This window comes from Leiobunum rupestre, chromosome 4 (assembly GCF_980474605.1).
Source record: "Leiobunum rupestre chromosome 4, qqLeiRupe1.1.hap1, whole genome shotgun sequence".
In the NCBI taxonomy this organism is placed as follows: Eukaryota; Metazoa; Arthropoda; class Arachnida; order Opiliones; family Sclerosomatidae; genus Leiobunum; species Leiobunum rupestre.
Genome location: NC_143387.1, coordinates 32,901,490 through 32,973,275, shown reverse-complemented (window position 1 = coordinate 32,973,275; position 71,786 = coordinate 32,901,490). Strand labels below are relative to the sequence as shown.

General features: G+C 36.9%; 2 protein-coding genes and 3 long non-coding RNA genes across 24 annotated transcripts; 2 read left to right on the top strand and 3 right to left on the bottom strand.

The window, feature by feature from the left end:
• The first annotated feature begins 34,420 nt into the window (after positions 1-34,420).
• LOC149947475 (uncharacterized) lies at positions 34,421-38,910 on the top strand. Of its 3 annotated transcripts, XR_016480327.1 has the most exons (7): positions 34,421-34,487; positions 34,552-34,618; positions 34,678-34,768; positions 34,866-34,935; positions 34,995-35,026; positions 38,650-38,806; positions 38,886-38,910. It is a non-coding gene; the product is annotated as an uncharacterized LOC149947475 (long non-coding RNA). The 3 variants fall into 3 exon arrangements; XR_016480326.1 differs by having other exon boundaries at positions 38,650-38,900; XR_016480329.1 differs by lacking the exons at positions 38,650-38,806; positions 38,886-38,910 and adding an exon at positions 35,194-35,622 and having other exon boundaries at positions 34,995-35,131.
• A 3-nt stretch (positions 38,911-38,913) lies between these two features.
• On the top strand, positions 38,914-50,190 carry LOC149947474 (uncharacterized). 14 transcript variants are annotated; one of them, XM_090171853.1, is made up of 9 exons: positions 44,025-44,848; positions 44,921-45,186; positions 45,272-45,431; positions 45,532-45,653; positions 45,717-45,900; positions 45,965-46,168; positions 46,667-46,738; positions 47,445-49,218; positions 49,318-49,612. In XM_090171853.1, the coding sequence occupies exons 3-7, from the start codon at positions 45,380-45,382 to the stop codon at positions 46,669-46,671; spliced, it is 567 nt and encodes a 188-aa protein (XP_090027979.1). In that variant the 5' UTR covers positions 44,025-44,848; positions 44,921-45,186; positions 45,272-45,379; the 3' UTR covers positions 46,672-46,738; positions 47,445-49,218; positions 49,318-49,612. The 14 variants fall into 14 exon arrangements, with proteins under 14 accessions (XP_090027970.1, XP_090027968.1, XP_090027969.1 ...); XM_090171847.1 differs by having other exon boundaries at positions 45,965-46,608; XM_090171848.1 differs by having other exon boundaries at positions 45,965-46,738; positions 47,445-48,317; positions 48,405-49,218.
• A 2,952-nt stretch (positions 50,191-53,142) lies between these two features.
• Positions 53,143-55,561, bottom strand: LOC149947473 (uncharacterized). 2 transcript variants are annotated; one of them, XR_016480416.1, is made up of 5 exons: positions 55,195-55,561; positions 55,117-55,133; positions 55,004-55,054; positions 53,889-54,007; positions 53,143-53,471 (listed from the first exon to the last, which is right to left on the bottom strand). It is a non-coding gene; the product is annotated as an uncharacterized LOC149947473 (long non-coding RNA). The 2 variants fall into 2 exon arrangements; XR_016480415.1 differs by having other exon boundaries at positions 55,117-55,451.
• Positions 55,562-55,638: 77 nt separating this feature from the next.
• On the bottom strand, positions 55,639-57,721 carry LOC149947472 (uncharacterized). Of its 3 annotated transcripts, XR_016480390.1 has the most exons (7): positions 57,693-57,721; positions 57,188-57,562; positions 57,047-57,116; positions 56,860-56,972; positions 56,634-56,788; positions 56,354-56,551; positions 55,639-56,260 (listed from the first exon to the last, which is right to left on the bottom strand). It is a non-coding gene; the product is annotated as an uncharacterized LOC149947472 (long non-coding RNA). The 3 variants fall into 3 exon arrangements; XR_016480391.1 differs by having other exon boundaries at positions 55,639-56,574; XR_016480389.1 differs by having other exon boundaries at positions 55,639-56,551.
• Positions 57,722-58,606: 885 nt separating this feature from the next.
• On the bottom strand, positions 58,607-62,750 carry LOC149947471 (dystrophin-like). Of its 2 annotated transcripts, XM_090172381.1 has the most exons (17): positions 62,649-62,750; positions 62,468-62,559; positions 62,322-62,382; positions 62,126-62,262; positions 61,850-62,057; positions 61,705-61,790; positions 61,564-61,643; positions 61,327-61,507; positions 61,212-61,266; positions 60,953-61,064; positions 60,779-60,897; positions 60,588-60,705; positions 60,258-60,521; positions 59,942-60,192; positions 59,091-59,276; positions 58,873-59,027; positions 58,607-58,810 (listed from the first exon to the last, which is right to left on the bottom strand). In XM_090172381.1, exons 2-17 carry the CDS (start codon positions 62,493-62,495, stop codon positions 58,674-58,676), a joined length of 2,178 nt encoding a protein of 725 aa, XP_090028507.1. In that variant the 5' UTR covers positions 62,496-62,559; positions 62,649-62,750; the 3' UTR covers positions 58,607-58,673. The 2 variants fall into 2 exon arrangements, with proteins under 2 accessions (XP_090028507.1, XP_090028506.1); XM_090172380.1 differs by having other exon boundaries at positions 58,873-59,276; positions 62,649-62,749.
• Positions 62,751-71,786: the final 9,036 nt, after the last annotated feature.

Here is a 71,786-nt window from a genome sequence, read left to right as displayed (position 1 = left end):
CTCCATTGCGTCTAATTCGGATAAACCTGACCTATGCTTTTGATTAAGCCCATCCAACAGACCGATATGTCAATAATCTCTGTTATTTAAACTGTCTAATGCAACCGCTTCTCTGTTATTCGTTTTACAACCGTTCTTGAGTCCAATGTGAGATAATCGTTATATGGTTTTAAAATTTTTAGAAGACCATTTAGGGCTTCTTGGCTAATATTAAATTGGGCAAGTTGTTCACATAAGCTACCCACATTTTCTTTTTCTGAACTACCTGAACTAGTGTCACTATTGAACATGTACTCTACGAATATTCCATGATTTGAGCTTCCATACAAATCGGACTTTGTATAACTGTAAACATATTGACCCCTGGAGCCTCGGTCACCTATTGTTGCATTCAAATACTCAAAATCGTCTGCATCACCTTGCGGCTCTTCAATAATTAAAGGGACTTATGGCACTGGTATTTCGAAATTTACAAATTGCTAAGGGCGTTAACAAAAATGTCAGACACATGTTGCCGTGCCGCTGCAGAAACGTTTCTAATTCTTTGGCGTTTAGAGGCTTTATACATTGTTAATTACATGTGTCATCTAAGAACACATCAAAGACACTTCTAAACAGTGCTCGAAGGGGACCGGAACGCACCGGAACGCCGTTTCAGTTCGTGAAATCACCTTTCCGTTTCGTAAAAGTTTTCTTCATATCACTTTTTTTCATTCTTATTTACCTCATAAAAATATCGGAAACTTTGAAAGGAAATACGTTCCTGTTCGTGAATAAGTTCATTTCGAGCACTGCTTCTATAACTTCACCAAAATATATTTATGTGCTACTACGGCCCCCTCACTTGATTAAGCAGCTTTGCAATTCCCTATTCTTGATTATTGTTCCCCTATTTGGACCCCGCATTTAACTACGGACCTATCTGATCTACAAAAGTCACAGAATCGCGTAACTAAACTTGCTACTAAATTGCTAAATTTGCCTGCCCCTTCTCATTTAAAATCACTTGGTATTAAGCCTGTTGACTTGCGCCATAAAATCAATAACCTTTGTCTGTTATACAAACTCTTTTACAATAATTTGTATCTTAACTTAAATGAGTTTTTCGCCCCTCAAGTCACGACCATTCTTTAAAATTGACTCGACTAAATTCTTCTTCTCATAGTGTTATTACTGATTGGAATGCTTTATAATCTAATATTGTTACTCAATCTAATTTCGCTTTTTATTATGTGAACATTTATCTGCTAGTACAGGACCTTGTCATGATCTTATCAATTTTTTGTTTGTTCATTGCTTTCTTAATGTTTGTTTTGGTTTTTTTAATTATTTGTCTGGATCTCTATATTATTTTTTTTTACTTTTTTAAAATAATTTAATATTATGTTTAATGTCAATACCGCGATTCTGTATGTCTACGCATTAGTCGGCCTTTACGGCTTTGTAGATAACCTCACTAAATAAATACATAAATAAATAAATTATACATCAATCGATAGAAAATATCCAACTCTCGCTGTCATAATTATTAATTTTCATATCGGAGGCGCAGACATTCGTCGTTTGCCCATTTTAGTGATCTTTGGCAATTTTCGAATTTACATTATTTTTCTAAATTATGACCGACTTGGTTAAAAATAATCCTTTAAGTTACTATTGATCATTTCCGAACTAAGTTTAAGGTTGCATTAAGAAATTTTAATTTTTAATGAGATTTCTGGCAAATTCACGGGACCTCCCCCACCCAACCCGCGTAAGTGCACTATTGAAACATTTAAATTTAGTACCAAATCACGATTCAGAATAGAAGTGCTATTTATTTGATCTTCGAAACCTCTACGAACAAGAACTATTGTCTTCCACAATACGTTGGATACTTTCGGTTTGCTTTATAGGGCACCGCACATTTTGTTATATAGGACCGAGGGGCAGGTCACTTCCTTGATTAACGACGCACCCCTCGAAAGAATAAATCCGATTTAATCGTGATTATTTTGATTAAATTCAATTTAATCACGATTAAGTTGATTAAATCACGTTTAATTATGATTAGAATGTTTAAATCTGATTTAATCATGATAAAATGATTAAATCTGATTAAAATGATTAAATCCTGATTAAAAAACTATATCGTGATTAGTATGATTCAATCATACTTTAGTTTTGATTTTAATGAATAATTCTCGATTCGACCGATTATATTGATTAAATCGTGATTAAAATGATTAAATCTAATTAAAAAGATTAAATCTAATTAAAAAGATTAGATCATGATTAGAATGATTAAATCTCGTTTAAATGATTAAATCCTGATTAAAAAGATTAGATCATGATTAGAATGATTAAATCTCGTTTAAATCGTGATTACATTTTCTAATCTTGATTAGATTTTTTAATCTTGATTAACCTGATTTAATCACGATTACCCTGATTTAATAATTTTACTATGATTAAGACGCACCCAAAATGGAAGTGACCTGCCCCTCGTATAGGACTATTCTACGCTATCTTGACTATGGTTAGATAAGGTGTTGGCTATGTTATGTTATCCTGAATGTATTCATTTTAACCATGAATATCGAACTATATCATTACCCTTTCTACCATCTGGGGCTAAGATGGGCGGTGTCTTTCTGCGTTTTACACAATTAGGAGACGAGCGTTTGTCGTTGACTCGAACCACAAAACGTTTCCGGGATGGTGCGATTTAAGAAAATGACTCGTGATTCTCAGAAAAATACCTGTACTTTAACAAAATTACTTGATAATCATATATAAGGGAATTTATTATTAATATTCTTACCTGTTTTCATTCAATCAAAAAGATGTGTATTAAAATTTTCTAAAGAATATTTAGCGCCAGGCCTTGGCACTGTAAGCTAGTCAAGTTTCAAAACGTTGTCCTTCATATAATTTTTGAACTGCGACTGAGGCCGACTACCTATTGTATTTCGATATTCATGGTTGAAATGAATACATTCATGATGTTATGATATCTTGGATATTGCTATATAGGGTTTTGGCTATGATATATTGCTTTCTTTCGGAGTTTATTTTTAATGGCACCAATTTTCTTGTACGTACAGGATGTTTGTTATTATACCAATGAAATAAACAAAATGTTGCTGAGAAGATGCTGCTTTCTTTAAAATTTCATTTTAGGTTGTTATAAGTGTGCTTATCAAGTTAGTGTACAGGGTTATTAAAATATTGTTCCTAATTAACAGGGTTATTGATATTCCGTTGTAATACATTTTTGTGGAAAAATTACTCATCGATTGTTAAGAATTAGTGCCCTAAGTATGTTAAAGGACAGGGTGATTGAGTTATTGTACAGGGTGGTTGATATTTTTGTGGAATTTACACTTAAGTTAAGGTAGTGTTAAAACCAGCGTTCGTACTCTCAAATGTAGGCTTGTCCCTAACAGCCCTTTCCTTTACTTCAGAAAGTTATCTCGATGTTTTGGGTCAACGCTTCTGGGGAAGGCCAAGATAATCCAGCTTCGGTTCGGTCGTTATTTAAATGTTCACCTAGATCTGTAAACGATGGAAACTATTTGATAATACACTCCAATATGGCACGATAACATTTGAAGCAATAAATGAAAACACAGATTTAGTCTTAAGGTCCTCGGACATCACCATACTGCATTACACTCTTCACGCTGAACTCACTCAATTGAAAGATTCAACCACCCACTTCGTTAATCTCATAAAACTGCTCTTGATAAAACTACCACTCTTGAATCTTCACTACGCGATGCAACGTCGGAGATTGCACATTTCAACTCCACTGTAAAAACCAATTCGCAACTCTTGTCAAAACTCAATCAGCTCAGATAAATAAACGTTTAGTTGATTACCGCAGAATCTATATATGAAAAAACAGAACTCAATGCGTGCTTCAGTGATCTCTCTGAGAAACTATCCATTCAAGTCTCCACTATCGCTTCTGATGTCCTGACTCAACTTAAACCTTTGCTCCCACAGCAAGAAACAGACCGCACTACACGATCGAATACGGAGGTAGATGTCTCGTCTATCGCTAAAGACGTTTTATTCAAACTTGACCCCTATTGAGAAAAAGGGAACTAGAATACATGAACATTATAAAAGCAAAGGTGGTCGAAGTTGAAGACTAAAGCAGGAGGAATCTTTGGAAACACAATGTCCTTCTGCTTAACGTTACCTTTAACTCATGGTTCAAGGTCATTCAAAGTTTATCTTGAAAACCAATAAATTTAAAGAAATGGTGCATTACATCTATTGGAAAAAGTGTGAGAGACGTTGTGTTAAGTCCACTGATACTACTTTATATGGCTATATTATGGTCAGTAATGCTCAGCAGACAATTGTAAGCATATTTGATATAATCGATTTGCGACTTCTTGCGTTTCCAGCTTGGACCTCATCAGATAAATTTGATTTCTTCAAAATTTTTAATTGAAATCAGACTTTACCATAACGCCATAGCGAAATATTTTATATTTTATACAATTACCTTTATTCCCATAATGAAAAGTACAACTTTTCAATAAATGTAGAGTACCAGCTACAAATAATTTCAAACACAAGAACTGATTTTCAAATGTTTTACGGAGAAAATCAAAGAGGGAATAAACAAATCTTCTAATAAGCAAGACCAAAAATTACGCCTAATCCATCAAAAAGAACTTGCATTGGGTGCTTGCTCATAGCTAAGCCCCGCCTTGAAACGGCCGCTATGACATTATTTCACGTGAGAGATCACGAGGCAAAACGCTACACGTGACTACCAGCTACACTGAGAGAAATAGCTGTACTTTCTACAGAAAGGTCTTACAGTAGTGAAATGTAAAATAAATTTACAGTGTTTTTCTGCATGAAAGAAACACAGAAAAATTATTTTAACTATACACAGTGTACATCTGTAATTATACCAGTGGGACTATACTTTTAACTATTTTCTGTAAAATGTACAGGAATATTTCTGTAAATTGTGATTCACTATTGTATACTGTAAATATCACAAAAATGATTTTGGGGCGAACTGTGGTTTTTACACTTCACAAAAAACATGCATGACACGGTGTTATTCTGTAATATTAACAGAATGTTTACAGTAATTATGCATTATACAGACTTCGCTTTTAGCGATTGTTTTGGGATTTGTCATAAATGATAAAAGTAATCGGATGATAACGGTAGGCGGAGTGAAATAAAATTGAAAAAATTACATGTTTGAAAATTTCATTGACCTAGAACCATGTCTCCTAGGTAGTTCGAAAATTAACTTGAGAACCGCTATCTCAACTATATTAATGAACCGTGGAGTTACGAAGTTGTTTCCAATTAGAAACGTGTTCTCGACTTTTTATCACGCAGATTAGATCCCATGAAAGCTAGTTAGCCATAAATTGTGACGGGGAACACTTTTCTAATTGAACTTCGTAACTTTTACGGTTCTTAAGATACTTTTCGAATGGCTTTGAAGACATGGTACAAAGTCATTGAAATTGTTGAACTACAGACCCTCATTCTCGACGAGGATTTCTAGCAAATTTCAGATCTCTAACACGAGTAATTTTAGAGTTATCAGCTCCAGAACCTCGTCTTCGACACGTTATCAACTTAACGATCGTGTCGTTTTTGGCCTAACATTTCGCAACTTTCTATTTCGCAAATCAGATCGTGTCGAAGTTAGTTGGCCATAAAATGCGACTGGGAACACTTTTGTAATGGGAACTAACTTTGAAACTCTTACGGTTCCCAAGTTAGTTTTCGAATGACCTTGAAGATTTGGTTGATTACTTTAACTAATTATCAACGCCACGAATAGATATAGAAAACGTACGAGCGTCGTGTACGATTTTGAGCGGGAACTTTTCCGGTTGGCGGAATTATCGCCTATAATTTAGATAAAAGGGGAAAAGGGAATTGTTGTCGAAATACTTCGATTTGGCGGTATTTTTGACTTCTAAGAATAATTTACGATTGTTTTTGTGAAGATAGTTAGCGGTTAAATGATCTTTTTAAAATACTAGTATAGCCGTATAATAATCTCTAAAGATTCTGAATATGGTTATTTGACTCCGCCTAAATCACACAAGACGAGCGGAAAATCATAGTTATCAAAATATTCGAAGAAAATTAAAAAAAAATGTAAAGAGATTTGGCTAAAAACAAAAGGATTAAGGGGGAATGTTTTATAATAAGGCGGGAACGTTTAGAAACGGAAGAGGGAATTTAAAATTGCCAACATTGGCAACACTGCGTGCATTGCGATTTTTAACCTCGAGCGTGTGTACTGTTGGAGCGTTTTTCAATTCTGTAGCGAAAACTATTTTTGGGATGGTAAGTTTTGTTTGTTTCCACATAACTTCTTGTAACGGCTTGATTTGGTTAACTATATTAACAACTGAATGTATATTTTGAGATATTAAACATAATTGATATAGGCTAGTCCCTATGTCAAAACGTATTTTAAAAATAGTAATTTTATTTTTAATATTATTACTAAGCATATTAGCATGACTATATTTCGCGACTGTCTCATGCTTCTATTTTTACTATTGTTTTCAAAACTAAACCTTAAAAATCATTAAGACAAATTATCTGTCGTTTAAAATCGAATGGACATTTTCCTTCAAGCGGCTGTGATGAAGCCGAATTTGGTAAGCAGAAGATATTTGCACAGGTCTTCCAGGCATTAATTCTAATTTATTTATTTTGCGTAATACAAATGTATGGTAATCATGCTTTTCAGTCATTGAAACAAGGTTGCCGTACACATAGAAATCAGATGTTAGCTAGAACGATTTTTCCACTAGCACAAAGCCTGGCGATAAGAACCGTAGCTTTGGCTTTAATAAAAATTAGCGGGATCCGCCGGTGGCGACTTTTCCCTTTAGTTTTGTAATTTAAAAAGTACCTTCGTTACGAATAAAGAATATTGTTAAAGACTGCGTTACTGACTGATCCGCCAGTAGTATACCATTGCCGTTCTAGTTACTTTCTGATTTCTATGGCTATAGGGACTTGGCAGTGCTACGTCACAGTTTTTTTTTCAATAGTTTTTATCCTGGGGAGAAAAAGTATACCAGAATGGCGGCCATGGCCAAAGGTACGGCGTGACGTCATGCTGCCAAGTCCCTATACATGGTTTTATGTAAAACAACAAAGCCTGTCCGGTAACCCTGCTAAATTGTAGTCTGCTGGTTCGATAGCTTCCTTCCAAGGCCGATTGGAGGAAATACAAATAACGTCCATTACACTTTAGCTCTCTTAAATATTTTAAAAATTTACTATTTGAAAATAAATAATGATAATAATTTCAATTTTTGTGCTAAAGTTTTTGTTTCGGGTTCTTCTTATTGTAAAATCATGAGTGAGGCTAAAGTAAGTGTTTATCTCGGATCAAATAGATCTTCGAGTAATAAACTAAAGTAAAAATAAATAAAATAGCCAGAAATTCCAACGGTAGACCGGTTTCGTTCTATTTGGAACTCATCAGTACCGTGCGGGAAATCTGGCTGGCGACTATCAAATCGAAAAGAAAAACTAAGCCTAAACATTAAAAATTTCAAAACGCGTTGCATATAGCAACGGAAAGCCGAAAAGGGGGGAGTGTGGTGGAGAATAGTATATACGATAAGTTAAGTTAGAAGAAACCACCTATGGACTGTGAGAAGGATGATAAAATACGCGAAAAGGTAGATAAGTCCATAATTAAAAGGGATAATATAGCTAAATCCTAAACAAATTTGAAGAAAATTAAAAACTTACTAATAACTCGTACCGATAGGTCTTCGAGTAACGCGAAACTCGGATCAAATAGATCTTCGAGTAATAAACTAAAGTAAAAATAAATAAAATAGCCAGAAATTCCAACGGTAGACCGGTTTCGTTCTATTTGGAACTCATCAGTACCGTGCGGGAAATCTGGCTGGCGACTATCAAATCGAAAAGAAAAACTAAGCCTAAACATTAAAAATTTCAAAACGCGTTGCATATAGCAACGGAAAGCCGAAAAGGGGGGAGTGTGGTGGAGAATAGTATATACGATAAGTTAAGTTAGAAGAAACCACCTATGGACTGTGAGAAGGATGATAAAATACGCGAAAAGGTAGATAAGTCCATAATTAAAAGGGATAATATAGCTAAATCCTAAACAAATTTGAAGAAAATTAAAAACTTACTAATAACTCGTACCGATAGGTCTTCGAGTAACGCGAAACTCGGATCAAATAGATCTTCGAGTAATAAACTAAAGTAAAAATAAATAAAATAGCCAGAAATTCCAACGGTAGACCGGTTTCGTTCTATTTGGAACTCATCAGTACCGTGCGGGAAATCTGGCTGGCGACTATCAAATCGAAAAGAAAAACTAAGCCTAAACATTAAAAATTTCAAAACGCGTTGCATATAGCAACGGAAAGCCGAAAAGGGGGGAGTGTGGTGGAGAATAGTATATACGATAAGTTAAGTTAGAAGAAACCACCTATGGACTGTGAGAAGGATGATAAAATACGCGAAAAGGTAGATAAGTCCATAATTAAAAGGGATAATATAGCTAAATCCTAAACAAATTTGAAGAAAATTAAAAACTTACTAATAACTCGTACCGATAGGTCTTCGAGTAACGCGAAACTCGGATCAAATAGATCTTCGAGTAATAAACTAAAGTAAAAATAAATAAAATAGCCAGAAATTCCAACGGTAGACCGGTTTCGTTCTATTTGGAACTCATCAGTACCGTGCGGGAAATCTGGCTGGCGACTATCAAATCGAAAAGAAAAACTAAGCCTAAACATTAAAAATTTCAAAACGCGTTGCATATAGCAACGGAAAGCCGAAAAGGGGGGAGTGTGGTGGAGAATAGTATATACGATAAGTTAAGTTAGAAGAAACCACCTATGGACTGTGAGAAGGATGATAAAATACGCGAAAAGGTAGATAAGTCCATAATTAAAAGGGATAATATAGCTAAATCCTAAACAAATTTGAAGAAAATTAAAAACTTACTAATAACTCGTACCGATAGGTCTTCGAGTAACGCGAAACTCGGATCAAATAGATCTTCGAGTAATAAACTAAAGTAAAAATAAATAAAATAGCCAGAAATTCCAACGGTAGACCGGTTTCGTTCTATTTGGAACTCATCAGTACCGTGCGGGAAATCTGGCTGGCGACTATCAAATCGAAAAGAAAAACTAAGCCTAAACATTAAAAATTTCAAAACGCGTTGCATATAGCAACGGAAAGCCGAAAAGGGGGGAGTGTGGTGGAGAATAGTATATACGATAAGTTAAGTTAGAAGAAACCACCTATGGACTGTGAGAAGGATGATAAAATACGCGAAAAGGTAGATAAGTCCATAATTAAAAGGGATAATATAGCTAAATCCTAAACAAATTTGAAGAAAATTAAAAACTTACTAATAACTCGTACCGATAGGTCTTCGAGTAACGCGAAACTCGGATCAAATAGATCTTCGAGTAATAAACTAAAGTAAAAATAAATAAAATAGCCAGAAATTCCAACGGTAGACCGGTTTCGTTCTATTTGGAACTCATCAGTACCGTGCGGGAAATCTGGCTGGCGACTATCAAATCGAAAAGAAAAACTAAGCCTAAACATTAAAAATTTCAAAACGCGTTGCATATAGCAACGGAAAGCCGAAAAGGGGGGAGTGTGGTGGAGAATAGTATATACGATAAGTTAAGTTAGAAGAAACCACCTATGGACTGTGAGAAGGATGATAAAATACGCGAAAAGGTAGATAAGTCCATAATTAAAAGGGATAATATAGCTAAATCCTAAACAAATTTGAAGAAAATTAAAAACTTACTAATAACTCGTACCGATAGGTCTTCGAGTAACGCGAAACTCGGATCAAATAGATCTTCGAGTAATAAACTAAAGTAAAAATAAATAAAATAGCCAGAAATTCCAACGGTAGACCGGTTTCGTTCTATTTGGAACTCATCAGTACCGTGCGGGAAATCTGGCTGGCGACTATCAAATCGAAAAGAAAAACTAAGCCTAAACATTAAAAATTTCAAAACGCGTTGCATATAGCAACGGAAAGCCGAAAAGGGGGGAGTGTGGTGGAGAATAGTATATACGATAAGTTAAGTTAGAAGAAACCACCTATGGACTGTGAGAAGGATGATAAAATACGCGAAAAGGTAGATAAGTCCATAATTAAAAGGGATAATATAGCTAAATCCTAAACAAATTTGAAGAAAATTAAAAACTTACTAATAACTCGTACCGATAGGTCTTCGAGTAACGCGAAACTCGGATCAAATAGATCTTCGAGTAATAAACTAAAGTAAAAATAAATAAAATAGCCAGAAATTCCAACGGTAGACCGGTTTCGTTCTATTTGGAACTCATCAGTACCGTGCGGGAAATCTGGCTGGCGACTATCAAATCGAAAAGAAAAACTAAGCCTAAACATTAAAAATTTCAAAACGCGTTGCATATAGCAACGGAAAGCCGAAAAGGGGGGAGTGTGGTGGAGAATAGTATATACGATAAGTTAAGTTAGAAGAAACCACCTATGGACTGTGAGAAGGATGATAAAATACGCGAAAAGGTAGATAAGTCCATAATTAAAAGGGATAATATAGCTAAATCCTAAACAAATTTGAAGAAAATTAAAAACTTACTAATAACTCGTACCGATAGGTCTTCGAGTAACGCGAAACTCGGATCAAATAGATCTTCGAGTAATAAACTAAAGTAAAAATAAATAAAATAGCCAGAAATTCCAACGGTAGACCGGTTTCGTTCTATTTGGAACTCATCAGTACCGTGCGGGAAATCTGGCTGGCGACTATCAAATCGAAAAGAAAAACTAAGCCTAAACATTAAAAATTTCAAAACGCGTTGCATATAGCAACGGAAAGCCGAAAAGGGGGGGGGGGAGTGTGGTGGAGAATAGTATATACGATAAGTTAAGTTAGAAGAAACCACCTATGGACTGTGAGAAGGATGATAAAATACGCGAAAAGGTAGATAAGTCCATAATTAAAAGGGATAATATAGCTAAATCCTAAACAAATTTGAAGAAAATTAAAAACTTACTAATAACTCGTACCGATAGGTCTTCGAGTAACGCGAAACTCGGATCAAATAGATCTTCGAGTAATAAACTAAAGTAAAAATAAATAAAATAGCCAGAAATTCCAACGGTAGACCGGTTTCGTTCTATTTGGAACTCATCAGTACCGTGCGGGAAATCTGGCTGGCGACTATCAAATCGAAAAGAAAAACTAAGCCTAAACATTAAAAATTTCAAAACGCGTTGCATATAGCAACGGAAAGCCGAAAAGGGGGGAGTGTGGTGGAGAATAGTATATACGATAAGTTAAGTTAGAAGAAACCACCTATGGACTGTGAGAAGGATGATAAAATACGCGAAAAGGTAGATAAGTCCATAATTAAAAGGGATAATATAGCTAAATCCTAAACAAATTTGAAGAAAATTAAAAACTTACTAATAACTCGTACCGATAGGTCTTCGAGTAACGCGAAACTCGGATCAAATAGATCTTCGAGTAATAAACTAAAGTAAAAATAAATAAAATAGCCAGAAATTCCAACGGTAGACCGGTTTCGTTCTATTTGGAACTCATCAGTACCGTGCGGGAAATCTGGCTGGCGACTATCAAATCGAAAAGAAAAACTAAGCCTAAACATTAAAAATTTCAAAACGCGTTGCATATAGCAACGGAAAGCCGAAAAGGGGGGAGTGTGGTGGAGAATAGTATATACGATAAGTTAAGTTAGAAGAAACCACCTATGGACTGTGAGAAGGATGATAAAATACGCGAAAAGGTAGATAAGTCCATAATTAAAAGGGATAATATAGCTAAATCCTAAACAAATTTGAAGAAAATTAAAAACTTACTAATAACTCGTACCGATAGGTCTTCGAGTAACGCGAAACTCGGATCAAATAGATCTTCGAGTAATAAACTAAAGTAAAAATAAATAAAATAGCCAGAAATTCCAACGGTAGACCGGTTTCGTTCTATTTGGAACTCATCAGTACCGTGCGGGAAATCTGGCTGGCGACTATCAAATCGAAAAGAAAAACTAAGCCTAAACATTAAAAATTTCAAAACGCGTTGCATATAGCAACGGAAAGCCGAAAAGGGGGGGGGGGGAGTGTGGTGGAGAATAGTATATACGATAAGTTAAGTTAGAAGAAACCACCTATGGACTGTGAGAAGGATGATAAAATACGCGAAAAGGTAGATAAGTCCATAATTAAAAGGGATAATATAGCTAAATCCTAAACAAATTTGAAGAAAATTAAAAACTTACTAATAACTCGTACCGATAGGTCTTCGAGTAACGCGAAACTCGGATCAAATAGATCTTCGAGTAATAAACTAAAGTAAAAATAAATAAAATAGCCAGAAATTCCAACGGTAGACCGGTTTCGTTCTATTTGGAACTCATCAGTACCGTGCGGGAAATCTGGCTGGCGACTATCAAATCGAAAAGAAAAACTAAGCCTAAACATTAAAAATTTCAAACCGCGTTGCATATAGCAACGGAAAGCCGAAAAGGGGGGAGTGTGGTGGAGAATAGTATATACGATAAGTTAAGTTAGAAGAAACCACCTATGGACTGTGAGAAGGATGATAAAATACGCGAAAAGGTAGATAAGTCCATAATTAAAAGGGATAATATAGCTAAATCCTAAACAAATTTGAAGAAAATTAAAAACTTACTAATAACTCGTACCGATAGGTCTTCGAGTAACGCGAAACTCGGATCAAATAGATCTTCGAGTAATAAACTAAAGTAAAAATAAATAAAATAGCCAGAAATTCCAACGGTAGACCGGTTTCGTTCTATTTGGAACTCATCAGTACCGTGCGGGAAATCTGGCTGGCGACTATCAAATCGAAAAGAAAAACTAAGCCTAAACATTAAAAATTTCAAAACGCGTTGCATATAGCAACGGAAAGCCGAAAAGGGGGGAGTGTGGTGGAGAATAGTATATACGATAAGTTAAGTTAGAAGAAACCACCTATGGACTGTGAGAAGGATGATAAAATACGCGAAAAGGTAGATAAGTCCATAATTAAAAGGGATAATATAGCTAAATCCTAAACAAATTTGAAGAAAATTAAAAACTTACTAATAACTCGTACCGATAGGTCTTCGAGTAACGCGAAACTCGGATCAAATAGATCTTCGAGTAATAAACTAAAGTAAAGATAATTTAGCTATATTATCCCTTTTAATTATGGACTTATCTACCTTTTCGCGTATTTTATCATCCTTCTCACAGTCCATAGGTGGTTTCTTCTAACTTAACTTATCGTATATACTATTCTCCACCACACTCCCCCCTTTTCGGCTTTCCGTTGCTATATGCAACGCGTTTTGAAATTTTTAATGTTTAGGCTTAGTTTTTCTTTTCGATTTGATAGTCGCCAGCCAGATTTCCCGCACGGTACTGATGAGTTCCAAATAGAACGAAACCGGTCTACCGTTGGAATTTCTGGCTATTTTATTTATTTTTACTTTAGTTTATTACTCGAAGATCTATTTGATCCGAGTTTCGCGTTATTCGAAGACCTATCGGTACGAGTTATTAGTAAGTTTTTAATTTTCTTCAAATTTGTTTAGGATTTAGCTATATTATCCCTTTTAATTATGGACTTATCTACCTTTTCGCGTATTTTATCATCCTTCTCACAGTCCATAGGTGGTTTCTTCTAACTTAACTTATCGTATATACTATTCTCCACCACACTCCCCCCTTTTCGGCTTTCCGTTGCTATATGCAACGCGTTTTGAAATTTTTAATGTTTAGGCTTAGTTTTTCTTTTCGATTTGATAGTCGCCAGCCAGATTTCCCGCACGGTACTGATGAGTTCCAAATAGAACGAAACCGGTCTACCGTTGGAATTTCTGGCTATTTTATTTATTTTTACTTTAGTTTATTACTCGAAGATCTATTTGATCCGAGTTTCGCGTTACTCGAAGACCTATCGGTACGAGTTATTAGTAAGTTTTTAATTTTCTTCAAATTTGTTTAGGATTTAGCTATATTATCCCTTTTAATTATGGACTTATCTACCTTTTCGCGTATTTTATCATCCTTCTCACAGTCCATAGGTGGTTTCTTCTAACTTAACTTATCGTATATACTATTCTCCACCACACTCCCCCCTTTTCGGCTTTCCGTTGCTATATGCAACGCGTTTTGAAATTTTTAATGTTTAGGCTTAGTTTTTCTTTTCGATTTGATAGTCGCCAGCCAGATTTCCCGCACGGTACTGATGAGTTCCAAATAGAACGAAACCGGTCTACCGTTGGAATTTCTGGCTATTTTATTTATTTTTACTTTAGTTTATTACTCGAAGATCTATTTGATCCGAGTTTCGCGTTACTCGAAGACCTATCGGTACGAGTTATTAGTAAGTTTTTAATTTTCTTCAAATTTGTTTAGGATTTAGCTATATTATCCCTTTTAATTATGGACTTATCTACCTTTTCGCGTATTTTATCATTATTATGAGATCATTAGCCTTGTTATTGTTTTTAAATTATTTAATAAAAATAAATTTTTTAGATTTTGGTTAACGTACATTATTTATATATAAACGTTATACAAGAATAATCATATAATTGCTCAATATTTAACAATTTGCTTTTTTCATATAAGGGTTTCGTTGGTGTATTCCAGTTAACATTAAAAATTGATCGAAGCGTACGTTTTTGTAACTTTTGTATTCTTTCAAGGTTGTTTTTTGTAGTGTTTCCCCATATGAAAAAACCATATATTAAATGCGAATAGAAAAATGCATAATATAAATCGAACAGAGTTTTCTTGGTAAAAGTTCTTTAAATTTTTTTATTAAATATGCAGAGTGAGCTAGCGTTTGACATAGCGAATTAACTTCAATCCTCAAAATGTATATTATAAATTAACATTTTCTGCTTTAAATCGCCTTTCTTATTACTTTCACGTTAATAATAATTTAATCACAGTTAGCCTGGCTTTCAAAGCATTTTTTAACCAAAATAAGCCTACTCAGATACATCATTATTTTAGTTTTAATATTAGGAGGACTCATTATTTTATTTATATATATAGCCTCTCTTTCCCCCAAAGAGCCATTCTCAACCATTTGATAAAGCAAACATAATCTAAGATTCTTCACTAATCCTAACCCATTCGAAAAACTCACCCCATCTTAAAAATTTTAAATTTACCAGCCCCCTCCAATATTTCTTATTGATAAAATTTTGGTTCCCTTCTAATCCTCTGTTTAATAATTCAACTTACCACAGGTATTTTCTGGCAATACACTATAGTCCTGACACTAATTTAGCCTTTGCTTCTATGTCACATATCATGCGGTATGTCAACTACGGCTGACTTTTTCGCTTTTCCCATGCTAATCGGGCTACATTATTTTTCTTCTGTATTTCCCTTACATCTACTTTGTTACGACTTATCTAATATCAAAACTAGAGTGACGGGCAAAATGTGCATGTTCTAATCTTTTTAATAAAAATTTACTAATTAATCCTCTTTAATGCAAAAATGCAGTTTACAGTTCAAGCCTATATTAAAGTAACTCATCTCTACCTAAGCATAAACTACACCTTGATTTGAAGTACCAAATCCATCGTCTTAAAATTGAAAACTCATAATTTAGTTAACCATAAGTGGATAATAACCACTTGCAGTTTGATCGCGGTGTATAATTTTCCTGATTTGTTTCCGAATTCTGTTTGCGAGAACTTTCGCTAAAATCTTAAAATCAGAATTTAAAAGTGAGATTGGTCTCCAGTTTGTTAAACGTTTTGCGTCACCCTTTTTTTATAAAAGAATTATTAATGCTTTAGTAAAAGAGTTAAAATCGACCTGGATATTTTTTTTGAGATACTTTTAATAACTTGGTCAATTTCTGTTTCTAAAAGAGGGCGGTTACATTCGTTAGTTTTGTCTTCGGTTAATTGTGATAGGATATTGATGCAGTTCTCGCCATTTTCCGTATGTTCGTCGGCCAAAAAGTTTCGTAATAAGTTAACTTTTTTAAAAAGTTCACCTTGAGTCCTCATTTCGGCGCCATTTTCAGTTTTGATGTGCATTAGTATCTGGAGGAGTCAGGTTAGGAACAAAAAAGTCTAGGGATTTATAGGGCAAAATCGGAACCGAAACCAGAATACTGTTATGGTTTTGCTTTTGTTCTGGGCTCCGGTTTCAGGCTAGGACAGGATCTCTTTTATCGGGGAGTAGGTTGACTGAATTAGGTATTAAATCTGAAAATTGTAAAAATTGTCCATCAAGCAGAGAAAGCTGAACACATTCTTTTTGACTACTCTTTCACTGACCTGAACAAAGATATCATTAATTGCCGTGCCCATCACAACAATGACCATTTAGCTGAGGTTTTGGGCCTATCGGAGAAACCCTGGGACTCTGACATAGTTTCAAATATTTTAGTTAAGTGGCAAAAGCTTAAGTGGGAGCGTCAAAAGAATACTTAATTTTAATACTTAATTTTAATTCACAATCTGCAGTTCCTATGTTCTGGGCATATAAATTAACTATTTTAACAATTGTACTCGTGATATTATCTTTAACTCAATTTTACTTTTGAATGTTTAATTTTTAATTTTTGCTTTGTTTACGCTTATTTGTGTAATTTTTGTTTTATTCTTGCTGAGCTCCACTACGGAGCCGCTCTGTTCCAAAAGAGTATATTTTCCATACGGCAATAAATAACCTATAACATATAACCTATACTTCTGTTATTAATTAATTAACAATTTTTTTCTTCTCGTAGCAGCTCCTTTGAGGCAAATTTAGTTGCCACCGCGTTGTCTATTTTAACTCTGGTAAGTATTCTGTTAATGTTTTCTAGTTATTCAAGCCTTTTCAGTAATTTAATTTTTTTTCGTTTTCAGCCACTTAAGGCTTATTACCGGGCTAACCGGGAAAACTGGCTGGCGACTGTTATATCGAAAAGAGAAACTAAGTCTAAAATATTAAAGAGCGCGTGGAACATTTTAACAAGTTGAATAACACATGAATAAAAAATTCTACGAGTCGCCCTTTTTATAAAGATCTAACCTTCAAAACTGAACTGAACTCAAACGTATCTCGTGACGAAGCGATACATTAAAACCAGTTCGGCAAGCGTAATGACTTTATAGAAAGGCTTATCTCTAATATATAAAGATTAGTCGACCACATTTGGTATACTATGTCATGGTACCCTGACTGTCGTTTACGACGGTTACGGTCGGCAAAACAACTTTCATTAATTGAATAAATTTAATAATTAGGTATATCCGCGATTTACAAGATACTACACTTTGATCTTAACCAAAAGACAGAGTTTCTTAGTTCCTTAAGCATACCAGGGAGCACTAAACCCCTGGAGAGGTCCTGTTGGGTAGAATTGCTGTGAAACTAGCGATAGAAAGTTACCTCTTGCATCCCCCAAATTCTCTTCCCCCGTTTTCCTGGTATAGGGACGGAAATCCTAAATGCGCATGCTTGTAACGTCATCATTGTAGTTCCGTTAAAAGGGTAAAGGGTTAATCCATTTTTGACAATTTTCTAGATATCTTTTCGGTTTAGGAAAAGGCACAAATTTAATTGCACTCATGAAACGTTCACTCTCGTATCTAGAATTACTTTCACATTCCTTAAAACAGCATTTTCTATGAAAAACCATTTTTAAACTTGCCACCGTCAGGGAGCACACCATTTAAAAAGATTTCCGTAAGCCTCGCTCGTCTTGAATATTCTGCAGCACATGCGCAGTTTCCACCTACGTCCCTGAAAACAAGGAGGGGGAAAGAATTTGGGGAAAATTATAGAACTATCCCAGCCGGTAGCTTCTACCCAACAGGACCTCTCCAGGGGTTTAGTGCTCCCTGAGCATACTCAGGAAAAAAGGCAAAATTTTGCAATTGTTTTTAAAAGCCTTCTTCTACTAGGCCGTTTAAAAATTGAACGCGCTTGAAACACGAGAAAATCTTCTCGTGAAATTTAAAAAGGAGATAACGTTTTTAACTTTTACAAAAGTCGTTAATGCATAAAAGGTGGATCCGAACGAGTATATCGAAACTATCTGAAGTTGAAGAACTGCAATCTAAAACCATGTACAGTCGCGTTACTCGCGTAATATCCAAGAGAACCAATTGGCAACCGATTACCCGCCTGATTTCGTCCGTACAAAAAAATTTCTAAAAGTCGCTGACGTCGACCTTGACTGTTGAGGATCATTTACCAACCACTCTGCAGCAAAATATCCGTCGGACGATATCTTATAATACTACGCTCGCATCAGTGGCGTAAATAGCACCCCCGCAGACCCCGCGGCGCGGGGGGGGGGGGCGAGAACTAGGGGCCCCCAAACGTTTATGATTAAAATCGGTGCTATTTAAAAGGGGCCCCAGTTGTTTTTCGCGGGGGGGGGCGGAGTTCCTAGATACGCCACTGGCTCGCATCATTTGCGTTGAATCTCTCCAAACGTTTTAACTGACAACTTTGGTGAGTGTCATCATACTCAAGTCAAAAGAAAGTGTCTATACTCTCGAAGTTTCTAAACGTACCACTCGCAACTGTGATACTTTCGGTTCGTTTACTAAATGTTAATAGTTTTAAGTTAAAGTTGCCGTATTTTTAATGTTTATTATTTTTTGTGTTAGATTTAAATAAAAAAATTTTATCAGTTCGTTTAAATAATTAACAGTTATCTTCAAAATGAAATATTTCATGGCAACCTTCATATTTATTATTTTATACCCCTTTAGACACCATTTTATATTTAGTTTAATAATTATAATTATCGCAGTCAAAATAGTGAAAGCCTGGCGAAACCCGGATTATATTATAGTTGTAGCATGGAGTTGATTTCAAATCAATTCAATTCAATTTTTATTTTACTACTATAAGTTGTTTTACATTTTGAGATTTAAGGGCCAAGTCATAAGTGACTTATAGCCCTTTTTTGAACAATTATATTATTATTATTATACATGTAGTTATAAACAGAGACTGAAATTTAAATTAACAAACTATTTATACAAAAAGAATATTTAATATTAAAAAATGAGAGGTTTATAATACCTCGAATAATATAAACGAATAAAATTGGTAATATTTTTTAAATAGCTGTATCACAAATGAGTTTTTTCAGTTTGGTTTTTAGAGCCCGTATCGAAGAAATATTTTTTATTTCAGTGTATATTGTATTAAATTGCTTAGCTTATAGAAAACCGACGTTATTTTCTTTTCAGTATAACAATGGGGGAGTTTTAAAAAATAACTTGATCTAGTGGTTGTTTTTACAGTATTTATGGAAAACAGGTTTATTAAACTGTTTTTGATATTTTTAAAAATAAATACCATATTAACACTCCAGTAAATTTGATTGATATTTAATATTCTACTCTTTGTATAGAGTTCTTTTGTTGGGTGCCTCCATTCAACATTGTAAATATTTCGTAAAATACGCTTTTGCATTACTAAGATTCTATTAATGTTATATTTGGTCGTATTACCCCAGGAAACAATACCATACGTAACATGAGAATGAAAAAAGCTATAATATAACTGGAACAAAATGTTTCGCGGAAAAATGTCCTAATACTTAAATATTAAATACGAGGAGCTCGCTAGTTTTTTACAAGTTTGTTTGACATGTTCGTTCCAATTAAGATTAATGTCGAACCAGACACCCAGGTATTTATATTTATAAACTCTTGTAATTATATCACCCACTAATTTAATATTACATACATTATCCGGTATAATTTTACCGATGTTAGAGAAAACGATATATGGGGTTATATTTCGATTTAGTTTTAGGCCATTATCCAACAGCCACGAATTAATAGACAACAGAATATTATTACCGGCCTCTATTAAATAATTTAGATTATAGCTTTCTAATAGGAGTAATGCATCGTCGGCGTATAGGGTCAAGTACCCAAATGGTAGAATAGCAACAATGTCGTTTATGTAAATGTTAAACAGTAACGGGGACAAGACCGAGCCTTGGGGGACACCAATTGTTATAGGTAGCGGATCGGAAAGTAGATTATGGATTTTTGTAACGCAATGTCTATTTTCTAAATAACTGCAAATCCAGCTCAAGGCCGTGCCCCTAATGCCCAGACATTCAAGTTTCCGAAGTAGTCTTTTGTGTGAAACGCTGTCAAAAGCTTTCTCTAGGTCCAAGAAAATGCCAAGGCAGTACTTTGAGGTATCGATTGCGTCAAGAATAAATTTATATACCCGAGTTATTGTAGTTTCCGTATTTCGTCCAACTCTGAAACCGAATTGGTGGTCGGAGAGCAATTTATATTTTTCGCAAAAAGCGTTTAGCCTATTTAAATAGCATTTATCGAAAACTTTGGCGAAAATAGAAATTACGGAGATGGGACGATAGTTATTTGCCACATTTGGGTCACCTTTTTTAAGTATGGGAGTAATGACAGTATTTTTTAATCTATCAGGATAAATGCCCATAGTAAAGGATAGATTAATGATGAAAACCAAGGGCGCTAGGATGAGGGAGCTAATAGATTTAATAGGCTTTGGATGGAAACCATCATAACCGGCAGCGCTAACTTGGGGAAGCGTTTTGATTACATCCGAAATCTCATTTTCATCAGTTAGAAAAAGGGCACACGTAGCGGAGTTTTTTTCTAGGTTTAAAGGGCAGTTACAAAGATTTGTGTCATTGACTATAGTTGAGAAGTGGACATTCATGTCGTTAGGACTCAGGGAATGTGGAATAGGTCTGGCATTTTGCTGTTTACCTAGAACTGTATTGATCATATGCCACTTCTCCCTAATAGAACTAGCTAATTCTAATTTAGACTTAATATAGTTAGATCTAGCATTTCTTATTAGATTGTTGGAATGATTCCTAAGATTAATATAATTAGATCGGTTAATCTCTATTGGGTGGCGTTTATATTGTTTATATGCTTTACGTTTGAGTTTAATTATTTCTAAAACATTGCCCGATATCCAGGATTCACGCGATAATTTAATTTTTTGTGGGGAAACTATTGTTGTAGGCCTGTTCTAAGAGATCGCTAAAAAAGTTGTAGGCTTCATTAACATTATTAATTTTAAACAATGGCTCCCAGTTTATTTTCGAGACCGTGTAGAAAAAGTCTTCGAGTCGTTTTTCAGAAAGGTCTCTAATTGTAACAAACGTGGTCTCAGTTGAAGTGGAATTGTAAAGGAAGGAAATTGGCGAGTGATCAGACACTCTAAGCTCGGTAATAACCCTAGAAGTCTCCTATTGTATTCGAAAAAATATTGTCGATGCATTTTCCGGAGGACGCTTTGTAGGGTCGAATACCGTTCTACTGAGCCCGTAGCTTTTAAATAAGTTTACGATAGAGATCGAGTAATGCGACTCGAGATTAAAATCGTGGTTGAAGTCACCAGCAATAATTTTGTTTAAGTTGTCGTTCCCCATTTTGCTAACGAAAAATTCACATTTTCCAATAAATTCTTCAAAGTTTGAGGTATGGGGGCGGTAGATAACAAGTAAAACGTCTTTTGATGGTTCAATACAAATACAGTGGCTCTCAATGTCCGCGTCAAAGAGGCAAAGTTCGTTCTTTATATTAAATTTTAAACTGTTTTTCAGGTAGAAGCCCACTCCCCCTCCCCTCCTATCCCCAGTGCCAGATAATATATAATTCTGGACATAATGGTGATAGTCGTGTGTAAACCAAGACTCACTTAGGGCAAAAACATCAATATTTTCACTATAGAAATTAACAATTAACTTATCCAGGTTAGCATTAGCACTACCAATGTTTGAATAGAGGATTTTCATTGAAACAACGAACTTCACAAAGTATTAATGAAAAACGATGAAAAGAATAATAAGTATAATGTACAGAATATAAATTATAAGTTTTTTGGAACCACACCGTTCATGTTACTATCAAAAAAATAAGTTTGACCGTCCTTTGATACACTGAATTGGGAATTAAATTTACCACCTTCTCTTTTAATAAATTGTCTTAGTTGATACCTAATAAATTCTTGTTTAATGGTATAATCGTGCGAGACGTACATTTTTGATCCCTTAAGCTTATATGAATGTTTTAAAATCTCAGATTTTGTAGCTGTATCTCTAACGACGTAAGTTTTACAATGATACGTTTATTAATGCCGCGTCTAAAGATTTGATAGGAATCGATTCTGATGTCTAGGCCTAATAAATCTTGTAATATATTTCGGATTTCCAAAGCTAAACTGGTTCTATTTTCATTAATTTTTTCTGGGATGCCAATTATTGTAATGTTATTCTTTCTTTTGTCTATTTCTAGCTAATCTATCTGATTTTTTTCGACGCAATATATTTAGTCCCATACCCACGCGCTACAGTTTATGATATAACTTTTACGAGAGAGGTATCCATCTTGGTCATAAATATGAAACCTGTACTTTCGCTGGTTGCTGATACCATTGGGAGTTAATTCCCCATGAATGTGTTCACCAAATCTTGGCTCAAAATTTATGAAAAGCAGTGTGGTTTTACGACTCGTTTTCCCCCCCATAGAGACCAAGACTTAACGCAAAATGTGAGAACTTTACGCACCTTCCGATATCTTGTTGCCTAAATATACGTTTACAAAATATTAAGTATTATAAATGTTCACTGGAGTTACGAATATTAAATCCTCAAAAATATGATTTGGGTACATTTGTTCGAATTTCTTCGACCGAATGATCATTTGTCCGAATGCCGGAGAATAGGATCATATGTTCGAAAACGTATTTTATTTGCCCGAAAAATTTATCACAACTTTTGTTGGTGATTTATTCGTTCAATGTATGTTAACTTTACTGGCGAATTTCATTTGTTCGAATAATCGTTTGTCCATTTTTTCGAACATTTCGAATTGGTTGTTTTTTTTAATATTGTTAATATAAGAAAATAGTAACATTAACGGGAACCTAACCTAACCTAACCTATCATATCCACAACATTCAACGCAATTCCCACTTACTATATCGGCCAAAGGAAAAATTGACATAATAGGATAAAAGAATTAGACATTATAATGCTTATATCCGTTTATTATTGAAAACAGCAATAAGAAATACTAATTTAGCGACAGAATTCGGACAAGTGAGGCTACCGATTCGGACGAATGAATGCCAGATTTCGATAGACCGAAAACGGCCAACTTTCTCAAATGTTTTCGTTTTCAAAACGAAAATTTTGCGGCGTAGCTATCGACTAAGACTATGAAGCTGGTTCGGAAGATAAAGCTTACACGGATGACAGTGACTTCAGTTTCTTTGATTTACATCGGATGATGGCGGATCAAGAGGAAGCCAACAAATTTGTCATGGAACACGATTTAATCGATCGCCCTAAGGCTAAATGCAAAAAACGGGTATGCTACGCGCTTTCACCGCCGGAACCAGGTGGTGAATAGAAAAAAATTTGAGAACTGCGGCACGTTTATTTCGTTAAGGAAAGGGTCTTTTTTTTTAAATTATCTTTTGAAGTGCTGCTAATGACGTATTTTTAAGTGTGCAATGTAAAACCTGCGTGGTTTGTGGCCAAGGAACTAAAAATATCCCAAAAAACCTTCGTTGATTGGAAAAGCTTTTGCCGTGAAGTTGTGTTTGAAGCTGTGATGATGCAAAACGAGCAGATTGGTGGTCCTGGCCGTATAATAGAGATTGACGAATCCAAGTTTGGCAAGAGGAAATACCACAGAGGCAAGAGAGTAGAGGGTCAGGGGTTTTTGGAGGTCTAGAGCGGGAGACGATTCAGAAGAATAAGATATTCTTGGTAGAGAAACGGGGCTCTGAAACCCTCATTCCCATCATCGAAGCTTGGGTTTTAACGGGAACCACCATCATCTCGGACTATTGGCGAGCTTACGACGCCTTAGACCAAGACGAAGATTTCACCCATTTAAAAGTCAACCGGAGCACATACCAATAGAATGGAAAGTGCGTGGACGCATGCCAAGGCATCGATGCCTATAGTTCGGGCCGTAGGAAGCATATCTACGCAGTCTATTTAGCTATGCATATGTTTCGGCGCAGAGCGTAGGCAGCAAAAGAAAATAGTTTTTTTTGCATTCCTTAAAGGTATTTTACTCCTTTATTAGTTCTTAAGTTCGTTTATTTGCCCGACCAAGGGTTCGAGACCCATCACGTCGATGTCATATTTGGAACAGATATTTTGAAGTTCAGTAAGTTTATAAGTGTTTAGTCCGCAAACATAAAATAAATATAAACACGGCGACGAGGAACAAAAATTGGTGCGCAAGGGTTTAACTTTGGAGGAGAGATAATATTTTGTAAAACCAGAGACGATTGACAGATAGGTAAAACGAGATTAGGTGAATTTAGTAGTTTTTTGGGGAAGTATCATCAGTAGGTACGGTAGAAGACGAAGAGATATGGCGCTGTGGAAGTTCAGATCTTGCAAGAACCGTGCCATCACGAATGACCAAGTCTCTCTCGCCTTGAGAATAACGATAGCGAAGCTCCTCAACAGCTTCGGAATGCTTCATTTGTTGAAGTTTAGTGCGGTCAATAGAGCATGTCAAAGATATAGATGAATCTTATGCGCGGAAAGTCTTCATTCCAGATAGAAATTTGTATTTTAAATTCAGAGAGGGGAAAATCAATTTCACGAGGCGAGGAGTAGAGCGTTGGCGTCCTAAACGCGCAACTTGGACGTTAGTTAGCTCAGTGTGTAAAAAACCGAGATCCGAGAGTAGTCCACGAACGTTGGAAATATCAATATCCGGAGTTGATTCGGGAAGATTTCGAAGAATAGCGTTAAACTGACGGCGTTGTACATCATCTCTCTCTTTGAGGGACTCTTCGATTTTAGATTCCAAATCAGTAGAATCCGCGGAATTAGCCGAATAACGTTCTTCGAGGCGCTTGAGATTAGAGGTGAGCTCAGCAATAGCCTCATCTGTTTTTTATAGCAGAATGAACGTTGGAACAACCGGCATGAATTGAAGAAAATTCATTCTGTAGCTCCGTCTTAAGTTCATCAAAGTCCTTTTAAAAGTCAAGTAATTCTTCACCTTGGACAGCGACATCAGGCGAAAGAATATCAATAAGGTTTTGATGGTCCGAAAGTTGTACAGTATCACTTTCACGTTGGATAATCAAGGTACTGACTTTAGTTTCAAGGGCAACGAGGCGAGCTTCCATATTCTCACAGAGGGCAGCATGAGAACAGTTTAAAATATCAACAGGAAGAGGAGGTAAAATACAAATGCGTTTTGAAATGTTCAAAGCAGCATCGGTTGATGACAAAATTGAATAGCTATTATTCAGTATCTCTGTCTCACAGTTTGTTGATGAGATCGGAGAATGCACATTAGATTTATCTTTCAACAGCGTTTTCTTCGGAACTGCACCATTTTCTGCATTAGGCCTACTTCTTAAGCGCGAACGTATATAACGAAGACTTCACAAGAGTTTTCGACATTTTAAAAAGTTCACGTGAGATAATAAAGTTTTCGCACGAGGCCGAAATAAAAAATGTTCAATAATAAAACGGGCCTAAAAATCTAAAAAAAATACTTTTAGGAACACAGAAAAACCGTCGGTAAACCAAAAATATGGGTCCTATCCGGAAACCGAAATTGAAAACGGGTAGAGAAAAACTTTAAAAACCGGAATATTACAAAAAATTAGGTTGGGAAGGACGAAAAACTCACGAAACACTTCAAAAACTCGGAGAGCGATATAACACGTTTTGTTGCAGCTTCATTAATTGGTGTTCCAATTGGACCCTCTCCGTTAGCCTGAGCTGAAGCTCAGTATCCAGCCCAAACCTGACCGAAGTCAGAGGTGGAGATAGGACCATTTGATCAGAGCTAAAATCTCCCAGTGCGCCACCGCCCTTATGGGCTACAAGAGCCGGACCCCGACTCCCCGGTAAAGCCACCAGCTATTGCACACTCTAACCCATTGATGACCACATTTTCGATACAATAGTATCACTGATGTCATTGATATATATGACAAAAAGGAGTGGGCCAAGTACTGACCCCTGGGGGACGCCTGACGAAGCAGGAAGCCAATCAGAGGCGCCACCGGGCAAGACGACACGGAAAGAGTGGCCCTCTTGGTAGGCAGAGAGCCAAGCAAGGGTCTTCCCTCGAACACCATACGAATGGAGTTTTGCCTTCAGGAGTTCATGAGGCACTGAATCGAAGGCCTTACGGAAGTCGAGGAATACTACGTCTACTCGACCAGCACTGTCGAGACCAGAGGACCAGTCCTCAATACAATAGAGAAGCTGAGTTTCAGGGCTGAACCCACTCCGGAAGCCATGTTGATAAGGGCGGATCAGGTCATGGGCCGTGATGGCAGAAGCACAAACGTGCTTATTCAGCTTAAGGACCTGCGACAATAATGCTATCGGGCGATAGTCATTAGGATCTGAGGCATCACCCCCTTTCGGCACCAGAATCGTAGGAAAGCTGAAACAAGGCAGTCAACGGATCCGCAAGGACAGTAGGTTTTGTAGCGGTCAATAGTTTATAGATCCCTTGTACAGATAAAAAGATAGGTGTCATTTCAGGCACCCTCGAAGGCCACACCGGGGCCGTGTCAAGAGTAAATGATGAAAAAAAAGGTCGAAATAAAACTTTTTTTTTAATTTTGAATTTTGAAGGTCTGACGGAAAGTTTTTGCCAAAAGGATGGCTTTGGTAGGGTTTGTTGTGAACACCTGGACGGCCGATTTCAGATCCGGGACACCCTGCGACAAGTTGGTAGAATTGTCGTCTATTGGTCTTAAGGTCCGAGGCAACGGAGTCAACGTGGTGCGTACTGACAGCCCGTAGGGCGTACTGAACTATAGCTAGGTGGCGGGTAAATTTTTGGAGATTGGAGGCCGTGGGGAACTTCCGAGCCCTATTGTAGCGACGCTTTGTGATTCGCATCATCGGGGAAGAGAAGCGCCTACCTAAGAAAGGCTGTGACGGGGGTAATGGTCTTGGAGGGGACACAAGCAGAAACTGCCGTGCTAATCGCAACTGTGAGCGCAGTCCAAACATCATGGACCGAAGCGCAGGAGGATAACGAGAGCGAAGACAGTGAAGCGGATATGGCCTGGAAGTCCGGCTTGTTGAAGTTTGGCACAAAGCGCGGCAGGTGTCGTGGGGGCGGTTTGAATCCATTCACGTCCAGGAGAAGGAGAACCACAGTTACATTGTAAATTTTTTCCTTTTCCCCCATTTTTGGATATTTTTTAAACACTTACTTATGCATATTTTGCCGCGTTTGCCGCAAAATAAATTAAAAAAAATCTCATTCACCAAAAGTGTGTTTATGCTGTCCTAAGTCTTAATTGGTGGGCAAAAATTGTGAGCAGCTGTCCAACATGAACGCTCATAATTTTTTACCTTGATTTTTCAAGTGAGCGAGTGTTCACCACAGGCGATCTTATTTTATCTATCTTCAACTGAGCAAGCTCAGGGCGAACGCAGAATAGTTTTTTTCACTGGCTGATAAATCTAGGAATATGAATGACCCGTATCTAATCACGGCGCGGTGAGTGAGATCGGCCGATCAACGGACTAATCTTTTCACTTTTGAGCGATAATCCCTCTAGCGGCGCGGCAGTTTTTCAGTTGAAAGCGAATAGCGGGCGTCGAGAAATATCTTCCCGATTGACGGAATTGGATGTTCAATTTTTAAAACTAGTAGAGGGCGAATCTTGATCACGCTGAGCAATGGCGTGGTTTTTTCCTCGAATATCGTTCACTGGAGGCGAACCTTCATTGAAAATATTTTGTTTTCTCATCGATTTGTCTATTATTTTTTTAATAAGTGGCCGTTCGAATAATTGTTTACACAACGATATGTCTATTCCACACTTTATAATTAATAAGCCTAGTTCACACTGTACAATTAATTGGGCTACTTAATTGTATCCAACTATTTGTAAGCCTGATAATTGTTTAGTGTGAACGGAAAAAGTGGGAACAATTGTTCATTGTATACAATTTTCTTCCTTACAATTAGTTTGATACAATTAAGTGGGCCAATTAATTGTATAGTGCGAACTGGGCTTAGAATACAGTGGCATTATTGGTTCTTTTTGTGATTGTTGCCGTCCCCCCCCCAATTCGTCCCGGAAACGTTACAATGGTTAACTGGTTCTTTATCATTGTTCGGAATGAATCGGAACCAAGCTTTAAAGCCCAGTTCACACTATACAATTAATTGGGCCACTTAATTGAAACCAACTAATTGTAAGCAAGAAAATTGAATAGTGTGAACAGAAAAATTGTAACCATTGTTCCAACTTTTTCTGTTCACACTGTACAATTTTCATGATAACAATTAGTTGGTTTCAATTAAGTGGCCCAATTAATTGTATAGTGTGAACTGGGCTTTACAATGTAAAATATACGATAAAAAATTTCTGGAAACAAAAATGTAATGTACACAAAAAATAACATGATTTTTAAAGTGCTTAATAGCGCCATTACGGGCTATCAAATGCCACCTAAGGAAACCTTGAACTCCCAAAAGGAAGCTAATTTTGCCGCTAGAAGGCACAGCTGACAATTTTTTTAGCGGTTAATCACTGTTAATTTTTATTCCAAATATGCAAACATTACTTAAATGATAGCTGTTTTTTTTTTTCATTTCGCCGATTATTCAGCGTTTGGATAAACTGTACCCTTTTCAGGGGCGGACTGACCCGGTAGGCAGGTGGGCGCTATACCACGGGGCCGCGACCACAATTACCTTTTAGTTCGACATGGGGCTGCTTGAAAAGCGATTTGGGGGCCGAAAGTCAACAGCGCCCACCTCACGAAAAAGGCGCCAGTCCACCCCTGACCCTTCTTGTAATGCTTTTTACCAGTGGCCGGGTTATTTAATAATAATTAGCTAGGCTAAAACCCTAGGCGCCACCCCAGTCCCAAGTCAGCTAGCGACTTTTAATGCCTTATTTACACAGGACTGGTGGCCGTGTAAAATTGTGTAGGAGTGTCGTTGCCAACTAATCAACCATACATTTTATACTATATAAAATCAATTTTAATTTAAAGTTTTACGAGGGTTTAGTTCCAGGTTACTCAATATCTACGGGAGGGGGCGGGAACTAATCGTCATTTTAGTATCGTATTATACAATATTGCGAAAACGTGGTACACACCGATGAAGTGGACAAGCATTATGCTTTGTAAACACTTCTGTCGGTTAAGATGTCTGGCAATTTTTTTATGAAATAGTGGAATATAATTAATTACAATCGATACTATAATTCGTTTTTAAAATATATTTACAGCGTTTATAAATCATAACTTATTTTAACGGATTTTAAAACGGAAGCGTGGCAGGCACCTCTAAACTACTATGGAGACATAATAAAGTGTCGTTTGGACCGTCTGAAGACGGAAGTACAAAATACAAAGTGGCCAAATGCCTTTACTGCGCGGAGTATAAGCAAAAGCAGAATTATATATTTCTTATGAGCAAAGTATACATCGCTCTATATTGTGACCATAGAGTAATTAAAGTGCTTCGTACACTCGAGCAGTTTCAGTGATACAGGGAGTCCACTAAAAAACGATCCAGGGCGAATAACTCAAAATCGGTTTTAGCTAGGATTTTGAATTTTTCAGGTCACATAGCAGGCGTAGGGCGCATTGGACGATGGAAATTTCAAGGTCATTCAAAATCTATGTCGAGACTTGTAAAAATCCCTGAAGAAGGAGGAACAGTTCCTCCAAAACGTAGGATTTTTCAAATAAATAAATTGTGAATTTTAAAACCGTTTTAAGTCTCTTTTCATTTAGTTTTTCACAATGTGCTTAAAGCTCACTTCTATCTCGAGAACCATTGGGTTTAGAGATTTTGTTCCTATTAGAAAAGTGTGCGCTACCACATTCTACGTCTAATACGCTTTGATCCGATGTAAATTGACCAATAAGAAGACGAGAAAACGAAGAAATAAACCTGGGTGGTCATCAAGCTAAAAATAACAAAGATTCCAACCAACCTGTTTTCGGCGTTCAATTTTTAAGCTCCCAATTGATGAAATTAAGTCAGTTCAAATTTATTTAGACATAAAATTAGATGAGGAAAAACTTTCACTACTCTACTTTGTCCCCTCTTGTTAAGTGGGTTTTGAAACTTTTGTTATCCTAGCAAAAGTAGTCTTGAGTTTATTAACGAACCAGCGTGGAATCTTTGTTATTTTTAGCTTGATGACCACCCAGTTGTTCTTTCTTCGTTTTCTCATCTTCTTATTGGTCAATTTACATCGGGTCAAAGCTTATTAGAGGTAGAATGTGGTAGCACAAAATCTCTAAACCAAGTGGTTCTGAAGTGAGATTTTGAATGACCTTGAAGACATGGTTCAAGGACATTGAAATTTTCATCGTCCAATGGCCCCCTGGGCATGCTATGTGACATGAAAAATTCAAAATCATAGCTAAAACCGATTTTCAATTATTATTTTAGTGGACACCCCGTATAACAATGGTCGATGCCCCGTAAGATGCTTGTTAAATAAAAATCTTTTCAAACAATTCCTTCAAGATTTCAATTTGGTTCAAAACGTCACAAAGAAAAACGTTGTTCACGGTTTTACCTTCGATATTACTTAAATCCACAATTTCACAGCGGGGGCACCACCCTAGATACTTTTCTTCGTACATATATTGGGCAAAGTTGTTTACTCAGGATTCGAAGGTTTTTACCGTAAATAATAGGTTTTTTACCATATTGTCCCAGACATCTTCTTTTTACCCTGCTTTCGTAAAAACGTTGGCACGCGCCTGCTAATTACCCACCCGTGGAGGATTGTACGGTTCTAGCCCGCGCCTAAAGTAACCCACGGGCGTAGCACTGTATGCCAACATACCCTTGTTAGGGCTAGAAAAGTCAAAGAATGTACTGCATCAATAGCCTTCACAATTTTTGGAATCAGTAAAAACTACAATACAAGGCACTGTAGGCACACCCTAACGAATAATGGTGTTCTAAAGGCTAGTAACCTCGCTTTATTATCTAAAAATTTTTTGAAATATTTCAGCAAAAGTACAAAAACACTAAGAATACGCATTCATTCTTGCCAAATGAACCAAAAGCTAGTCTCACTACGAGAAAAGGATAAACTTTAACCATTACTAAAAACGGGCAGTTTTCTTTACTTGAATTCAAAATGTCGCCCTATAGAAAATGCCGCCCGGGGCGGACAGCCCCCTCCACCCTCCCCTAGGTACGCCACTGCACTTGACGGAAAATTAACAACGTAAAGTTGAGCGTTAACGGTATATCAAATGTGAAACAAAATTCCGGGCAGCGTTTATCGTAGACACTCCGTCGAGTGTGAAACCAGCTTAAGTCGTATGCCTCGGTTTCAACGTATGACCAGAATTATCAAATAAGCGTGAAGCTTGTTTTCCACTAGCGCGCGTCATAATGTTATTTTCTTTACGCGCGTAAAACGTTTGAACGTTTTAAAGCTGAGAAACGCGTCGTTGCGCGCGCCAGTGGAAAACAACCTTGACACGTTGCTTCCAACGTATGACGAAAAGTAACAAATAAGTGTTACGCTGATTTTAATCGGGTTTTCGACAGGATTGTGTGTATTCTGACTGTCGTACGTCTTGTTTCAAAACGAAGGGCTTTGGAAATATCAGCCTGCATAAGCAATTAAGGGGTCGGCCTTATTCGGCCCGCGGGCTTTGACGGATTTCGGGTGGCCAACCCCACTCATAACTAAAAAATCGGAAGAAAAGTACTTCGGTACTATTACGTAGTATTAAGTTATATTATATAGTTATATAGCAAAGAACAAAAACCGTATGTGACGTTACCATGGTCACATTAGGACAACACGAATTTTCAGGACAAATAGTGGTTTCCCTAAGAGATGTAGACTGGCGTTGTTTAATTTATTTTACTTGGAAAATGCTATTTCTTCAATTGTCTGATTTTTTTGTTTTCGTTGAATAAAGAATTGATATGAACTTGGTTCCCGATTCTATATCATTAGTCCTAAACACAGGGCCGTGCTTAGAGGTCTTGCGGCCCCGGGCGAAATGCATGGGCGAAACTGACAATTGTGGGTGTAGCGGCCCTCCGGTATATACATCCCAATGGGAAAATTTTAGTGGCCCTGGGCGACCACCCCGCTCGCCCCTCCCCCCCCTAAGCACGGCCCTGCCTAAACAATTTCGTCTATATTTCCTCAAATAATAAAACTAGCTTTCTAGAGCAGTGTGGGAGTGCTTAATAAGGCTCCCTACACCGACAAAAAAATGTAAACAGAGCCACGCGAGTCCGTCCGTGTAAAGGTTTGATATACGTTTACGTTAAATTTCGCAAAAACAAAATTTACCAAATGACAATAAATTTGGAATTTAATTTGCATATATATATATATTGCGATATCATTATTAATCGTTTCCAATCGACGTTAATCGCATTAATTTTAATTAGGCTTACGTTAAATTTAACATGTGGCAACATTTTGATGAGGGGGTATGAGTCTACCAGGGGTTGAGGGATACACAACATTGGACAAGTAGGGGTTGAGTTCAAAGAATGGCTAGATCACGCGTAAAACATCTCACGCCCGTAACCAGGATTTGATTTCAGTGGGCACGCAATGGAAACAAATAAAAAAAAAATTGTACATACAACTATACGGTTCAGGGTGGGCACGCTAGAGGGATTATCGCTCAAAAGTGAAAAGGTTAGTCCGTTGATCGGCCGATCTCGCTCACCACGCCGTGATTTATCAGCCAGTGAAAAAAACTATTCTGCGTTCGCCCTGAGCAAAGGTAATTTAAACTCGTTTAAACTCGTACGAGTTTAAATTATCTTTGCCCTGAGCTTGCTCAGTTTATCCAAGGAGGATTAAAGGCTTATTTTCGATACGGAGTCAATTACTCGCCTTAAAATTTTGGTCGATTTTAAAAGAAGATTGTACGCGAACCAAAGATCGGAAAATAACAAACATAGTCTTAAAATAAAGCTAAAACCTTACTTCAAATCATATTAAAATCTCAGCGTTGAACAATATTGCAAAGATAAGGGAAAAGGTTCCTAAAAGTGGGACTGTTTCGAAAAATTTTCCCCGTAGGATAACATTAGAAGGGTTGTCCCGGTTCCTAGCGCGCCAAGCGGAATTTTCCCGCGTAAATCGGCTTTTCCTCATACGGTCGTTAACATGGGAGGAAAATAAAGCTGGGGGGCCTTTTAGTGCGAGTAGCAGTGGATCTAAGTTGGCCGTGCTCTGAAAAAAGATCAGCCGACTTTCGAATTTTAAGTGCTCGTTGACTCGTTCATTACTAGGTTATTTTCAAGGCCGTGGCTATTCTCACGCCCCCCGTGGAAATAGCAAAATGACTATTCTCACGGGGGGCGTGAAAATAGTCATTAGGCTATTTTCACGTCCCCACGTGACAAGCAGAGCCAACCAATCAGAACAAAGTATTAGAAGTATACTTTTTAAAATATCGTTCAATTTCAAACGGTCATGTTCGAATTAAGGGGTAAGTAATTATGTATTATAACATAGATTAAAGTACCCCATACAAACAAATATTATTAAATTATGTTACGTGAATGCTCATACTATCATATAAAAATATAATTGCGCAGTTTAAAATTTACTAGAATATTGCAGAAGATAATGCCAATCTGTTGTAGTAGTTTTCAGATGCTTATTCCATGGTTGTTATTTTCACACCCCTATCATTTCAATATAAATATAGAATTCTACAGCTTGAAAATATTTTATTATTATAATTTAATGTTTCTACTTTCATTAAAAAATACGTTTTGGCTAGTTAAAACTGTTAGAATATTGTAAAGAATGAGTATCAAATGAGCTGCCAAGCAGCTAGGACTAGATTTCTGATGCTTATTCCCGTGTTGTTATTTTCACACCCCTATCATTTCAATATAAATATACAATTCTACAGCTTGAAAATATTTTATTCTTATAATTTAATGTTTCTACTTTCATTAAAAAATACGTTTTGGCTAGTTAAAACTGTTAGAATATTGTAAAGAATGAGTATCAAATGAGCTGCCAAGCAGCTAGGACTAGATTTCTGATGCTTATTCCCGTGTTGTTATTTTCACACCCCTATCATTTCAATATAAATATACAATTCTACAGCTTGAAAATATTTTATTCTTATAATTTAGTGTTACTTTCATTAAAAACTGGACCCCTAGAAGGACCATTTAAAGTTGGGTGTTCCATTCAACATCCCCATTAAAGTTTAACGATAGATTCCGAAATTGGGTAAAACCATCCCTACCATTATCAAACCTTAATATTATTTTGAGTACTTATGTAATTCAGGCATGCTTTTATTATTATTATTATTATAGTGGTGCAAATTTGGATTTTGATTGTGTAGTATTCAAATTTAGCGCCTGGCTTGTGAAAGCAATCCCGTTTGCTAGAAAGTCAAACTGCCAAAGTACTTCTAGTGCACGCTCGCTTGACAAAGTTGCTCAAATGTTAATTTATCTTTTTTTTTCCAGGGCTGCCGATTGTTATCATGTGTTCTCAAATGTTGCCATCAAACCTGAACTCATATTGACCTACAAAGTATGATTTTTGCAATTACTCCTATGGTTACTGTGTTTATATTATTTTTCACTTTGCAGCTTGAACCAAAAGGACCTACCAAGCTATGGGGGGAAATCCCAGTCCATTTTCCGGGATATCACACTATATTGAGACCTCTTTGTTTACGTCGTAATATGCCAAGACCGGAGCTTTAGTCAACAATTCTTTAGCGTTGTAAAAGCTTTGACAAAGCTGCTCAAATGTTAATTTATCTTTTTTTTTCCAGGGCTGCCGATTGTTATCATGTTTCCTCTAATGTTGCCATCAAACCTGAACTCATATTGATGACCTACAAAGTATGAATTTTGCTATTACTCGTATGGTTACTGTGTTTATATTATTTTTCACTTTGTAGTTTGAACCGAAAGAACCTACCAAGCTATGGGGGTAAATTCCAGTCCATTTTCCGGGATATCACACTATATTGAGACCTCTTTGTTTACGTCGTAATATGCCAAGACTGGAGCTTTAGTCAACAATTCCTTTAGCGTTGTAAAAGCTTTGTCTTGACCGTCTTCCCAAACTGACTTCTTTTCTAATAATTTCCGTAACAGTTCGCTAACTGTGGACATTGCAGGCAAAATCTGTGCCAAATAATTTACGCATCCCAGGAAACTGGAACTCTTGTTTATCCTTCGGTCGACACATCTCTGTTATGGCTTGTACTTTCGCCGGATCTGATTTGATCCCTGTTGCTTTTATAATTTGGCCCAAATAAGTTACTTCTGATACTGCCAGCCGTATTTTACGTTCATTCAGAACCAAATGTGCGTGTTCTGCCTTCTCTAGCAGTTTCTTCAAGTTCGCATTGTGATATTCTTCTGGTGTCGCGCCACGACCAATGACTACTTTATCATCTGCAACCCCGGGAAGACCTTACAACACCCCCCAAATTCGACGTTGAAACTCCTCTGGAGTCAAAGAAATTCCGAAGGGCACTCACTTATAAAAATACCTGCCAAAAGGAGTACCAAACGTGGTTAAGTGTTGACTTTCTTTTGGTAATTTGACTTCGTGAAAACCATCCTTCGTGTCCAAAATTGAAAAATCTTTGCTCCTCGTAATTTATCGGAGATCGTATCAAACGTTGGCATCTGTAAGTTACTCTTCCAGATCCTTTTATTTACAGGTGTTGTGTTTGTTTTTAATGTAGAGGAGCCCTAATCATATTAAACAACATGTATTCGTATTTCTAAAAGAGTGAGACAAGATTGTTCTGCATTCCATCTCCTCTATTGTCCATTCCCCTCCCTATTCCTCTTTCTCCTCTCTTAACATGCATGTGTATATAACGTGATGGTTTCTTTTCTGTTCGGCTGGTTGGATTCGTACTGGTTGAAAAGTGGTTGAGGTACTTGCGGCATGTACTTTGGTTCTGTTTGGGTCTTTTTGTAAGCTCTAGATACTGTTAATGGCATGAAATTGAGACGAGACTGGATTGTACTCTGCTGTATTGGCGTTTGTGGAACTACAGGTAGTTGCAGTTGGCTTTGTGAAGGGTTTAATTGAACCGTGTGATGTGTTGCTTGTAAATTCAGGTTTTGGTTTATCACAGTCAGGACCGGACTGGCTAGTAGTTGGCCCCACCGGCTATGCAATCGTCTGGGCCCCATTTCCCATTAATGCCAAATTTTTCCTCTTTGGCCCCCAATTTGAGTTGGCCCCGATCTGACCGGCAATCGCCGGTTAGCCGCCCGGGCCAGTCCGGGCCTGATCACAGTCTTGTTTGTGATTAGATTCAGATTCCATCTTGCGTCTTCTGACTTGGTTAAAATGACGTTGGATATTTCCCTGTGGTCTTGCTATTTCGAACATAGTTGTCCCCAATTTCCTTATTATGTAGCCTTCATACCATTTATTTCCAATGCCAAAATTTCTGGCATATACTGGGTCAGATATTTGGTATTGCTGTTTGGAGGTGGGTTGATCATTTGTATTGGGGGAATTCGGGATCGCTGTCAGTTTATCTGAATGTGGTGGCTTTGTAGTTTCCTGTAACCATTGTGAAATACATAAATCAAGTCGAATTTTGATTTTCCTACCAAGCATTAATTCAGCCGGGGATTTTCCTGTATGGTTTTGTGTTCAGTGATGATTTAGTAAAACTCATGTTAGACGTGTGTCGATATCTCCTGTTTTGAAAATGTTTAACCCATGATTTAAAAAATCGATGCTTTCAGTGGTTCCATTACCAATTTCTTACGGGTAGTTTTGACAGTACGGACAGTTCTTTCCGCTTGACCGTTGCTTTCTCGGTGATAGGGTGCTGTCCGGAGATGTGTAATTCCATTTTGGGATGTAAAATCTTGATGATGATTTCCTTGTAAAACAAATTCCATTGTCTGTAACCAGCGTTGTCATTATACCAAAACGTTCGATATATTGGCGAAGTGAGTGAATTACAGCGTCAGTGTATGTGGTTTGTGTTACTTCTAATTCGATCTATTTGGTATGTGCATCCACAATTATCAAAATGTATATGTTTTTGACTGGCCTGCAAAATCAGCATGAACTGTCTCTCCAGGTGATGCAGGTATGGGCCATGGAACATATTTAGTGCGAGGCATCGTTGAAGCTTGTTGACAAATCGTGCATTGCTTCACTTTGTTCTCAATATCTAAATCAATGTTTGGCAAACTTGTGGAACTATGACTGTTGCCACGTAGAATATTATCAATGTTTGATAGACAATTTTGAACTCGTATGATAAGGTTTGAGTTCCGAAGAGACTTTATGCAGCCATCCTTCGCGCATGTAACAAGCAAGTGTTTTTAGTGTTTCGTCTGCTGTCGTAAAATTTATCATTTTGTGCACGGTGATTGAGCCTTCATTAATAGCTGTCAATAGTAACACGTATTCCATAGGCACTGGCGTTACATCTGCTGCACCTGATATCGGCAGTCTGCTAAGTGCATCTACATTGCAGTTGGATTTCCCTTTTCGGAATTTGAGTTCATACGTGTATGCTGACAGTAAAAGAGACCATCTTGGAATTCTAGCAGCTACCATAGGAGGTACCGGCTTGTTATGAGCTAATAGAGTGACTAATGGTTGGTGATCGGTATACAAAATAAATTTATTTCCATAAGTATAATCTCGAAATTTAGTCACTTCAAAGATGAGTACCAAACCTTCTTTTTCCAATTGCGAATAGTTGCGCTCTGCAGTAGTGAGGCTATGCTATTGGTCGTTCGATTCCGTTTATGACATGATAAATTGGCACACCCAATGCAACTGGTGAGGCATCGGTGGCTAAATTTTGCTCTTTCGTGACATCATAATGCACAAGCAGTTTTGAAGATTTTATTTTAGCTTTTGCTATTTGGAAAGCATTTTTCTTCGTTGACCAGTTCCATTTGTTGTCCTTACGAAGTAGGTCGTTCAATGGGGCAAGTGTTGTGGCATTGTTGGGCAAAAAGTGTGTGTAATAATTTAGCAACCCATGGAAGGAGCAATATACCATGGGGTAATCTTTTTTATCTTAATAATCCTTTTGATGTGTTAATTACAATGAAACTTTTTGATTCGTAATCTAGTTTTATCTGATTGTATGCGTCTTTGAGGTCTAGTCTTGAAAAATATTTACTTCCTGCAAGCTTTGCGAAAATGCACTCTTGTTGTGGTAATGGGTACATTTCAATGTCCAGATTGGCATTTACTGTCATGGAGCCTTTGCCTGATTTGCACTGGTACTATTGGTGATGCAAAGTCAGAGAATGATACTGGTTCCAGTATACCCACATCTACCATACGTTGGATTGCCTCCTCTACTTGGTCTTTCATTGCTTAAGGTATTGTCCTAGCATTGCAATATTTAGGAATAGCATTCGGCTTAAGGTAGAGGTGTACTTTTACTCCTTTGAGTTTTCCTTATCTGGGAGAGAAAAGTTCCTTGTTGTTGTCCAGTACTTGAGCAAATGTTTTTGCTGGTGGGGCTTCCATCCTGGTCTGATTTACCCTTGAATTTGCAAAATGTTTAAAGTAGAAAATAACGACTTTCTTCCACATAGGTTTGGTCCTGTACCCTTGTGTGGTGTTCAAGCAAATTTTCCATAATAATTTAGAAGGCCAAAAAAAGATCGAAGTGTTTCCAAGTCTTTTGGAGCTGGTGCTTTGGTGATTGCTTCCATCTTGACATTCTGCGGATGCAACCCTTCTGCGTCCAGAGTATGTCCGAGAAAGTCGACTCTTGTCTCAAAGAATTTACATTTTTCCTTTTTTAATTTCAAATTGTTGTCTCTTAAAGTCGTCAGTGTTCTGTCCAGCTGTAGCAATTGTTCTCTTGTTGTTTTTCCGCCTATGAGAATGTCATCCTGAAAAGGCAGGACGTTCTTGAGTGGTCGTAAAAGAGATTCCATAGTACGTTGGAAAATGGCAGATGATGAGGCTACCCCCTGTGTGAGGCGGGTGAATCGGAGCAACCCACATGGTGTGTTGACGACCACATATTCACGTGAGTTTTCGTCCAATTCAATTTGATTATATGCCTCTCGTAAATCCAATTTGGAGAAAAAGCGGCAACCCGCGAGTTGGATATTTGTCCACATTAAGTTGCTTGTTGAGTGTGCTCTTGAAATTTCCCCATAGGCCAATGCTGCCATCTGGTTTCCTTACCGGAACAATAGGTGATGCCCATTCCGAGTATTGTATCTCTTCGATAATTCCCTCTCTTTGCATTCGTCTAATTTCCTCTTCCACTGCTTCAGCTCTTGAATAGGGAATGCTCCTTGCCTTGCAGAAAACTGGAATCGCATCTTCTTTTTTGTGTAGGCGAACCTGAATCCCTTTTAGTTTTCCCACTCCTGGAGCAAAAACGTCTTTATTTTTCTCAAGTATTGTTTCAAGAGTCACGTTGCCTCGGATGTGCTGGTTCTGTTGTTGCAGCCATTGTTGAATAGCGTTGATCAGTCACGTGGTTCGGCCGAGGAAGAATGTTGAGGTCTGAATAAATCAATTTTCGGCCACATAAATTAAGGCCAGTTCCATCAACGATTAAGACTGAGAGCTATGTTGTTCTTCCTTCATGTTCCACTCGTACTGTCAATTTTCCCAGTATGCCCAGCTTGTTTCCTGAGTAAGATCGTAAGTTGACTCCTGCAGGTTCTATTGAGTTTTCGTAGGGGATACGCTGATAGGAGTCCTTTGTTATCAAGGTGTGTCCGGAGCCTGTGCCAATTTCAAAATTCATATGAAATCCATTTACTTTGCAGGTGCTGGAACCTGTAGATCTTTTATTTGGCAAACTTTCTCTTCTGATAAATGTACACTACACCTTGACTATGAGTACAGGTAACGTGTGCTGTTGTTGTTTTATATGTTACTAACCATATTAAATCCAATTACGTCTAAAGAAAGGCCAGTATAGCTGTACTTCAGCTTGTTAAACCAATGTTTTGTGATCATGGCATGACCTGATCCATTTTCTAAGTCAAATGGAATTTTGATATTGTTGACGGTGCAATGAATGACTTATGGAGGTTGAGTTGATGTGATGACAGTCGGCATTTTTATGCCCAGATTTTGTGCATCTAATGCAGTGATTTTTCTTAGGTATAAATTTTCCGACTTTGAACTGAAGATTGTTTGGCCTTTTCTATAAAACTGTTTCTTGGTTTATTTTTACCTTTATTGTGAGCGTTCGATATGGCATTCACTTTAGGACTCTGGTCTCTTGTTTGACCAAGTTAAGTTTTAACTACTTTCACTTTCTATAGCTTGAATAGATTTTATTGCTTGGTCTAAAGTGATGTTTTTATCTTCGTCACATTCAGAAAAGAGTTTCTGCTGCATTTCATCATTGGCTATACCTTTGATTAATTGTTCCAATAGCCTCTCCCCCATTTGAGTTCGTATTAATTCACAATATCTTTTTAGTCAACGAAGCTCAGAATTCTTCTGGTTTCCTTATTCTGATTGAAAATTTGAATCTCCACATATTTGGATGGTGTGGGGTTGAAGTGTTCATATAATTTTGCAATGAGAGTTTCATAGGGCACAGTTTCTATCTCCGCTGGTAGTACAAGATTAGTTAGAAGAGCCAATTCATCAGGAAAGATGCTTTCTTTAGATCATCCGTTATATCATGGATGTGGAAATATGCTTTTAATCGTACAGAGTATTGAGACCAAGATTCTGTTGCGTTGAAAGGAGTTAATTTGCTAATGGAAGGCATATTCTAATATCTGGTAAAATTCCGAGTTGAAAAAAAAATAAGTTAGGCGTAGCTTGCCACCTTTGTGTGGAGGATTGATAGCTTAAAGTTGACTCTCTTAGGCTTAGTTCACCTCCTGGTGTGTACCTCCTCTTGTCTCGTTTTTTTTTCTTGAGGATCCTTGTTGAATTATTTAAAGCTCTTCTAGAATCTATTTTAATCCAATCCCATCTTCGTCTCCATTTGTTGTGTTTGTATTTAATTAATGTAGGGGAGCCTTAATCATATTTCTAAAAGAGTGAGACAAGATTGTTCTGACTTCGGACATACATGGTTTTTCCATCTCCTCCATTTTCCGCTCCCCTCCCTATCCCTCTTTCTCCTTGTACTATCAGCGCCCTCTCTTAACATGCATGTGTATAAAACGAGAGGTTTGGGATCTAAGCATAACCTCAACTTTCCATTTCGGTGCACTATTACAATGCTATTAACCAATGGAGTATGCTCCGTAACTGGCGCTATAATTAGCTTCTTCAATAGTTCCAGCAAAGCCACTGACACTCTTCTTGTACTGAAACTGCAGCTGGATCTATCTCTATCTTGTACTCGCCAGGTAAACCACCTAGGCCAATGAACGCTTGAGGAAGTGCTTTTATTATGTCCAATGCCGACGTCGATGAGTCGCTGACATTTGCATTATTTCCTGACAACTCGAGTCTTTAACACCTTCTGAATGGTGTATGTTGAATTTCTCTTGCACATGAATTGTGACCAACCCCAGATCAATAGATGCTAACGCTGAGGGCAATGGATGTTGGTTTCCACTGACCACCTTAAATATCAGTTTGAATTCTCCTAATGGATGTATTTCTGATCCATCATATAACCTCAACACCGACTTGGGTGGTAACACTGGTGCATCTATTCTTTTGATCCTAGTCAGATCTGTAATAGGAATGATATTGCACGCTGCCCCTATATCTATTTGACAGTCCAAGAATATTACTCGCCAATTGTCATCTTGAAATTGTACTTTCCCAAAATATTTTGTAGGTCTATTTCTTGAACTCTTCACCACAGTTATGTCCTCCATTATAATTATATCTTCTAATTCTTCCTCTTCTGCCACTAGCTCAGCATGTTGAATATCCTGTGTCTGCAAGAATCGTTGCTGTGATGACTGACCTGGTCGTTGCTGAGATGACTGCCCGGGTTGACTTCTTTTCCATTTTTGACACGCTCTTTTAATATGATACGAACGCCTTGCAAAAATTGCGTTTTTTGTCATAAGCTGGACACTGCTCTTGGTTTTGACTATGATCGTGTGCCCCTCCACAGTAATAGCAAGGTCTAAGTCGAGTCTCTGGTCTGACATCCTCTACTCTACCTTGCCCCTGTATATTTCGAAATTGGCCCTGCCTGTGTACTCTGCCACCTTGTTGATTACCCCTATGGCCTCTGTTCTTTAATGCATGAACTGTATCTGTCTCTTCAACTTTATACTCCTTATGTTTAGCATCTAGTTGCGATAATTGAGACTTGGCATGTTCGCAAGTTCGTAACGCAGTAAGTGCTTTGGCAACTGGAACAGATTTCAAATTTCCTTATCTCGACAGCCCATGACCAATTTATCCCGTATCATTTCTTCTGCCAACCGCCCGTAGTTGCACTCTTTGATCAACGCCCTGACTCGTACATAGAACTCATCTACTGATTCATTTTCCATCTGACACACTGACCTTTCATATAATACATTCACTTTTGGTTTAAAATGCTTAGATAAGGCATCCAATATCCCTTCCGTTGTGGCTACTCCTTCCACCTTTAGCGTTAGGCTTTTCATAACTTTCTTACACTCATTTCCCATGAGCAAATGCAAGTAAGCAACTTGTACTGCAGATGGTTTTGCAGCCAACTCTGTCACTAAAGCATAATCATCAAAGCTTTCTCTAAACGAAACGAAATGATCTGCTAAGTTTCCTGTCACTAGCATTGCTTTAGGTAGCATTACTGCAATAACGCTAGGCTGTCTGCCTTCATCCATCTTGCTGGCGACTTTGTGTTGAAAGAGAGATACGCCAAGGCTAACGGGACACGAGGCTTAAAAGTGGCTTAATGACTGTTAGTTCCCTTTGAATGAAGTTTCCTTTTCCTTACATTCACTCCACTTCTGACACCATGTTGTATGTTTATTTATAAGTCGTACTATCATAATAAAAACCTTTAATAACTACGAAATGATTATCCATTTCCATTGATAGTCTATTTACATTGTCATACTACTCTTGGTGATCTCCACAGTAATGATGCCACATACGACTACTAATGCTACTAATATACCTGAAAGGCAAGAACCTATTTCAGTGGATGTATTACGTAAAAAATCCAGGAGAGCACAACAAACAAATACTACTGGAAGAGGCAGCCAATGGAGGACTCATCACCAATACATAACAATAATAGACAATATCAACATCATCAACAACATACACGATCAGCATCAGCTTCAAGATACGGACAACGGAATAACGACTACACTCCAGTATGTAATGGATGTGGTACCACACATCCTTATCGCACTTGTCCAGCTTACAGTACTACCAGTCCAAGATGCAAAGGACGTAATCATTTTTCACAGCGTTGCCAATCAGCTTATATGATGTACGAAGAGGATGAATTAATGCATCAAGATGATAATACCAGTGATGAAGATCAGCTATTGTATAACTTGCAAGAGGAACAATATGATGAACACGGTGCTGACAACCATTATGATATAGACCCATTTTACAAAAATCTATTAACACTTAGAGCCAATAAAGGTACAACACATGATGTATGGCTGACCCCATTGCATCTACAATAACTGCGTACCACTTTGAAAATCTACACAGGGTCACAGGTCAATGTCATCCCAGCATCCACGTATCAACAACTGAAAAACCCACCTAAATTAATACGACCACAACGTCAAGTGATGGCTTATAACCAGATTCAAGTTCCAATGTTGGGCATTGCCAACATCTTATGTAAGTCTACAAAAGTGTCGATGGTTTTACAATTCTACGTGACAACGCTCAAGACAGTTGCTATTATTGGTGAGAAAGATTCAGTTCGACTAAACCTTGTCAAAGGCCTTGATATCTTGGAAGAAATACCTAGACTAAATACCTGTAATTTGAAGGGATTTTACAATTCAACTGTCACACCAAATACTTAAATAGAAGAATTCAAAGATTGCTTTGGAGCGGTTGGATGCCTTCCAGGTTATCATGAATTAAAATTGAAAGCTAATGCAATCCAGGAAATAGCGGCACCAAGATCATTCCTCAGGCCTTTAGACAACCATTAAAACACAAACTGGAAAAGATGGTTAAGTTAAATATAATTAAACCCATCACAGAACCAACGGATTGGGTTCATCCCATAGTAATTGTTCCTAAACCTGATGGGTCCATCCGACTCGGTTTGGATCCTAGAAATTTGAATCAAGCATTGAAAAGAGAACATACCAAAATGCCCACATGTCAAGAAATCTTCAGTAACTAACATGGACGTAAAAATCTTTACAGTACTTGATGTTACATCTGCGTGGAAGTAACTCTAAGATCAAAAGCAAAGTAAGCAAAAAAAGAAGTGTTAGTTCCAGTTACAGATTCTAGTGTAGGTGTAAGCAACAGTACCAGCTTACTTAGCTAAAGTACCCCATTAAGTTTGATTACTCACGTTGAAGACTTAGAGAAAGATAGTGTCACAGAAGAAACCGCTAATTTGTACGATTCATTGGAAAATGAAATTGTAACTTCTTTATCGGAATTTGAATATGAAAGTGAAGGGAATGAGACGGCTACTCGTTTAATCAAAAGAAAAAATGGGTTGGTCTTTGAACTTACAAGTGCTGGGAGACAACTTTCAAAAAATATTTCACATATGAAGGACATTCATTCAGCGAAAAAACAAATACCTATTCAAATTTAGTCTTGAAATGTGTGTATTGTGATAAAACTATATATGGAAATGTCGGTAACGCAACTTTTAAATTCACAAGACATCTTGAAGTAAGTTTTAAATTTTTCTGGTTAAAATTTTCAACTTAAAAATAACTTCCTCTACTTCTTATTAAATTACAGAGACTCCGTGCATTTAAAATATCAAACGAGACACCTGCAAAGCCTTCAAATGTATCTAATGACATTGACAGCCCTCCAAGTTCTTTAATTTGCACTCAGCATTTCCCTAATACACTTTTAGACCTTGGTTTGGAAAACAAGGCTGTGAAAAGACCATCATAAAAAATTTCAACAAATAATGATGCTTGGATTCCAAAAAAATACTGGAGAGCAGTTTTGAATTATATAACCAACCACATCAGGAATGCCTCTAGTCTTAACAGAAAGTAACTATACCAATTTTAATAGAAATTTTTTTATTTTATTTTATTTTTATATTTTAAAAATTTTGTTAATCCCCTGCATTTCAAGAATTCATGCACGAATTGAATCCTGCTATTAATACTTGGTCTAGGAGAACAATTTCTAGAGATCTCAAGAACGCAGTGGAAAATGAAGTTGTTCCTGCAATAACCTTAGATGAAGGAACCGTACACCTTTCATGGTATTTGGACCTCACGTACAAGAAAAGGTATTATTGGTGTTAAATGCCACTTTCATTCTGGTATGCAATTATCCATTTTTTAAATAAGAACTGGAACTATTAACTATTATTTATGTTACGAACTTAGACTCTTGGGAGCTGAAATCGTTAACTTTAGGATTTAAATCTTTTGGAGAAAGACATACCGGGGAAAATATAGGAGATAAAGTTGTTCAAGTGCTAAAAGAATGGAATATTGATCCCCTAAAGGTAAAATATATTTATACTTAATTTTATCAATGGAAATTACCATTTTTCTTTTTCTTTTTTCAGGTTGGCAAAGTCATAGCGGATAACGCTTCTAATATTACTTCAGCTTTTAACATTGTGGAAGAAATAGGCTTTGATTGGACTGCAGTTAAACAAAGAAAAAATGAACCAACAGATGACCTTGAAATGTCTAAAGATGATTCGGATGAGGAAATACTATATGGAGATGGATTGAAAGATTCTTACAGTAAGCGAATTTTATTGATCAATTTGAATGTAAACTCATTCAATATCTGGATTTTTCTTACTAGGTGAGTTAGGTCTTCCCGAAGAGGAATTGGCAATGATTGCTATGAATTGGGATCAAGTACGATGCCTAGCTCATACTTTACAGTTAACAGTCAAGGACGGTTTGAACCAAGATGGAAACGATACTAAGCTGATTGAATATTCCACCACAATCATAATTTTTTTCAGAAAAAACTATTATACGGGCCAATTGGTTGCTAAAACAGGTAAAGATTAGGCATGTGCGAGCACTCGATTTTGGTCGAGTACTCGTTCGAGTTTCGAGTATTCTTTTCACGAGGAAATTTTGGAACCAGTGTTATCGAAAAATTATTTTATTTTGTTTACTTTGAGTAAATAAGTCTCAATGAAAGAATTTTGATAGTGTAGAGAATCGAGTACTTCAAAGTAAGACTAAATTTTCGAGCACTCGAAACCTAAACCTAAATCATTGAGTACTCTAAACCTCCTTTTAAGTTAAGCCTAATTACTCGAAAACTAGCAATAAAATTGAAACTCGACTCGAAACTCTAAATTAAAAATTTTTAAACTCTAACTTGACTCGAAAACCAAAAATCCGGACTTACACATGCCTAGTATAGATTTAAAAGTGGTTTGCGTTACTAGATGGAATTCAACTTTGCATGCATTGGAAAGATTGAATGAAGTAAATTATTCTTATAATTTTTTAAATATCTAATAATTTAATTAATTTTCTTTCACAGGATAAAATGTTTTCTCAAGCTCAACAAATGCCTTTGAAGGCGTACAATGAAGACAAGGAAACGATCCGAGGGGTAAATCACCCATTTTGCTTAAACTTGGTGAATTAGTAGACCTTAACGTAACTTAAAAATTCCCAAAGTGAAAAGTTACGTTGGGCTTTTGTTTTGCCATGGCAACCGAAAACGTTTTTGACAACACCAAATCCAAATTTCTCTATGTGATTTACCATGGGAAAAAAACAAAGAAATTTCAAAAAATTAATATTTCAAAAAATATTTAAATTGGGAAACTTTTTGTATTTTTGGGTGAATTAGAGGTGGGCGAAAATTGTGAGCGAATTCTGAAATGAACGCTCAGACCTTTTTAATTTGAGTGATCAAGTAAGCTAGTGCTCAATACTGGCGATGCTATTTTCTCTCTCTTAAACTGAACCAGCTCAGGCCGAAAGCCGTGAGATTCTCTCAGTCACTGATCGTTCACGGTGCGTTGAGCGAAATCGAAACGCTAGCCTGCTCAATTTGAAGCGCCACGTCCTCCAGCGGTGGGATAATTCGTTCACTAGAAAGCATTGACGGCGGGCTGAGTGAGATCGTGCCGAGAGAAGCGGCAGTTTTTTAACATCGGAATTTCTCAACCCACTGAGCGACGGTATAGTCTTTCTTCTGGAATTCGCTCACAGCGCGGTGAGAAAATATTATACAAATAATTGACGATTTTTTTTATTCAATGTACTTTTTTATGAAATAATTTATAAGAAATAAAACTTTTTTCTCACAGCACTTTGAGCGAATTCCGGGAAACAGTCTACCCCGTCGTTCAGTGGGATGAGAAATTCCAATGTTAAAAAACTAGTGCTTCTCTCGGCGCGATCTCACTCAGCCCGCCGTCAGCGCTTTCTAGTGAACGAATTATCTCGCCGCTAGGGGAAGCGGTGCTTAAAATTGAGCAGGCCAGCGCCTCAATCGGCCAATCTCGCTCACTGCGCCGTGAAAAATCACTGACTGAGCGAACTAATCGGCGATCACCCTGAGCTGGCTCAATTTCTCTTTCTCGCTTAAGAAGAGCAACCGACCTTCGTATTTGAAGTGCTCACTCGTTTTGAGAGGATTTTCAAAAATGAACGCTCACAATGTTTGCCCACCTCTGGGGTGAATTGGTACACCCAAAAATAGTCTCTCTTACCCAAAAATACAAAAATTTTCCCAATTTACATATTTTTTGAATTTTTTTTGTGAAATATGTGATTTTCCCATGTTAAATCAAATAGAGAAATTTGGATTTGGTGTTGTCAAAAACCTTTTCGGTTGCCATGGCAAAACGAAAGCCCAGCGGAACTTTTCCCTTTGGGAATTTTGAAGTTACGTTAAACAAAATCGGTGGGTTACACCTTGGGTCGTCTCCTTGGCTGCGTTCAACAACTATCAACAGAGAAAAACCGTTGAGTTATCGTTGAGTTCTTTTAATCACAAAAATCTAAAAGTTGTTGTACAATTTTATGGTTCGCTGACTTAACGAACAAAATATCGTCTGCTGCCCCTCCTTTAACTTTGTCAAATGACGTCATGACACCGATGAGCAACGGCAAAACCATCTTGCTCAGCCGATGTTTCTGCTGAGTCTCCGATGATCAACGTGACGTCAAAACCGGAAGTAAAAAAACCGCTGACCGTTGAGATCAGCGCTGAGCTTTTTGTTGATGAACGCAGCCCTTGTAAGTCGACTTATTTTGGTTTCCAGAAGGTAGAATAGCCTGGTTTGAAGCCTGACTGCAGTCTATATAGGTGGTTATTTGTCTGGAAAAAAATGTGTTTGTACAAGCTGCAAACAAGAAATGCTCTATTGGATTAGAGACAAGGTAGTAAGTAAGAGTTGGGTTAGACCCAATCTAGCACTTCGACCATTGTGCAGGCCCAGCCTTTTAAAGATGGGAAAGCAGAGTCTCTGAAACTAAGCGCACGATTTGCTTCGGCGGGAAAGATCGCTCGTTTCCAGCCTATGCATACCAAGATGCTCAAACCTTTGAGCCGCATAAGAATCAATGAGACGAAGTTTCCTCCTCTGCAAGGCATGCCCTGCACATAGGACTCTCACTGATATCAATCAGATGCAGATGTCTATTAAGCTGGCAGTAACGTAAAACCACCCTGATACTACTCTTAGGGAGCGAGAGCAACTCAAATGCTCTTTTCTTAGAAGGCTATCTCATTGCCATGATGCCCCTTATGACCAGGCACCCTATATAGATGAACCCTATTATGGGTGCCCAGTTCTGAAAGGAGATCCAGACAGCTAAGAATGAGCTTAGAAGTATTACTAAACTGATTAAGAGCCTTAAGGGCAGCCTGACTGTTTTGCCCCGATACTTCTTCTTAAGACAGAAGTCAACACAGAAGCAGATGGCCGAAATCTCAGTCTAACAACGCCAAGGCTCTCAGAGAAGCCAAACTTCTTAGTCTGACAATAAATTCCAGCACCCACCCCTGAGTGAGTCTTGGAGCCATCCGTGATCCAAACAATTTCACCCTTGGTTCCAAAAACTTGGAAAGGCAAGGTAACACCGAAACTTGTATAAATATTCCCATGCTTGTTTGATTCAGTAGGAAATTTTCAGAATACTAGGTAACAGGTTGAAAGTCAAATATTTTTCTAGATTCGCCTTGGTTTATACTGTGCTGGAACTCTTCTGATTCTATTTTTGTTTCTGTCATTGCAAAGAATTTGCTGAATTCCTTGGCAATTTCTTTGGGAGTGGTTAAGATATTTCCTCGTGATTCTATTGTAATTATACTAGGGGTACACTGATAAGGGTATAGCTGATATATCAGCTATATCGGTGGTACTATCGGACGATATATTGTCCAATATTAACAAAGTTATCCATCATAACTTTAGTGTATGTGATAAAATCTTTGTAAACGACAGTTCAATACACTTTCATACCATTTTATCCGAATGTTTCTTTTAATTTTACCAGAAGTAAATGAACCAAAGTTATCAAAATATCACCAAGAATCGGAAGGCGTTTTCCTTATGAAAATGATGAGAAAATCGAGTCAAAAAAAGCTAATTTCCATCTCCGTCTTTTAAAGCGATAAATTGCACTTGAGAATTGTGGGTATAGCTATTTCTATGTATAAAAAATGGTTTCATAAAACAAAAACCTTTTTTTTTTTGGCGTAGGAGCGTGCAAAACTTTAAATTCGAGGTCAAAATGTAACTTCATAAGGAAAACACCTCCAACATGGGGAGTATAGCAGTCTGATAACTTCGGTTCATTTACTTCTGATTTTACGTGATACATATTTTCTATCTCAAAGCTGTCTAAAAAAAGGTATGATCTAGCTTCTGAAGTGGTGCGGCTAATCCAATAAAATATGATCATTAGTTAATAGAGAATTTTCTAAATATATTTTTCTAATACCGGTATCGGCCAATATTCACAGATTCCGATATTAGAAAAATAGGCCAATATATCGGTGCATCTCTAATTTGTCTTTTTAGCCTTTAAAAAAGGCTTTAGAGTTTTCCAGACATCACTTGTTCCATTATTTCCAACATGGATATTATTTTGAAAGTATTTTCACTTATCTCTTCGGATTTTCTCCGTCACTTGATTCCTATAGGCTTTGAATTGAGCCTCAAATTATCTTTGACCTGGAATTCTACTTTTCCTGCGATAGACATCTCGTAAGTGCATTAAATGTTGGACTTCTCTACTTAGCCATGGTGGGTTAGATGCATTTATTTTTCTACTCACAAAAGGTGCATGTATATTCAAGGTATTTTTTATTATGGAGTTAAGTGTAATGACTCTGTTGTCAGCGTCTTTGATGTCTGGTTAAGATTGACTTGCATGTCTTTAACAAAAGACTGCCACTGCTTTCCTGTAATCTCAGACTTTCACAAGCTTTTTCCCAATTTTCGGGATATTCCTTTTAGAAGTACATACATTTAGGTTGTGTTCTGAAATCCCCAATGGAACGTTAATTAATTTCTTTATTCTTGAGTGTATGTTAGTATAAATATGATCAATTAGAGAACTAGTTTTCTTCTTGATTCTGGTTGCATCTGATATCAACTGGTGAAACTCATATGTAGCTGACTTCAAGCTACGTGTATGCGAGAGTTGTGAGTCTATGGTTCCAAGTAGGTTTGAGTTGAAATGTCCAAGATATATAATTTCATTACTTCCCAGTTCATCTACCAATATTTGAAGTTGAAATTTAAAATCTAGGTGACAACTTGCATAGCTCCCATTTGGAGGATGATAGCAAATTTCAATGACTAAACGTTTACAGTTTTTTTCATGGAGTTGGTTAAATTCTTGAAGTTGAAGCCAGAAATCCTACACAGTACTAATGAGTATAAGTCGCATGAAGACTTGGCCCTCGAATACCTTAAATCAATATTGACTTCACAATAAAATATTTGAGTTTGAACTTGAGCTCCTAAAGGTCGCAACCGGTCAACTATTGGATTTTCTGGCTTAAATATCGAGTTATGATGATTGGTTTTGCCCCCAAAATAATTGTAGTTTATGCAAATAATTTGATTTCGTCCAGTCAAACCCATCTATAGCCAAAATTATACCAGTTAACCCAAATAGTTAAATTTATCTAATATTACTTATTTTAACCGACTGTTATTCGAATTTACCCAAATAATATAATTAGTTTGAGAAATTGGTTTTGGAAAATTCATTTTTCTTCAGAGGTTCCTGAGCTTTTGACCAAGTCCTTTGACACAATAGTGAAAGCCACCCATTCCTTATTTCTTTCGTTGGTGTTGGAATTTTTCTATTCCAAAGTCTTAGTTCTTTTATTTTTCCCAATATTTTTTAAAATTTTAATAAAAATTATTTCCTCATGAAATAGTTAAACTTTAAGCATAAAGATATAATAATGTTATAATAATTTATTTTGGTTTCTAAAAGTGACTCAACAGATCCAAATTTGAAAATAAAAATTACTGCTAGCTTGTCAACAAATAAGGTATTTCAAATTCCCGCCAAATCGTTCAATATTGTAGATTTTCCTAAATGTGAAATAAGCCCTAAATTCTCTTAGCTTAGCCTTCATAAACGAAATTGTAAAGGGCATTGTTGAAGTAGTTCAATTTATATACAAATAAAAGCATTTAATCGTCAAATTAAGTTTGAGCGCGATCCTATAATTTGAATTGTTGGCGGGAAGTTTAATTTGTTTTAAAACTAGGATTAACGAGTGAAATTGGCTAATTTTTAGCTATTTATCTAAATTACACTCAAACCTAAGTTAAAATCGAAAAAAACTGCAATATTTTGAAAAATTTGAAGAAACATTAAATTGTCAATCGATTTGCCCCTTATCCAGTTTCCAGCATTCAGAGGAAAGTAGTCTGTGTTGTTAAAAATTAGACTAAACCCGAACTCGTATTTTGAACTTCTAAAAACGACAGAAGTCTTATAAACGTTTTACAAATAAATCTGTTGGATCCTCCAAAAATATTTTTTTTTCCGTTTTAGGCTTTTAACCAGATTTTTCAAATTTCAGTAATAGTTTCATTTCAAACAATTAAACAATGTGATTTATTTAGTTTTACATTCAATATTATTGATTTTAAAAAAGTTTTAACTTTTGAATTATTTTTATGTATTTAATCTTATTCGTTGCTTATTTTTTAACTAAATAATGTGATTATATTAGGAAAATTTAAAAGTTTAGATTATTATACCAAATTTGTTACCTGAAGCTAAATGCAACCAATTACGATGGTACTTTAATCCTTTGGTAGTTATAGCAAATAAGGAGTTGGTGGACTTAGAATTGTTCAAGATTTGTGGATGAAAATAAGCGACACATGATTTTTAAAGAAGTAAGAAAATGATAGGGGTATGTAGCCAGAATCATCGTAAATGGCATATAATTAAACGGCCCTATGTATTTAATTACTGGACCCTATATTGTTTATTTGATTGCATTTACTGACACTTTCCCTATAAAAAAGTAAAATATGCTTGATAAATTATAAATTTACCCCATAAAATACTGATGTCAAAAACTATTTAATTGAAGTAACTTCTTTAAAATAAATAATCATTAGTCCACTAAAAGAGCCGTGTTGCTTTTGGCTTTGTGTGTCATCACATTGAATAGCTGCTTGCATAGGGAGTGAAGACATTCAAATAATACAAAAGTCTCATAGAAAATTTCTTTTTAATTTTGAAGAACAATCCCACACAGTAACCAAGCTGTTTTTGGAACACAAAAAATTATCTATAATTACGAAACCTACACTAATATTTGTAATTTATTCAAATATCTATTTAACCTTTTAACTGGAATTCCATTAATCGTTTTTTATCTTGTTCAAATGTACTCGTATTTTAATAAAATATTAATAACGCGTCTTCTTTGTTTAAATTGACCAAAAAAAGGAAACAAAATTTGTAAAGGCAAACATTTATTACATATGTACAAAAATAAGTGTTACCAACATTAAAAACCTCTCATTTCAAAGATGATTTGAAGTATAACTATGCTTTAATAAGTACTGCTAGAAAGGCTCTTTGAGATTTCAGTGCTAGTGGATATTTTCTTTTCTTGCAACTTTATTTTTGAATTAGAAATAATCAAATTAATATTTACAAGTAATGTTTTCGAAAATTTTAAATGCCATTAGCCACTTATTCAAAAACTAGGTTTGATTTCACAGATTATTAAAGTGTTTTTATTTTACTAAGTCCTGCCAAATCAAAACCACTTTCATTGTAACTGTGCCAACCTAACTAAAGAAGTAAGTGTTACCACTCTCGCCACGTGGAGGCTGCATTTAAGGAGAGCAAAAAGAAAAAACCCACATTAAATTGATAATTTAATTAATTAGGATAAAAATCCCTACTATACTAAAATTAGTACAGTAGGGATTTTTTAGTAAGCCTAAATAAATTAATATCTTAAGGGGACGGACTTTTTTAATATTAAAATTAGATAAGTATGAACAGCTTGGTGTTTGGGGAAGAAATCAGTTATTTGTTTTTATCCATAACCAAAAATTATAAATAATAAACTTATATTTTTGCATATTAAATCATTTTATAACCTCGAATAATGTCCCTAAATAAACAGTTAACTGAAATTTATATTTATAAAAACTTTTGGCGGTAAAAAGTTCCTCTTAAAACAGGGAATTTTCATGCTAAAATAAATTAGTATATTATGTTAGACAATAAATATTCTTTACCAGTTAAAATTAGTTATAAGTTGGAAGCCACGGGGACGAGACCAGATGCAGGCTTGCGAGAAGCCACAGGGACGAGACCAGGGGCAGGCGCTAGCAAAGCAAGAATAGCCAGTGATGACCTGGACAAAAGAAGAGGAAAATCACTCTCAAGAAAAGAAAAACCAAGGGATGGCTCCAAAACCTTCCCGGAGGAATGTTTCTTGGCCAGAAAGGAATTCCCAAAAGCAGGAGAAGAGGATAGCTTTGAAGACTCCCCAGAGGAAGCCTTCTCAGCTGGGAAAAAAATCCCCTAGCACTAAAGCCCGGAGGAGGAGCCACCAAAGCCCAAGGAGAGGGGAAAGATGGAACAAAAGGTGCCGCAAACGCAAATGGCCCAGAAGGAGCCTGGGGGCCTGGCAAGCAACGCAGGGTGGGATTTCAAAGAATTGGTCCAGAAACTGCTGGACCCATTTACCGAAAAGTGATATTTATCCGTGGGTGTCGGACAAATTTCGCTATCGTCACTTAATGTTGCCAATACCGCTGGCATGACCCTTCCATTACAAGTAGGGAGCCATTGGTAAGGGAAACATCAATACAATCCCCGATGCCCTGCGAGCCAATGGAGCGAAGTTGGAAATTTCGGCTTGTCCCAAAAGAGAGCGAAGCAATGGTGCTATGAACACATTTCTCACTGTCAGAATGCCATGCCACAGAATCTTCACCATTACGGTAGAGATTCACAACCGCTGCATTGAACGCAACACCAGTTTTACCCTCAGCAAATTTCTTCAGTGAGAGAAGAACCGGTGGCCAGCACGAGTCCGCTTCATGCACCACTCTCCCGTAGGAATAGGAGTAAGAACCCCCATACGCTACTCAACGGGGAACAGCAAGGGGTCAAAGAAAAATCCCTCCGAAACTCTTTAGACAAAGAGCTAAAGAACCCCGATGCCTCATCTTGTTCCAATGCTTCGGGCTCCCAATATACAAAAAGGGCTACCGCCAGAAGGAACCTTTAGAGGATTTCTTCCAGGAGCCAAGCATTGAGGTGCAACACGGGGGCCGAAGATTGGACGAGATTTAGACATCTTACTAAAATATTGCCCAAAAATTACTCAAACTACAAAACTCACCGAATTCACAGTACTAAAACGAACCAAATCTCCGGATCAGACCAAGGAAATCTATAAAGGAAATAAGGAAACTTAAAAACTCATAAATAGCTGGACTCATGGCAACTACTTACCTGATTTATGCCATGATCTAAAAACCAAAGAAAATAATTTCAATAATCAAGTGAAAACACTTTACACATAGCTATTACTTATCTGATATAGGTCAGAGGCAAGTCAGTCTACTCCATGCTACCAGAGAGTGTAAAGTCGCTTCGCTACAGAGAGGCGCCTCTCTTTAAAAAATCCGTGGTACGATTTTATTCGCTGAGAATGTCCACAATTCCCGGGCGTTTGATGGCGCTAGTAGTATCTCCGGCACGCGCTAGATTAGAGTTTGAGAAGACGCAAAACAGGAAGAGTGTTTTTGGTATTTTTGCGAGTTTAATTTTTTTTGAAATGTCTTGTTCGGCTAAAAATTGTAAATCGAATAAAAAGGTAACCACGCGTCAGTCTTTTTTTTTTCAAGTTTCCAAGGGATAAAGACCGGTGAATACGCGTTTTAATTTACTAAGCCTATTCTAATACATTAACATTTCTTAAAACTTAACATTTTGCAGCCACCTGCAAAATGTTAACAGTGAAAACCTCCAAAATAAAACTACAGATTACTTACACTTTAACCACGTATTTTGCGGTCTTCATTTCACTGACGATTGTTTTATGAATATCAAAACCCAAAACAGGCTTACACCATTAGCTACACCTATTTTTTTTTTGGGAAATTCCAATGAAACCACGGTTTTCCCTAGGTAAACTGAAGGCAAAAACATATCCCGCCATGGTCTCTTACTGCCTAATGTTCATTTATAATTAATTCAAATAGTAGCAAATGAAAATGCACCTGAAGATCATGTTACAACTACAATCTGGTGTAAGGTAAACGCAGCACTACAAATGCCAAATTATGCCCTCAAAAATCAATTCAACGAAGAAAATGATAATTTATATAAAATATTCACAATGATGAACACTAGCTTTAAATGAAATTTTTTTTACAGTGGATAAAGTCAATTCCTATGAATTTAAACCCAGAACTATCTATTCAATTCTATTCCATTTAAATATATTTGTACTGAACATAATTATAGCCATTCAACTAAACATTTTGACAATAATGAAAACAATAACATTGAAGGTTTCGTAGACTTCGGTCCATATGGAAGGTCAAAATAGTACGCAAATCAGGCCCTAGTGTACATGGTGAATGACATAAAACTGAAATTCAAACCACCAATTGGTTACTTCCTCACAAAAGATACTTGTCCCGAACAGACTTTGAAGATATTGCTTCATGATTGCGTAACTCACCTAAAACGTATTGGCCTTATTGTCAAAGCTGTAGTCTGTGACCAAGGAACAGGCAATCAAAATTTGTTCAAAAGTATGGGGATATCAGTGGAAAAGCCATTCATTGAAATTGATCCTCCACATCTCTTGAAAAGTGTGAGGAACAATTTCAAACGGTATCCCATAATAGTGGAAGGCAATCGAGTTTCTTGGGCAGTCCTAGAACATTTTTTCAAAATAGACTAAGAAATTGGTAAGTTTCAAAGCACACATAAGCTGAAACGTAAACATATCAAGTTACCAGCATTTTCTAACATGAAAGTCAGTTTAGCTGCCCAAATTTGCAGTCAAAGTGTTTCTAATTCAAATGGCCTGTTCACTGGGATTAGGAGAGTTAACAATTGAAAGCACATACACAGCAGAGTTCCTCTTACACATGAACGGCCTTTTTGATTGCTGCAATAGCAGGACATTAAACAATGAAACACACTGTAAGAGAGCAATGACTGATCAATACATCCACATACCAATGCTGAAAGAAAAATTGGAAAGGTTTAATATATGGTAGCTTCAGAACTGTATAAGGACAATTCACTGACGATATTTAGAAATTTTCAAAGCCATTGAAAGTCCAAACCTTCTAAAAGAAAATGTTCTTAATTATATTTCAGAATATTTAATTCACCGCTGCTATTCAAAACACCAATGTTCTACCATGGTTTTGGTATATTTAATTAAGACTTGGCCAGCCCATAAAATATTCCACTTTAGATTCCACGAATTTCTTTTGATATATTAAAAAAGTATAGTTGTTAATATTGAAATGAAATAGGGAGGGATTTTTCTTGTACTTACTTTTTATATTTCTTACGAAATCAACTGTTTTACTTAAATAGTTAAAATAATTCAACATCACAGCTGACTGAGCTGAATTCAACTTTAACCTACTGAGAGCAAAATTTATTTTTCTTTGATAAGCAATTTTACAGTGCCATCGTGTGTCCGGGAATTCCAAACACTGTCGTCTGCTTCTTCAACGCTCTCATGGGGAAAAAACGTACCACGAAATTTTAACATTACGGGGATAGGAAGAGGCGCCTCTCTGTAGCGAAGCGACTTTACACTCTCTGATGCTACCATGACCTAAGCTTAGGCTTAGTGAAGTATAACTACGAAGACCTAGGCTTAGTGAAGAAAAACCACTAAGAATATATTGTAGAGCAGGCGCCCCTATAGAAAATCATTTAAATTATCAAGCTTTATTTAAAAAATACATATATGTTTATTTAAATTGGCCTAAAGAATACGAAATATAACCAAATTTGGCCTAAAGAATAGGAAGAAAAATGTGGTTACTCACCTCTTTATTGACCAGAATGCCGCTACGGGGTTATACGAGTTTCACGCTGATCACGTGGGGGCGTGAGAATAGCCTGTTAACTATTCTCACGTCCCCCGTGAGAATAGCCTGATGACTATTTTCACGCCCCCCGTGAGAATAGCCTGATGACTATTTTCACGCCCCCCGTGAGAATAGCCTGATGACTATTTTCACGGGGGACGTGAGAATAGACACTGCCTATTTTCAAATTTGAGCGCTCGCAATTTTTGCCCATCTCTGCTTACGACCAAAATTAAATAATATTACATCAAATTGTATGTAATATAATTTATTTTTGCTGTGAGCAAGTTAAGAATATATTTTTTAATCGTCTTCTTTTTTTCTGTGGCTTCGTTATCGTACTACATTTCTAAACTGATTCTTGTACAACGTTTAAAAGTGAAATCAGTAAACTATATATGTATACATTGGAATGTTCCAGGATAAATAGGCACCATACTGAAAACGCGTCTAGAGAAATGGGCTGGGCTTAAACTATATGGAAATTTTTAAAAATATTGGCTGGCGGCCATTGCGTGCGAAAATCTCAGCAGTAAACTACACCAGTTTCTAGGAGAATCATAAGAGCAACCATAGTCTTCTTAAAACACTCCATGTGTAGCAATATATAGTTTCCTGGTGAAGTATTAGAAACTTTTTTTTATGTTTAAACAGTTCCATAACTTGTAACCAGAACAAAAGCTTTTTACATACATATTTTTATTTTTATCTCAACTCTTAAAACTTCTACTTCAGCTACCCAATAATTAAAAAATATTTATTTTTTTCTTTCACTCAAGATACTTCCATAAATTTTTTTCTGGTATATATGGATTCTATTAGCGTTACAAAAACTTTGTACTAACGTGTTACGTTAACAATATAATATATACTTTAAAGGAACTAAACACTTTATACACTTCTGCAAAAGTAGAAGTGGCAAAAAAGTTAAGTACAGCATTAAGCATTAAAAGATCGACCATTAACTGGTCGCTCATTTTTTTGAGATTCCCCAATAAGAAACTGCGCCATAGCTTCCTCAACTTCAGTCACAGCAAGCATGACTTTAGCTTTTTCTTCCGGAAGTAAAGATGGTGCTAAATTTTTCAAACTATTGGTAAAACTTCCAGACATTATTATTATTACTACTACTACTTACTTGTAGACCATGAATTGGGCAACGCTTGTTCCAACTGATCTATTATACCTTGAAGTTCAAAATCCACTCTAGCCATTGTAGTCATAGGGGGAGGCAACCGCGGAAGACTAATATGTGACATGGTCCCGTAATTCACAGTAGAGTCGAACGAATGACTATTTGGAATATTTCGCGCAATTGAGTGCTTTGCATTTTCATGTGCTTTAAAATTATCATACAAACAATTGCCGCCAGCAGCAAATCCATTGTTTTCAACCACCGTATTGTTATTGCAATATGTACGGTTTAAGTTTGGTCCAAATTTTGGTCTAACTGATCCATGGCGTTCCAAATATGGAGTAGCATTTGAATCTTGGCCATCAATTCGATCAGTAAAAGAAACACCTCTGCAACTACGTCTTATTCTAATAGAAAAAAACTATTACATCAGAAACTAGCCCAATTCCAATTAAAGCACTGGAAAAAAGTTGCTGTAACTTAGAAGGCTTTAAATTAGGCCTGTGCGAGTACTCAAGTACTCGGCTTTTTTTGAGGTCAAGCACTCGCACTCAACCTAAAAAAAGTAATTGGACAATACTCGTTGCATATTCAGTTGCCCAATTATTCGAAAAAGCTACTCTCTAAACTCGTCAAGTATTGGTTTTTTCAATTCTCATTGCTTAAAAGAGGGGTTTTTACAACTTTTTGGGAGTCAATAACCGGTAACTTCTAAGTTGTGGAAACTGGTTCATTTAAATTAAAGGTGTAATTTTTGGCATTAAAAGTTACTTTATACTCCTTTTAAATTTAATTTCAATATTACTTGAATTAAACCAGATCCTAATAAAGTACTCGATAGCCTGACTCGTTAAAAAGTTACTCGAGGTTTTTTAGTTACTTGACTCGAATAAGATCCCTTAATCAAGTACTCGATTCTACTACAATATTACTCGACTCAAACACTATGACAAAAAATTTTATACTCTATAACCGACTCGATTGCCTAAAAACACTAATCGCACAGCCCTATTTTCCATTCTACACACCCTAGCTACATTAAATGCCAAAACAAAATTGAAAATAGACAAACCTATTAGAAGTGAAAGGACTTGGATTTGATATATCGTGACTTTTTCGACTGTTTTCTTGCAAACCCGATGTTAGCCTTTCAAGAACATCTAATTCAGATTGAAGTTTGACAAATGGAGACCATTCTTGAGGAGGAATGTATGGACGGCCTTCAATCGGGGTACTTTCGGTATATTTATGGAATTCATAATTTTTATTTGGAAGGGGCGGGGGTTTAGTGTTCATTGGTTCCAAAATCCCATCAGATATATACTGTCAAAAAACAACATTGACTTAATTGTTAAAGAATGAAAAATACAACAAAGACAAGTATATACTTGTAATAACTGCTTCAATCTTTTTATCTGAAGTTCCATTTGATGAGCGTGGTCTTCAAGCAGTTCCTGTCTAGCTAATAGAAAATCACGATGTCCTCCTTGAGCTTCCCAGCTGCTCCCTTGAGAAGAGCGACTCTCACCAGAGCTGCCATTATCCGAACGAGCGTGGAATTTTTCAATTTCCTTCGAAATTTGCTTGTTTTCATCTTCAAGACGAACTATGATACTCTGCAGCTCACGCTGTTGCTCACCAGAAAATGACACCTTGAATAAAGGCAGCAACATTTAATATATTACTTATATCTCGGATCATAATTATCGCAACCCTACAGGCGCTCTTGGAATGCTGTAATTAGATTCAAACTCTTTCCTTTCTGACAATGGCGTTGACTTTGAGCTGCTTGGAAGACTGCCACAGTTAATATTATTAACTAATGTTGATTCATCCCTTAAAAAATATGACCAAGGTCAGGTTGTTCTAGAGATAAAATTTTATACAATTCAAGAGTGGTTGCTCTTACGTTTCTGTCAGAGTAGCTGTGCTGGTAATAGGTAAATAGCTCCGTTTAGGCTTACTGCCAGGATTCAGCTTGTTTTTGAGAGCTTTCAGAAGAGTTTTTGTTTCTTGCCAAGATGTTGTCTTAAATGGTTTTTATTATTAATATGAGAAAAAATTAAAACAGATATTTGCTTACAGGCTGGCAAAATTCTCTCATGGGATGGGTTGTCTTGTGTCCCTTGCTCACTCTCCCATGAAAGAAACAGTTTTGACATATATCGAATTTCAAGCAATGTAAACAACAGTATCTGTAAAATGTAAATAATTGGATCAATATAACTGTAACACTCAATGTGCGAGAAATGATTTAATTACCACCAGAGAAAAAACCAGCTGCTTTTACGAAAATTATTACATTTAAGATATTATATTTAAGAACATTTAACCAAAATTACCTGACACCCACGATGGGATAGAGCTTGCAAACACTGCACCTAACAGGATGAATCACTGAAAAGCAATAAATGCATTATTAACGAGTTACATTACTTAAATTGAGTTATACAATACCTAATTCAGCCGCTCTCAACCTAATATACGTTGGTAACCAAACCAGAGTTTGAGGCTCAAGAAACAACCACTCAAGAAAACCAGCTTCTGATAAGCCACAGTTGTGTTTGCAACAACTTTCTAAAGCTGCGGGGACTAGATGACTGCCAAATGACAGTTTTTCACCCAAAAACTCTGGTATCTAAAATATGGATTTAATTTAATTTAACTATTTACTTATTACAAATAATAACTTACTTTAGCTAAAGTTTGAAGCACAAGAAAAATGTGTCTTTTTAAAATAAAATTTGTTTTGTCTATGAAGTGATGGCAAATAACTGAATAAAAAGAACTGGATAAATTCATGGAAATATTAGTTAATAATTACATTTACTTTACATTTATATTTATCCAGTAGTCGTCCAATGCAGAGTATACCTAGGGTCATTGTTGCATTTACTAAACGAACTCCTTCTTTCCTTTCACTTCATTTAGAGTGTTACATTAATTTTTAATCATTTATAAGGAAGATTTTCATACTTACATGTCAAACATATTTAGAAGAAGATTAAGTAACAATTCCGCATGTACCGCTGTTAGACCAGTACTAGCTGTATCAGTTTGTGCGAATTCACACAAACTAAAAAGTATGGTCTCCAGTTTAAAACAGTTTATGGTTTCTTCAATGCTAACAAACCGATATCCATGCTCAAGTAAAGCTTTATCAATAAGAGTCCAACGTATCATATTCACTGCAATATAACAAATGCCAATTGGTATTTAGTTATTTACATTTTTGTAAGTCATAATGAGAAATTACATTTTAAAGTGTTGATCATATATTTGAGTTTCTCCGCAGTTCTGTAAGCTGCGTATTTGATTGTATTAAACTTTTGTAAGCCCTCTAAAAGCCTTGTCATTTCGGGATGGTCCCATTGTGTTGATTCTTCCTTGTGACTAAAATCATTTGTTAGATAGACCAAATGATTTCATGATTTAAAATCAGATTAACTTACTTTATATAATACGGAATTCCATTACTACTTCTTGCCCTTTCCCAACCCTCCAACACTTCTCCTGTAAAAGTTTAAAATGGAATAAAATAAGGCTATTAACGTATGACAAATTAAATAAAACAAATTTGAGACAGTCATACACATACCATCTAAGGACTTAACAACCGCTGCCATTTTGATAGGATTTCAATTGTTACAGTACAATAATTTACATCTGTTTAATTTACTATGATTACACCTTTAAAAGAAAAAAAATAATGGGTGTGTAATTTAGAAATTTTAGCCAGGAAGTCCAAACTAACTGAAAAGGCTTAAAATATTATGTACCATTTTACTAAAGAGATGCTCCAACAAACTTAATTGATTAAAAAATATCAGTGTTAAAATAATAACAGTTCAAAAATCCCATAGATTATCCAAGGAGGATTAAAGGAACTTAGAGTAAGTTGGTTTAAATTAAAAAATCGTTGTGTAACTGTTTTCGGAAATTCTGAAAATCATAGCGGTGACGTCATCGATTTATGTTTAATTTATCCCATTGAGTTGGGAATATTAATCTAGAGATCCAATCAAATCTGCTCCCCGCGAATCAAGTTTTTGAAAAATACGAATGTGCCGTCTGCTCTAAAATGACGAGCAATCGTTATCATATGACCCGTGGCGCCATCCATTATTTTGAAGAAAAAAAAGCTTTTTGCTTGAAAACGCGTCTTATTTGAACGAATCATTGAGAGATAGACGGCGCCACGGGTAGAATGATAACGTTTTCTCGTCATTTGGGACGCCGATGGGAGCAGACGACAGTATTCTTATTTTTAAAAACTTGTTTCGCGAAATACTGAAATCCGACGTTTCGATTGGACCTCTAGATTAATATTCCCAACTCAATGATTTATCCAATCCGTTGCAGTGTTCCCAGATTTATAGCACCATAATTTCAATGGTTTTACTACTGTTACCATAGAAATCTCATAGGTAACTAGAATGCTGCCGTGTAACTGGCAAATGGGCCAAACGCCGTGGCAGACGATAGCCAGATCTCAGCCAATCAGAGCTCAAAGAGTGGTTCTGCCAAGAATTTATTGTCACCAGAGAGAATGACGTCACCTATCTCCCGCTATAGTAGCGGATCCAAGGAGGATTATTATCCTCCTTGGCGGAACCACTCTACGGCCTCTCATTGGCTGAAGGTTCAAGGTGAACTGGCGTCAAGCTCGGCCGTAGGCGGCAGCATTCTAGTTACCTATGAGATTTCTATGACTGTTACTGCCTAACCGCTCGAGAAGTTTTTTGTGATTTTCATGAAAACAAAGATAATTTAAACTCGTACCCTAGATTCGAATACTGAGAGCTTTCACATTGACGGTTTTGTTACGAAGCGTTTACCCTTTTCCGGCACGTGACCTCAGAAAAATCGGGCTCCATCGAAGGTTCAAAGGTTCAAAGGTTTTTATTCGCTCGTACCGTACAAAGTACACCCTTTTGTAACAGGGCGGCTCCAATGGGAGCTCAGCATTTATATACAATAATACAGTAGTAAGCAAAATTAAAGGTAATGGTAATGGAAAAAATAACCAGGAAAACGTAAACAGGAAAAAGTAATATACAACGTTATGTAATAAATTTTAGGGGGAAGTACTATGTAGACCGGGAAACAGAGAAGTTAGGGGAGTCAAATAAGTTAATTTTTCTTCTTCTGCCAAGTCTCTAACACCTTTTGGATCACCTCAAAGTCCCAAACATCCCCTGAAAGGCCAAGAATATTTTCCAAGGGGCACCCAAAATGCTCTGCTCGCCAGCTGTTACACGCTTGGTCAGTTTCCGTTTCTGGGCATGGTAAACATCCTCATTCACTTGGCCACATAGCTTACAAAGCGGGGATAAGGCTTCGGAACCCAATAATTCCACTTGACGTTCCCTAGTTAGTAGGGCACCCGTTCGAGCTTGAAAGAGTAAACCACTGCCCCACGACCCAGTATAACATGCCTCTTTTATCGGTTTTTCTTTAGCTTTGTAATAGCCGAGGCTTGTTTTCTGACGTACTTGGGACTTCCATGATATCAGTGCGGCTTCCTGTACCTCTTTCTCCACACATGTTACCCATTCCTTATAAGAGGTAGCCTTGTCTCTCTTTGAGCTCAGACATAATTGCCGGTCCCCTCTTTCTATTGCTTGAGACCAGTCCGTTTTAGAGCCATTGTCTCGAATGTATGTGTATACTTTCTTAGCTATCCTTCTAGCATCCATAAATTTGAGGCGTCCCAGAAATTTCAATTTGCGGCGAGCTTCTCGGGTTGCCATTGTACTCCATCCCATCTCACCATCTATAGCGGCATTAGCCGCAAATGGGCCTGCATTTAGAGCCGTTCTGCCTACCGCTCTCTGGCATCTCTCCAGCCTCTCCCTAGTCATGGCTGAATAACAAATGACCTCGTTTGCATATGTCATTGTTGGTACGGCTACAGTCTTCCAAAGTGTACGGCTGACTGAGTATTTGTTGTAGGACTGCTCGGCAAGGTTACGAACTACCCACCGCATCGCGTTTCCCTTTCCAGCCACTATCTTTTCCATGGTACTCAAAAAAGGACCAGTACTATCAATGGTAATGCTCAGGTATTGGTACTTGTTCACCTTCTCCATTGGCTTCCCGTCGAGAAGGTACGACCACTCATCAACAGGCTGTGTAGAAAAGGACATTGTAATTGACTTATCCATGCTAAATAGTAAGTTCTTACACTTGGCAAAGGCCGAACAAATGTCAAGTAGCTTCTGTAGGTCGTCAGGGTGATTTGCGAAGAGTACAATGTCATCCGCATAAAAAAGGCAAGACACACAGAGGTCCTTCGTCATCGTCACAAAGGGGATCTTTCGCTTCAGTGCCTGAGCAGCTAGTTGAGAGGGCCGGAGTGGTGGGACCGACTGTGGGGCTGAGTAGTTCATTCTCTAGATCTTTGATATACTCTGTGATTCTCAGAGCCACCGCCTTCTTTTCCCACAAGAGGGACCCATTCTTCGCTCTAACTCCTTTAAAAGCCTTTTCTACCACCACCCCCTGCTTCCTCAATTTTTTCACGTAACGCCAGAACTTCTTTCCTTTGTCTTTGGCCGCCTTTTCGATATCCCGTTCCATTTTTAAGTTCACCAGTCTAATTTCACGTGATACTACGTATTTCGCGTTGGCTTTTGCGGACCAGAGGTCTCGTACAGAATTAGTATCTGCTCCTCTAGCAACAGCTAGTCTGTGGGCCTTTGCTGCCCCTTTTCTAAGTTTGAATGCTTCCCCAACTGACTTGTTCCACCACTTCTTTGGCAGTACCTTATTCTTAATGAGCGGGGCTGGCTGTCTCTTTTTTAACGTGCCTTCCATTGACTTTAGCAGTAATTGAACGAACTTCTCATACGACTGATCACTCGTCCCCATAGCCTCTTCCATGGCCAACTGGAATAGTTTCATATTTTCTTCATTATCCAATTCCCAAAAAGGCCTTGGGTTGGGTTCCAGGGCGAGGCAATTGGGATTTGTAACTTCAACTTGTGGTGACTCACAAATTGCCTCCAAAAATAGACTGTTATGGTCGCTACCAACACTCTTTACACCAAGCTCATCGATTTCCATTTTCGTAAAGAAATTTACTAATTCTTCGCTGTAGAGAATGTAGTCTACTGTTGTACGATATGCCTCATTGTGCCATGTATACATTCCACTACAAATTGGAGCCAAGTTACCCATTATTAGGCCGAAACTTTCAGCAAACAGCTTCACCTGCCGGCCCTTTGGATTTTCCTTCCCACACTCCGCAATATGGGCATTGAAATCGCCCATTATACAGACTTTGTAACCGTTCATGACTGCTTCTGTGACGTCCCTACTGAGGCATTCATAGATGAGACTGTTCAACGTTTTGCTGCTGTAAAAATTCCCACAGCAAAATACACTAGAGCAAAAATAATATTTGGCAAATTTTCAAAGTAGAACCACATGTGGTCTGTGCAAGTTTTGTGTAGCGTAAGATTCGGTTGTGGCACGGCCAGCTTCGATCACGCGCTGCCGCGCTATATAGCGCGTGATCCAAGTTGGCCGTGGTTGCGGTAAGGCGCAAACCATGGAGAATATTTTTTCCGAGTTCCGGCGGGAAGTGGGTAAACGCTATCGGCAACGCACGAGAGAGTGATTTCGAATCTAGGGTACGAGTTTAAATTATTTTTGATGAAAAGAATGGGCATATTTTATAAACGCTTCAATAAATTCAATAAATCATCCTCCCAGGAAATCGCCAAAAAGTAGTATTTCTCAGAGCCAGGACCTGCAAGTCACTGTTTATATAGTGCTTGTTAAAATAATGGCAATTTTTCACCTTTACGGCAGCAAAAAGCCTTCCCCATGGCGTTCCCTGTTAACCAGGTAGCTTTTTTGACAAAAACACGTCGTTCTGTTTACAGGTGAAAAGTTTCCATTATTTCCACAAGCACTATATAAATAACACCTTGCGGGGAAATATTACTTCTTGGCGATTTCCTGGGAGAATGATTTATTTAAGCGCCTATTGCATAAGAAATTTTGTACATGTTTATTTCTCTTTTTCCCCTACTATGTAGCCTTAACATCTTTTATGACTAAGATCCACCCGATTTTTTTTACTCCATAGTATTGACGAGCCATGGCGTATTATAGCCATTGTGCTCCAAAAAAATAGAAAAAGATATCCAGTATAGAAAATACAAGTAACCAGAATTGTGGCTCTAAGGTGTTCATTCCCAACTCAATGGTAGCGAGTTCTAGGAAACCACAATACGATAGAAAAAATAAATGTTTTATTGCTTATACGAACCTTGGGTGAAAATCAAATTTTTTTATTTATTGCTACGCCCCCTTTGGTTCACCATTGAAACCTAGATGGGTAACGCAAAGAATATAAAGCCTCAGGAATGGAAGGTGTAGCTCCGTCTAGTGGAACTTTTGCGCCTCTCGTTTTTAAAGAGAGACCGGGTTGCGTTAGCCGTTTGCGGTTACTCTGATTTGCTTTGCCGGAAGTTTCTAGCGCAGCCAAAACACGCGGCCAATAATAACAATCCTTCCATTCCTGGGGCTTTATATTCTTTGGGTAGCGGCTAAAGCTGACGCTTTTAGTTTTCCTCATCGATATTCGTAAATTTTACCTTATAAATAATGATACTTGCATTTTAATTGAGCGAAGCTCTCACTGCAGAGAGTCAGAGACTTCAATGGAAAAGTCTCGAAAAGATGCCTGTCGTGCTGTCTGTCCGTCGCATCGCTGTAGAGAGGTTTAGGGGGCGCGTAAATGGAGGGGAGCTACAGCGACTTTAATGGAAAAGATGCTGTCGTGCTGTCGTTTGGCCAAAGAATATAAAGTCCCAGGAATGGAAGGTGTAGCTCTGTCTAGTGGAACTTTTGCGCCTCTCGTTTTACAGAGAGACTGGGTTGCTCTAATCGTTTCCGGTTACTCTGATTTGCTTTGCCGGAAGTTTCTAACGCAGCCAAAACACGCGGCCAATAATATCAATCCTTCCATTCCTGGGGCTTTATTTTCTTTATATTTTTTGGTTATAATAACAGTATTTCATTCTTCAGTCTTGTTTCTTCCGTATGTATTGAAAATCGTTTACCGGCTCAATTTTTTTGTCGAGAAAGCCCGTTTCGGGTTTTGAGACGCCCTAGTATACTTTTGCCCTTGTTTATTTGCAATTTTATTTAAAAAAAACGTTCTTATTTTTTTAATTTGTCTGTAGCACTTAGCAGATGCTAGATCATAGGCGCTACCTCGGTAAAGCTACTGCCTTTACAACACCTAGACTCGTGTCGGTCTAGGATCATTATATAATGTCAATTATGTCATTAAAGCAAAGTTAAAAAAATAAAGAAAAAATTGATATAGTTGAACAAATATATCAAATCAAAATCAAATCAAATATTTTAATTCTTTTTAGGTTTGTCTAAGGTATTAGAGGGCCAAGTCTTCATGCGACTTATAAGAAATTTCAGAGTACCCCCAGTAGCAAAATTTAGTCGGGCCAACGTCAACAGAAATTAGTCGGCCGATTTAGTCGGGTCTGAGTCGGCCCACTTAGTCGGATCAAAGTCGGTAGGCTTGGTCAAATCGTAGTCGGCTACCCAGTCGAAATGTCACCGACGCCCGACTGCACTTTTTTGGGTCGGTCGTGAGTCGCTTCGTCGGGGTCGGCCCAACTTATTTCTGAACTGATGGCCCACCGTTATAAAGACTATCCTGCCAATCTTTATTATTATGCTTGCATATAAGTCGGCCCAACTATTATTAGGTTATGTCGCCGACCAATATATGGCGATTGCAGATCAGTCGGCCCTAATATTTTTCAGTCATGTAGCCGACCATTATTTGACCATTGAAGATCAGTGGGCCTATCCTATAACCGACCAAAATTGTTTTATTACCGACCCCTATAAAGTTAGTCTCCCAGCTGTATTTCGAGGGTTCGAAATACATGATAACTACGAAAGTACCATATTTCAAATATGTGTCAAACTAGTGTATTTATTTAAACAATAATTCTTCAATATGTTTTAACAAAAGTATGATTGCTAAAGAAAAGTTACAAAAACTTTGTTACCACAAATACTGTTTAGTAAGAAAAGTCATTTCAAATGTATAAAAAGTCAGCCGAACAGATAAAAAATATTATACATTTGATTATCAAATACTTATTCAGGGTTCGTACAACATTTGGAAAATTAATTTCCCTGATATTTCCAGGTGCTCAAGCACCGTATGTTTTCGTTTAATCGAAAAAATGTATAATTATTGAGGCGCTTCCAGATTCAAACGAATTTCCCTGATATATCCAGGTTTTCGTTAAATATTTAAAATTTCCCTGATATCCTCCTGATTCTTTTGGAAATAATCTGTTTCACTGATATTTCCAGGTTTTCCAGGTTCGTATGAACCCTGTTATTGACTAATGGCTGCATTTAAATTATTCAATAAGGCAATATCACAATGTTCAAAATAAGTAATTAATAAAAACATTAAAAAAGGTAACCGAGTGGATATTAATACAGTATGTCTATTCCGTTATCGAATACTTCTTATTTCTAGGTAGGTATATTTCAAGGCTTAAGCACTAAAACTGTATCATTCTATCAACAAGGTTTTTCATATATCACAGTTCAAGTTTTGACTCGGAAAGTTATCTGAATAGATAACAAAAACCTACAGCTTTCCATCACACATTTTAAATTTATCCAAATTATTTTAGTTTTGAATACTATAGCCATTTAAGGTCAAACTTTGGATACTTAAAAAAAAATGAAATTAAATTATAATAAATTATTCGAAAACATCCAAACAATTTTATATGAGATGAATATCACAACAAGTAGTATAAAACTTTTATACCCGTAAATTAACAAATTTTAATACCGAAATAATTTTTCCCTTTAATGAAAAAAAGCTCGGAATTGATACCATAACAATTTCTTGGGTACCTACAACTTTAAAAGATAATGATATTTTATACATCCACGATTGTTTATACAAAACCATTACAAAGGCCAAAATAACTACTTAACCAGTGTATACATCTACTATATTTGAAGCTAAAGGAATCTCTTTTGTCCGGTTCTTCGTTGGCATCAACAGTGTTTAAACCATGGGATTTTAGACGACCTCCTTCTCTATCTTTTGAGTGTTTAAAGCACACATTTTCATGGAAGATTCTAAATCCATTTCTATGACAACTTTTAAATTGGTTGACACTTTAACAGCATCTGGAAATACACAGAAATTATTAAGTTGAATTGATTTAAGTGTAATTTATTCATGCCACTTAATGCATCCTTCAGCTTAGGGTCTTTAAATCAAGCTTTTTATTCACGCAATATCATCACCATCTTCTAACCTAATTTTTTCTGCAAATTCTAACCTCTCATCTTCTATGCCCTCTAACTTATCATCATTTACACCTTCTATACCACCATTGCCTACACCTTCCAGCCCCTCATTGCCTACACCTTTGTCATCTTCAACCCTTCTCAATTCGCTTTCTAATAAACCTATATTTTTATCTTTATACAGTACCACAGCAGTATCAGAATCTATATCACTATCTAAATAAATGACAGTCATAATACTTTTAAGAAGGTTCTGTTTATATCTAAGCCTTTGCCTTTTAGAAACGTCCAACGAATGCTTGTAGTAATGAAGTTTGGTCTTTTACTTTTATCATCCATTTTATACTAGTACAAGGCTTAGGTAACCCGAGTAAAGCAGTTTTAAAAAGTAGGCTTAATAAACTTGTAACTTTCTAACAAAAATAAATTTCTAATCTTTGCGATAAACATATTTTACACCACAATAATTAATAAAAAAAAAATATTACATACCTTTAGGAATAGTATTAGGAATTTTATTTACGTTTAAAACTCAAAAAGAACGCAGATCTCTCTCTCTATATACCTCGTGGCTGGTAAAATAACGTAACAGCGCATTTTTATTACAGCCCAAAGACTGTCGCGAGAAGGATTATATAGTCTTTGCTACCGTTGTAGTTTTGGTTAGCAGGATTGCCAGTCGAGGCTCTCAGCTCAAAGAAAAATTGTACTGTTAGCTAAACCTAAAAATCAAACAGGTGACAAAAATAAATATTAAATAAGGGAAACTAATATTTATAACAAATAGCTAACACACTACAAATTATAGTAGAAGCAGAAATTGAAAAGAACTGGCAGCTCTACTACAGTTTTTTGTTACAAATTAAAGCGCTTCTTTAGGTTTTTACGGCTAAATAGGAAAATATTTGTCGGCCCGAGGTTATTGATAGTTGGGCCAACCCTAAACTTCACATGCATCTCAAGAATGATGGGCAATGCCTTTTGTCGGATTTAAAATACTTTAAAACTTTAGAACAATCTTAAGTACCCAAAAAAATTTTGAGCTTATAACTAATTAAGGCCAATTTTGATAACAACTTTTATTCAAGGAAAAATGTTGAATAAATCCGCTAAAAATTAGGTCGGCCCGACTGCTACCGAAATCGAAGAAATAGATATAGTTGGAAGTGAGTCGGTATGACGCCCAAAATAGGACTCGGACTCTCAACCGACTGTCCGACCCTAATCCGACCAAAAAACGGATTACGTGTTCTACTGGGGACAATGAGAGAACGAGATGGTATGAAAGAAAATACTTAGGAGGCGGAGCTCTAAGAGCTGAGAAACTAATTATTGTTCCAGGTGTAAATAACTGACCCACTAGTTTGGCACTCAACACTTCCTTTGACAATAAATTCCTAAAACGATATCGCGTGGTAGGAAAATTGCCATTGTCGGAGACTAGTCTAAGCACGGGGTTTAACGATTTTTGCGCTGTGGTCACGTGTTTTGTGGAGTACTTCTAACTTAAGAGTGCATTTGGATCATGAATACAGCCACATCGTTTATTGCGTGCCGCTTAAGTGGGGAGTCAATGTTTA

What these genes read in the sequence shown, in the direction of transcription:
- LOC149947474 (XM_090171841.1), top strand. Translation starts at nt 43,219, where the DNA reads ATGGAGGACTCATCACCAATACATAACAATAATAGACAATATCAACAT. An exon ending in AACACTTAGAGCCAATAAAG is followed by an intron (nt 43,613 to 43,684) that starts GTACAACACATG and finishes AAATCTACACAG; the next exon opens with GGTCACAGGTCAATGTCATC.
- LOC149947471 (XM_090172380.1), bottom strand. Translation starts at nt 62,495, where the DNA reads ATGGCAGCGGTTGTTAAGTCCTTAGATG. An exon ending in GGTTGTTAAGTCCTTAGATG is followed by an intron (nt 62,383 to 62,467) that starts GTATGTGTATGA and finishes AAACTTTTACAG; the next exon opens with GAGAAGTGTTGGAGGGTTGG. An exon ending in TATCCCATCGTGGGTGTCAG is followed by an intron (nt 61,065 to 61,211) that starts GTAATTTTGGTT and finishes TACATTTTACAG; the next exon opens with ATACTGTTGTTTACATTGCT.